We start from the raw sequence: 72,089 nt of genomic DNA, 5'->3' as shown, positions 1-72,089 counted from the left end.
GTGTAGCGAGGCTTCTGCTGAGTGCCGGAGTTGAACTTTCCAACCCCATACTTTCGCTTGCGGTTCTCCATCTGCTGATGTTTCCCCTCCAAGATGAGGGCCTTATCAACCAGCTCCTGGTAGTTGTTGAAGGTGGCTACCATCAACTGAATGCTCAGCTCATCATTCAGTCCTTCCAAGAACTTTTCCTGCTTGGCCGCATCATCGGCCACATCTCCAGGTGCATAACGGGCGAGCATGCTGAAATCATCAACGTACTGGGCCACAGTGCGACTCCCCTGGCGTAAGTTGCGAAACTCACGCTTCTTCAGACTCATTGCACCAGCTGAGACATGCGCGGTGCGGAAAGCTTGCTTGAATTGCTCCCAAGTGACTCCTGCAATGGGATAAGTGGTGGTGTAGTTCTCCCACCAAGCAGCTGCAGGGCCTTCGAGTTGATGCGTGGCAAACGCACCTTCTCAGCTTCAGAACAACCAGCGGTGATAAGCTCACGCTCCATCTTGCGAAGCCAATCATCTGCCACAATGGGCTCAATGCTGCTGGAGAAAGTTGGAGGGTTCAACCTCAGAAAACGGGTAAGGTTGTCGGCCTGGGGTGGGGGACGGTTGTTGTTGTTCTGGTTCTGGATGATCAGCTGCATCAGGGTGTTTTGTTGCTGGATCAACTGGGTGAGTTCCGGCGGAAAGTTGGACTCAGGGGCGCGTCTCGGAGGCATCCGATGTTTGTAGAGGGGTGAGATTAGCATAGAATAATGGTCTAGAGGAATTACACTACCCATATGAATGCAACACACAAGTATCACACCACACATTCCATTCAATCATCACAAAGTTTCACACGGGGATACAAAATCAATAATCCTAAACATCGGCCTAACACGTAAAACGATAAAGTAAATTTGGTGGTCTAGTCTAAGTGTCCTCCTCAGAATAGCATGGTGTCGGGTCCTTCGGTGGAGCTTTCTTCATAGTCCTCATCGTTGCTGATCACGGGGGCTACGTCTCCTTCGGGATGAAGGTTCTCGCCCATGTCCAGTTCCTCCTCGAGGTATGCAACTCGAGTCTTCAGCTTCTCGATCCGCTCCAGAAAGTCCTTCACTTCCAGCTCATGCTCATAGTGGGCTTCCCGGGCTGCATCTTCAAGCTCAGGCTCGCGGAGTGACAGTTGCTTGATCTTCCTGGCGTCCTTGATCGCGTGATACTCCAGAGTTCCGCTGTGCTTCTCCAAGGTCTGGGCATAAGACAAGAGAGCGTCATTGGTCTTGTTTGAGATGATGTCTCCGTCTTCATTTCTCCGGGATACAGCGAACAGGTCTGGAGAAATAGGGCAGCCTTTGTATTCATCCTTGATACGTCCGAGTGCACAATGAATCGCCATGTCCCTTCCGAGAATCCAGTTGGGTGCGATGAACTTGAAATCCATCGGCTCAGTGCGCGGCTCGAATGTCCTTCCGGGAATATGCACCTCGATCCTGTAGCGTGAATCCTCCGGGTAAGACGAAGTTGGCTTCCCTGTGATAGACGGCAGATCAATCCTCAAATCCTTGGTGATCTGCACCAGCTCTTTTCCGAACGGCATAGTGGTGTCGGGTTGACAAAACTCCGTGAACTTAACAGGGACGAAGGTGGCCATCTAAACATTGGAAAATCGGAGAGAAGTCAGAAATGATCAGAAGAGGAAATAGAAGATCTAAGAGAAAATAGTTTTCTTCCTAAGGCTTTTCCATTCCTAGAGGTTACGTCCTAAGGTCAGCGTGTGCTCTGAATACCATTTCTGTAGCGACCCGACTCAACGAGTCAATCCTCTGGTGTTTCTGTACCATCCCAAGATCATGCTGGTACACACACAGTACATAATGTATATATTCAAGAGTGCAATCACACAGCTTTATTAATCGAAATCTCATAAAGAGTACTTTATTACAATAAAGGAGTACAATAAAGTGGCTGAAGGCCAAACTCATGAGATTATCTAACGAAGACTAAGCGGAAGCATCAGGTAGACGAGTCCATCCGACTCCAAGGGCATGTCGCTGAGCGTAGAACCGTAGCCTCACTCCTGGTCGGAAAAGTACTCTGCAACATGATACGTTGCAGCCGTGTAGGTCAGCATATTGAATATGCTGGCAAATCATCAAGAGAGGGAGGGGTAAAATAAAAATCAACTATCTCTACATGCATATTTGGCCGGTGGAGCTAAGTTTTTGCATAAAGCTAGTTTTATCCTACAACAAAAGGGTTTGAAAGCAAAATATTACTACATAGTTTGTTGTTAACGAGATGGTTCCGCCAACCAGTTCTCGTACCCGAATAGTTGTTAACACCCACATCATTATTAAGTTGTGTCGAGAGTTCAGGGGAAATTCAATGCCTTCGGCTCAAGTTGTCCATGACCGTGGACACGGCTAATCGATTAGGTTGAGTACTCTGCAGAGTTTTGCACACGTTCCCCACAAGATTTGATCGCCTCCGGGTTTGTCCTCGCACTTCAGGGTGTTTGAAGACCGGATGATCAAAACATGGTCTTTCAACGGGTCCCTCTGAATCCCTGTCGGTGCCCATCCATTCCTACCGTTCGTCTACATCTGCTAGCACCGCCTGTCCAGAGTCGCCGCGTTGTCCAACCAAGCCAGAGCCCATAATGACTTGTGGCTGTGCAGGTAAGCCTTGAGTCTTGAAGTCTCCGTCCGTCCCTTTGAGCCTGGGTGAAGCTTTCCGCAGGATGACATGGCCTCTCCAGCATCCCGGGCATCCACTGGGTTTTCCAGGGAGCCGATCAACCGTCCTTCACCCAGTGTTGCATTGCGTCCGAGGTCTTGAAAATCTTGTCTTAGTCCGGTCTTGGTTATTATATCAATCTCGCATCTCTCGTGGCATACACTCAACCGATAACCCGTCTACTTAAGCATAGCATATATATAACTTTGTCGTCCCGGGGCCAAGTATCGGGGTGTTGGTGTTCCTACCACATGATACTACACCTATGACTAAAGTTTCCAAGTACCTAGGCAGCATGCAAATAGGGCAAAGAAGGTGATCTACTATGCATTGAAAACATAGGTAAAAATAACATGATCAAAGATGACTTGCCTTGATGATAGTTGTCCTGCTCGAGCGTCTCTAAGTAACACGCATCGCACTCCGGATGATCTACCGATACAAACACAAAGCACACCATAAGCAATACAATCATGCCACGAGTAAAAATAACATCACATGCAATGATTTGCAAACGACTACGCAAAAGAATTTATCGCGCGTCGGTAGTTAGAAACTTGTTTCTGTTGAAAACACCAGTAAAAATACTTTAAAAATTCTGAAAATTCTACCACAGTACGATTTTATCACTAGGAAACAGTAGCAAAAAGAATCAACTCAATATCCTTTTTCAAACTCCTGGAATAGGCAAAACAGTGTTTAAACTAAATCTGCTCTAACTTATATTTAACAATTTCAAACACATACAAATTATATATTTTTAAAAACTACAGGAAATTTGTGAGCTACTGGAAAAATAATCAATGACATTGGACGTAGGTATAAAACGTTGTGATCAAAACAAGATTGAAAGTTTCTGTTTTCGAAATCTGGACAGAAAATTACAAAACTGCTAGTGCTAAAGAGAGGCACACGTGGCAAGCTTCTAATGGCTGAGATGGAGTGCATGAAATAGAGAGAGAGAGGTTGCTACCTGCTGCTGGAGGTGTTGCACCGGCAAGAAAGGAGATGGCCGGCGAGGAAGGAGGGAGTAGCTCCGGGCGGTGGGGCGTCGGGCGGCGGCGGTGAGGTTCCTCCTCCGCGGGGAAGAGGCGGCGGTGGAGAGAGAGTTCGGGGAGGGCTCCTCCTCCGTGGCGAGGCCGAGGTGCAGCAGCTTTCGGTCTGCTGCCGCGGCTCGCGGCGGCGGCTAGGGCGGCGGTGGGGTGAGGCGCCGGCGGTGGCTTGTGGAGGCGGCGGTGGAGAGACGACGGCTAGGGTTGGGGAGAGGTGACGGTGGGGGGGGGGTTTATATAGGCTTAGGGGAGGGGAGTAGAAGGAAGGAGAGGGAGAACTTTGGGAAGGAGATCATGGGAGAGAAAATAGGAAAGAGAGGGAGAGGTGAACGTGGGGAGTAAAAGGAAAAGGAGGGAGAGAAAGAAGGAAGGAGAGAAATAAGGAAAGGGGAGGGAGTACTCACGTGGGGAGGGAGTGCATGCATGGAAATTGCATGCGTGCATGCATGGGGGCTGGGCTGAGCCCTTGTGGCTCGGCCTGGCAGTTCTATATTTTTTTTTGAAAAAAAAAACAAACAGCAGCAACAAAAAGAAAAAAAAAATAAAACAGAAAAATTATATATTTTCCTAGCTAACAAAAATACTAGAAACAGAGTAGGTACTAATATACGTATATGCACTAGAATACTAGGAGAAAACAAAATAACATATACAACTAATATATATATAATATATATAGGAACCCTAGTTCCACCTGATGCAACTTTAAAAAAAAGTTTTATGCACTAGGATCACACAACGCGATCGAAAAACTCAACAAAAAAAATACTTCGGAGTTTAGAAAAATTTGCAAAAACCAAAAATGATGACTTTAACTCACAGGGGAGAAGTCATATTATCTCCGCTCCGATAAATTGCCTGCAGTCACATGACGATAAAATTTTCACAAGAACACAATGATGCATAAAATATGAGATGCATATGAATGATCTATTAACATCCGAATTTACGAAAATTGGGATGTTACAACTAAGATATCTATGGACATCAACAACTACGAGAAGGGGAGTTCATCTACATACCATTCTAGATCGCTAAGCGGAAGCATGGAGAAACATAGTTGATGTAGTCGAACATCTTCGTGCTATAATCACGATCCGTCCCGCAATCCAATCACGAACATCTTGATCAAGTGTCGACTGGACGACACCTCCGCGTTCAGCACAAGTACTGCTCGATGATGACTTCACCTCCTCGATTCAGCGATCGGTGGTGAAGTAGAGGTTGAGTTCTCCGGTAGCACGATATCGTGGTGGCGGTGGTGGTGGTGCGATCTCAGTAGGGATTCTCCCTCTCCCACTCTATTTATAGGAGGAAGGGGTAGGTAGGGCGAAGCCTTGGCCCCTCCTCCAAGATAGGGATGGCCGACCAAGAGGGGAGGAGTCCACCTCCCACAAGGGAGGTGGGCGCCCAAAGGGAGGACTCCTCCCTCCCCAAGGCACCTCCACCACCTACTCTTGGGTGCATGGGCCCTTTAGGGGTTGGCTTCCCAGCCCACCAGGGGCTGGTGCACCACCTCTTAGGACCATGTGCCTTCCGGGGTCGATGGTTCCTGCACGGTGGACCCCCGGAACCCTTTCGGCACTCCCGACACAATACGGGAAAACCCCGAAACTTTTTCGGAACCCGAATACCACTTTCCTATATATAAATCTTGACCTCTGGACCATTTTGAAGCTCCTCGTGACGTCTGGGATCTCATCCGGTACTCCGAACAACCTTCAGTCATCAACACAATAACTCAACTATATCTATGTCGTCACTGAACATTAGGTTTGCACACCCTGCGGGTTCCATAACTATGCAGACATGACCGAGACACCTCTATGGACAATAACCAATAGCGGGACCTGGATGCCCTTATTGGTTCCCACACATTCTATGAAGATCTTTATCGGTTGAACCAGTGATGTCAAGGATTCAGCTAATCCCGTACGTTGTTCCCTTTGTCCATCAGTATGTTACTTGCCCGAGATTTGATTGTCGGTATTTCCATACCTAGTTTAATCTTGTTATCGACAAGTCTCTTTACTCATTCCGTAATACAAGGTCCCGTAACTAACTCCTTAGTCACGTTGCTTGCAAGCTTGTTGTGATGTTGTATTACCGAGTGGGCCCCGAGATACCTCTCCGTCACACGGAGTGACAAATCCCAGTATTGATCCATGCCAACTCCACACACACCCTCGGAGATACCTGTAGAGAATCTTTATAGTCATCCAGTTACGTTGTGATGCTTGATACACACAAGGAATTCCTCCGGTGTCACTAAGTTTCATGATCTCATGGTCATAGGAACAGATACATTGACATGAGGAAAGCAGTAGTAGTAAACTGGATACGATCAAACGCTATGCTTAAGGTTTGGGTCTTGTCCATCACATCATTATCCTAATGATGTGATCCCATTATCAGAAGACAACTCATGTCTATGGCTAGGAAACCTTAGCCATATTTGATCAACGAGCCAGTCTAGTAGAGGCTCACTAGGGACATGGTGTTGTCTATGTATCCACACATGTGTTTGAGTTTTCAATCAATATAATTATAGAATGGATAATAAACGATTATCATGAGCAAGGAAATATGATAATAACTAATTTATTATTACCTCTAGGCCATATTTCCAACAATATCCCACTTGCACTAGAATCAGTAATCTAGTTCACATCACCATGCGATTAACACCCAATAAGTTCTGGGGTTTGATCATGTTTTGCTTGTGAGAGAGGTTTTAGTCAACGGGCCTGCAATATTCAGATCCGTGTATACTTTACGAATCTCTATGTCATACTGTAGACGCCGCTACCATGCTCCACTTGGAACAATTCCAAATGACTGCTCCACTATACGAATCCGGTTTGCTACTCAGATTCATCTCGATTGGTGTCAAAGCTTGCATCAACATAACCCTTTAAGACGATCTCTTTTATCACGTCCATAATCGAGAAATATTTCCTTAGTCCTCTAGTTACTAAGGATAACTTTGACCGCTGTCCAGTGATCCACTCTTGGATCACTCTTGTACCCCTTGTCAGACTCATGCCAAGGCACACACCAGGTGCGATACACAACATGACATACTATAGAGCCTATGGCTAAAACATAGGGGACGACATTCATCCTTTCTCTTTCTTCTGCTATGGTTAGACTTTGAGTCTTACTCGAATTCACATCTTACAATAGAGGCAAGAACTCCTTCTTTGACTGATCCATTTTGACTCCTTCAAAATCATATCAAGGTATGTATTCATTGAAAGTTTTATCAAGCATCTTGATCTATTTCTATAGATCTTGATGCCCAATGTTCAAGTAGCTTAATCCAAGTTTTCCTTTGGAAAACTCCTTTCAAACAACCCATATGTTTTCCAGAAATTCTACATCATTTCCGATCAACAATATGTCAAGCACATATACTTATCAAAAATTCTATAGTGCTCTCACTTACTTTCTTGTAAATACAAGTTTCTTCATAAACTTTGTATAAACCAAAAGCTTTGTTCACTCATCAAAGCATTTATTCCAACTCCAAGATGCTTGCACGAGTCCATAAATGGATTCCTGGAGCTTGCATGCCTTTTAGCATCCTTAGGATTGACAAAACCTTCTGGTAGTATCACATACAACCTTTCCTCAAGGAAACCATTAAGGAAACAATGTTTTGACGTCCATGTGCCACATTTCATAATAGAAAAATGCAGCAACCACTAACATAATTCCAATTGACTTTAGCATCACTACGGTTGAGAAAGTCTCATCGTAGTGAACTCCTTGAACTTCCAGAAAGCTCTTTGTGAAAAGTCAAGCTTTCTAAATGGTGACATTTACCATCATCGCTTGTCTTCCTTTTAAAGATCCATTTGTACTTAATAACCTTACGACCATCAAGTAGTTTTTTCCAAAGTCCACACTTTGTTTTCATACATGGATCCTATCTCAGATTTCATGGCCTCTAGCCATTTGTCGGAATCCGGGCCCACCATCGCTTCTCCATAGCCCGTAGGTTCATTGTTGTCCAACAACATGACCTCCAAGATAGGATTACTGTACCACTCTGGAGAAGTACGTGTCCTTGTCGACCTACGAGGTTTGGTAGTAAATTGATATGAAGCTTCATGATCACCATCATCAGCTTCCTCTTCAACTGGTGTAGACGCCACATGAACATCTTTGTGCGCCATGCTACTCTCTGGTTGAAGTGACGGTTCAATAACCTCATCAAGTTCCACCATCCTCCCACTCAATTCTTTAGAGAGAAACTTTTTCTTGAGAAATGACCCGTTCTTAGCAGCAAACACTTTGCCTTTGGATCTGAGATATGAGGTATACGCAACCGTTTCCTTTGGGTATCCTATGAAGATGCATTTATCCGCTTTGGGTTCAAGCTTATTAGCCTGAAGCCTTTTGACATAAGCATCACAGCCCCAAACTTTAAGAAACGACAGCTTATGTTTCTTGCCAAACCATAGTTCATACAGTGTCATCTCAATGGAATTATATGGTGCCCTATTTAAAGTGAATGTGGTTGTCTCTAATGCATAACCCCAAACCGGTAGTGGAAAATCAGTAAGAGACATCATAGTATGCACCATATCCAATAGGGCACGACTATGATGTACGGAGACACCATCACATTATGGTGTTCTAGGTGGCATGAGTTGTGAAATAATTTCCACATTGTCTAAAATGTATACCAAACTCGTAACTCAAATATTCACCTTTATCATCTCATCGTAGACATTTCATCCTCTCGCCACGACGGTCTTCAACTTCAATCTGAAATTGCTTGAACTTTTCAACATTTTAGACTTGTGATTCATCAAGTAAATATACCCATATCTACTCAAATAATGTGTGAAGTAAGAACATAATGATATCCACTGCGTGCTTCAGCACCCATTCAAAATTTATTATTTCTAATAAGTCACTTGCTCGTTCCATCTCACCGGAAAACGAGGCCTTCAGTCATCTTGCCCATGTGGCATGGTTTGCATGTCTCAAGCAATTCGAAATCAAGTGAATCCAAAAGGTCCATCAGCATGGAGTTCTTCATGCGTTCTACACCAATAGGCATGGTTTGCATGTCTCAAACAATTTAAAATCGAGCGAGTCCAAAGATCCATCAGCATAGAGTTTCTTCATGCGTTTTGTACCAATATGACCTAAGCGGCAGTGCCACAAGTAAGTGGTACTATCATTACTAACTTTGTGTCTTTTGGCATAAATACTATGAACGTGTGTATCATTACGATCGAGATTCAATAAACCATTCACATTGGGTGCATGATCATGAAATATATTATTCACGTAAACAGAATAACCCATTATTCTCGAACTTAAGTGAATAATTGTCTCACAATAAACAAAATCAATATAATGTTCATTCTCAACGCAGACACCAAATAACATTTATTTAGGTTTACCACTAATCCCGAAGGTACATGGAGCGTGTGATGGTGATCACATCAACCTTGGAAACACTTTCAACACACATTGACACCTCTCCCTTAGCTAGTCTTCATTTATTCCGCAACTCATGTTTCAAGTTACTAATATTAGCAATTGAACCGGTATCAAATACCTAGGGGCTACAATGAGCACTAGTAAGGCACACATCAATAACATGTATATCAAATATACCTTTTTGACATTGCCAACCTTCTCATCTGCCAAGTATATGGGACAGTTCCGCTTCCAGTGACCACTCCCCTCATAACAGAAGCATTCAGTCTTGGGTTTGGGTTCAACCTTGGGTTTCTTCACTGAAGCGACAACTGGCTTGTCATCATCGAAGTTTCCCTTCTTGCCCTTACCCTTATTGAAACTAGTGGTTTTACAAACCATCAACACTTGATGCTCCTTCTTGATTTCTACCTGGTGTCAAACATCGCGAATAGCTCAGGGATCATCTGCTCCATCCATGATATGTTATAGTTCATCACGAAGCTCCAGTAGCTTGGTGACAGTGACTTTGTAGAACTATGTCAATCACTATCTTATCTATAAGATGAACTCCCAATATATTCAAGCGATTGTAGTACCCAAACAATCTGAGCACATGCTCACCAATTGAGCCATTCTCATTCATCTTGGATGCAAAGAACTTGTCGGAGGTCTCATACCTCTCAACGCGGGCACGAGACTGAAATCCCAATTTTATCTCTTAGGAACATCTTATATGCTCTATTATATTCAAAACGTCTTTGGATCCTCAATTCTAAGACGTAAAGCATGACACACTAAACTATCATGGTGACATCAAAACGTGCATGTCAGATGTTTGCAACATCCATAGAAGATGGTTGGGGGTAGCACACGGAGCGGTGCATTAAGGACATAAGCCTTCCATATAGCAATGAGGACAATCCTGAGTTTACGGACCCAACCCGCATAATTTCTACTATCATCTTTCAACTTAGTTTTCTCTAGGAACGCATCAAAAATACACGGGAGCTACAGCGCGAGCTATTGTTCTACAACATACTTTGTAAATACAACTTAGACTATGTTCATGATAATGAGTTCAATTAATCATATTACTTAAGAACTCCCACTCAACTCGACATCCCTCTGATTATTCGAGTGTGACATGATCCGAATCCACCAACCCAAGTCTGATCATCACGTGAGATGAGGTGGTTTCAATGGTGAGCATCTCCATGTTGATCATATCTACTATATGACTGATGATCGACCTTTCAGTCTCCTGTGTTGCGAGGCCATGTTTGTACATGCTAGGCTCATAAAGTTCAACCCAAGTGTTGTGCATGTGCAAAACTGGCTTCCACCGTGAACGTAGAGTCTATCGCACCCGATCATCACGTAGTGCTTCGAAACGATGATCCATCGCAACAGTGCACACTTGGGGAGAACACAATTTTATCTTGAAATTTTAGCGAGGTATCACCTTATAATGCTACCGTCGTCCTAAGCATAATAATATGCATAAAAGTATTAATATCACATGCAAATCATATAAGTGAGAAGATATGGCCATCATCATCTTGTGCTTTTGACCTGCATCTTCAAAGCACCGGCATGATCTCCATTATCACGGGCATGATACTAATGTCCATCATCTTGATCTCCATCAACGTGTCGCCTTGTGTTTGTTGCACCAACTATTTCTTCTACAACTATTGCTAACTCATAGCGATAATGTAAAGAAAATGGTATAGATTAATTAAATACAACCCTATGGGTCCTGCTGGTTTCCATACTCATCGACATGCAAGTCGTGATAATCTATAAAAAACACGATCATCTCATACATCACATGTAAGATTACATCTTGGCCATATCATATCACAACATGCCCTACAAAAACAAGTTAGACATTGTGATAGCCTGGCATATTAGGGATGATAGACTACTCATATAAATAAGGAATTCCTTCTTTTCCTAGAGCCCATTCGAACAGAACTCCAGGTTAAGCGTGCTTGGCTTGGATTTGTTCTAGGATGGGTGACCAACCGAGAAGTTGTTCCCGGGTGCGCATGAGTGAGGACAAAGTGCGCAGAAAAGACTAGTATTGATATGTGGGACGAGTCTAGATCCCGCCAGGAGTAACGACCGCCGGTGGGTGTGTCCGGGGCGTCACAAGTTGGTATCAGAGCCGACCCTCGTGGTTACACAGATGTTTGCGGACAGGTGTGCGGTCATGTTGTTCATGAAGTTTGTGACCCGTCGTGGCACACGACATGGCACATGTACTAGAATGGATGCATAAACATTTGTGCCAAGAGGGAACGCTCCTGTGGCCTGACGAGGACGTCGGTTCCTCTGAGTGGTGGTGTATGTGATAGCCTAGCATATTAGGGATGATAGACTACTCATATAAATAAGGAATTCCTTCTTTTCCGGGAGCCCATTCGAATAGAACTCCCAGGTTAAGCGTGCTCGGTTGGAGTAGTTCTAGGATGGGTGATCGATCGGGAAGTTGATCCCGAGTGCGCATGAGTGAGGACAAAGTGCGCAGAAAAGACTACTATTGATATGTGGGGCCAGTCTAGATCCCGCCAGGAGTAACGACCGCCGACGGGTGTGTTCGGGGTGTTACAGACGTCCTCTACTTTGTTGTTGCAAATTGTACGTGGCTGCTATGGGCAACTAGCAAGAACCATTCTTACCTACGCATAGCCACAATGGTGATATTCAAGTTGCTATTTAACCTTCTACAAGGGCCACCTTTGTTGAATCCGATTCACCTAAAGTGGGAGAGACAGACACCCGCCAGCCATCTTTATGCAACAAGTTGCATGTTAGTCGATGGAACCGATCTCTCGTACGTGGACGAGTAAGGTTGTTCCGGGCCGCTTCATTCACAATACCGCCGAATCAAGATAATACTATGGAAGTAAGAAATCTAGACATCAACACCCACAAACTCTTTTGTGTTCTACTTGTGCATGTTATCCACACATAGACCTAGCTCATGATGTCAATGTTGGGGAACGTCGCATGGGAAATAATTTTTTTTTCTTACGATCACCAAGATCTATCTATGGAGATCAGCAACTATGAGAAGGGGAGTGCATATACATACCCTTTTATATTGCTAAGCAGAAGCGTTGAGAAACGTGGTATATGTAGATGAATGTCTTCGCGATCCAATCACGACCCGTCCCGCGATCCAGTCACGAATGCCCCGATCAAGTGTCGAACGGATGTCACCTCCGTGTTCAGCACACGTACAACTCGATGAAATATTAACCTCCTTGATCTAGTGAGCGGTGGTGAAGTAGAGGTTGAGTTCTCCGGTAGCATGACAACACGATGGTGGCGGTGGTGGTGTGATCACAGCAGGGCTTCACAGAGCGCCGCCGTCACGCGATGGTAGCATGACAACACGATGGTGGCGGTGGTGGTGCGATTACAACAGGGCTTCCCAGAGCACTGACTTCACGCGATGGAGGAGAAAACAATCTAGCGAGAGAGAGAGGGTGCCGCCAAGTCTTGGTGTGTTGGTTGCCGCCCTCTCCCTCTCGGTTTATAGGAGGAAGGGTAGGTAGGGAGCAACCTTGGACCCTCCTCCAAGGGAGGGATGGCCGGCCAAGAGGGGAGGAGTCCACCTCCCACAAGGGAGGTGGGTACCTAAAGGCAGCACTCCTCCATCCCCAAGGCACCTCCTTCACCTACCCTTGGGCGCATGGGACCTTTAGGGGTTGGCTGCCCAGCCCCCCAGGGGCTGGTGCGCCACCTCTTAGGCCCATGTGCCCCCCGGGGTGGGTGGGCCCCCGGAACCCTTTCGGCACTCCCGGTACAATAAGGGAAAACCCCAAAACTTTTTTGAAACCCGAATACCACTTTCCTATATATAAATATTTACCTCCGGAACATTCTAGAGCTCATTGTGACGTCCGAGATCTCATTCAGGACTCCGAACAACCTTCGTTCACCAACACAATAACTCAACTATATCTATATCGTCACCGAACATTAAGTGTGCACACCTTGCCGGTTCGAGAACTATGCACACATGACCGAGACACCTCTACGGTCAATAACCAATAGTGGGACGAGGATTCCCATATTGGTTCCCACACATTCTACGAAGATATTTATCAGTTGAACCAACGATGTCAAGGATTCACGTAATCCTGTACGTTGTTCCCTTTGTCCATCGATATGTTATTTTCCCGAGATTCGATCGTCGGTATGTCCATACCTAATTCAATCTCGTTACTGGCAACTCTCTTTACTCGTTCTGTAATACAACATGCCATGACTAACTACTTCGTCACATTGCTTCCAAGCTTGTTGTGATGTTGTATTACCGAGTGGGCCCCGAGATACCTCTCCGTCACACGGAGTGACAAATACTAGTCTTGATCCATGACAACTCCACAGACATCCTCGGAGATACCTGTAGAGCATCTTTATAGTCACCCAGTTATGTTGTGACTTTTGATACACACAAGACATTCCTCTGGTGTGAGTGAGTTGCATGATCTCATGGTCATAGGAACAGATATATTGACATGCACAAAGCAATAGTATTAAACTGGATACAATCAAACGCTATGCTTAAGGTTTGGGTCTTATCCATCACATCATTCTCCTAATGATGTGATCTCATTATCAATTGACAATCATGTGTATGTCTAGGAAACCTTAGCCATCTTTGATGAACGAGCCAGTCTAGTAGAGGCTCACTAGGGGCATGGTATTGTCTATGTGTCCATACATCCATTTGAGTTTCCAACCAATACAATTATAGCATGGATAATAAACGATTATCATGAACAAGGAGATATGATAATAACCAATTTATTATTGCCTCTAGGGAATATTTCCAATAGTTTCTCCCTCTCTATCTTGTTGTGATGAATTGAGTTTTTCCTTTGGGATTTTGTTTTACCGGAATGAGTACTTTTATGGATTTGAGAGCACTTGAATTATGTATTGCTATGAATACCTGTGGTGACAATGGGGTATCATATTTATTCACGTGATATATGTTTTGGCACTCAACTCACGGATTCCCAATGTAACATTGGGGTAACCTATGCATAAGGTTTGATGCACGTTCTCGTCTTTCTTGCTCTGGTAGAAATCTTGGGGAACTCCTTGAGTTTCTTTGTGTTGGGTTGAGTATTATGAATCTGAATTTAGTATGGTGTTATTTTAGTATGAACTCTTGGATAGATTGATTGTAAAGAATAACTTTGAGGTGGTTTCGTACCCTACAAAAAATTTCTTCTTATGTTCTCCGCTAGATAGGAACTTTGGAGTGATTATTTATCGAACGTTGATGGATTGTTATGTGATCCAATTATACTAACGTTGTTGAGAGATTGCACTAGCGAAAATACAGACCCTAGGCCTCATTTTCAAGCATTGCAATACCGTTTGTGCTCAATTTTGTTACTTGCTACCTTGTTGTTTTTTATTGTTCCTATTCAAAAATCAATATCTACTATCATGACAACACTTTTATAACCATCTCTTCACCAAACTAGTGCACCTATACAATTTACCATTGTATTTGGTGTGTTGGGGACACAAGAGACTTTTTATTATTTGGTTGCAAGGTTGTTTGACAGAGACCACCTTCATCCTAGGCCTCTCACGGATTGATAAACCTTAGGTCATCCACTTGAGGGAAAATTCCTACTATCCTACAAAACTCTATGGTTGGAGCCCAACACAAGTCTACAAGAATAAACTTGCATAGTAGACATCACTTATCTCAAGGTTTCTCATGATCAACTCCAAGAAAAACTCACTAAGGAAATTGCCACTTGCCCTCCTTTTTTAATTGATGGTGATTGTACCTCTAACCCTTGTTGTGAGCATGCGCACCTTGCGGAGGAAAATACCAAGTTGAATGAGAAACTTGTGGAGGCCCTTGTGACTTGTATACAAGGCGAGAAGAACCTCAGCGATCTTTTGAGCAATCAAAAGGAAGTTGTATCTAAGGAGGGACTTGGCTTTGTACCCAAGTCAAAGAAGACGAACTCCAAAAAGAAAGACAAGACCAAGAAATCTCTCCCTCTTAAAGAAACATTTGTCAAATAGGGAGAGGATTCTCCTATGGAGAAGAAGAACAAGATGATGGTTGGTAAGGCCAAAAGGGGCAATGTTACTCATCCCAACAAAGTCGGCGATTTTAACCTTTCCTCTGTTTTATGTCATGCAAGTGATGGGCATGTTTATGCAAAATTTGTTGGTCCTCCTTATGAGTACATTGAATGGTATATTTGGGTTCCTAATACCCTTGTTACTAACACCAAAGGACCATTCAATAATGGTTACCTAAAACCAAGCATTTATCTTATCTAGGTCTTTACTTCCGGAGGGCGGGGGTTCATTGTTGCTTGATAGTGGAGCAACAAATCATACTACCGGAAGCAAGGATTTGGTGGTGGACGTTCAAACTAACTCATCTTTGACCACTCAAGTTCAATTTGGTGATGCTAATTTTTATAGGTATTGGGTCTTGGCAAGGTGGTGATGTCTCCGGATTTAACCATTGAGAAAGTCATGCTTGTTGATACCCTTGCATACAATTTACTTTCCGTTCGTCAACTTGCACCCATGGGCTTTTCTACTTTATTTGATATTGATATCGTGGCCCTCTTGTGGACCAAGACTCTTAAAGTAGCCTATGTTGGATATGTTGAGAATTGTCTCTATGTGGTCAACTTCTGGGAGAAGCCCAGTAAGACTGCAACATGTCTAATAGCTAAAGTTGGTGTGGGATGGCTTTAGCATCACCGTTTATCCCATGTCAATATGAGATATTTGCAAAGTCTCCTTGATGGTTATCATGTGCGTGAAAAAACAAATGTTAGTTATGCCAAAGATCGTGCTTGCATCTAAGGAAAGCTTCATGAGTTGCCTCATCATTCCACGAGTACTATTTACTCGAAGATGACCCTTAGAGCTCCTCCACATGGATCTATTCGGTCCTCCATCCTTTGATAGTCTTGGAGGAAGAAAATATTGCTTGATGATTGTGGATGATTATTCAAGATATACATGGATATATTTCTTTAAGGGGAAGAGCGATACCCATCAAACCGTCATCATCTTTGCAACTCAAGCTCAACACCAAAATGAAGAAAATATTCTCATGATTAGAAATGATAGTGCCTCTGAGTTCAAGAACTACACCTTTGATGAGTTTTTGAGTGATGAGGGGATCAAGCACCAAAACTCTGCACCTTATTGATACCTCCATTTTGCATCATGTTTTGCTACTATTATTTATAGGGTTTTCATGCATTATACCACATTATGGAGTAATTCTAATTCTTTTTTGTTGACAAAATGCAAGTTTACTCCAAGAGGGAGAATGCTGGCAGATTGAATTCAGGACCTGAAAAAGCTACTTCAAAGATACCTATTCTATACATCTCCAAATGGGTTGAAACTTCATGAGGAATTTTTAAATAAGAAATATTGGAGGAAAGAAGTACCAAAGGGTGGCTACGAGGTGGCCACTAGGCACCACGACACGCAAGCCCCCTAGCGCGGCCTGGTGGGTAGTGGGCCACCCAGCCCACTTTTGGCGACCATTTTCTGGTATATATTCACTTTTGACCTGGAAAAAAAATAAGTAGAGAACTTTCGGGGTGGAGCTCTGTTGTTTCGAGGCGGAACTTGGGTAGGACCACTTTTGCCCTCCGGAGAAGCGATTCCACCAGGGGAACTTCCCACCCGAGGGGGAAATCGAGGCCACCGTCATCACCAACAACCCTCTCATCTTGGGGAGGCCAATCTTCATCAACATCTTCAACATCACCATCTCCTCTCAAAACCCGAGTTCATCTCTTGTGCTCAATCTTGTACCGGAACCTCATATTGGTACGTGGGGGTGACTACTAGTGTTGCTTACACCTTGTAGTTGGTTCTTTGTGGTTTATTTGGTGGAAGAACATATGTTAAGATCCAATATGCTATTTAATACCTCTCTTATCATGAGCATGTTTATCACTTGCTCGTAGTTACTTTTGTTCTTGAGGCCACGCGAGAAGTCATGTTGCAAGTAGTCATGTGAAGTTGGTATTCGTTCGATATTTTGATGATATGAATGTTGTGATTCCCTTGGTGGTGTTATCTAAACGTAGACTACATAATACTTCACCATCTTTGGGCCTAAGGGAATTCATTGTGGAGTATTTATTAGATTAGGGGTTGTGAGAGTGAAAAAAACATAAACCCCAGTTTATGCGCTATTCCGTAAGGGGCTGATTTGGATCCATATGTTTAATGGTATGGTTAGAATTTATTATTAATACTTTTCTCATAGTTGCTGATGCTTGTAGGAGGGTAAATCATAAGTGGGAGGCTTGTTCAAATAACAACAACACCCAAGCACTGGTTCACCCACGTATCAAATTATCAAAGTACCAAACGCAAATTAATCCGACATGATGAAAGTGACTAGATGAAATTCCCGACCGCCCTCAAGAATGCTTTGCCAATTATAAGAAACCTTTCCGGCCTTTCCTTTGCCACAAAAGGATTGGCATACCTTGCTGCACTTATTGTTACTGTTGCTACTCATTACTTGTTACAGTTATCTTGCTATCAAACAACTTGTTACCGCTTTTTCAGTGCTTGCAGAAATTAGCTTGCTGAAAACCGCTTGTCATTTGCTTCTGCTCCTCGTTGGGTTCGACACTCTTACTTATAGAAAGGACTACGAATGACCCCCTATAATTGTGGGTCATTAAGACTCTTTTCTGGCCCCGTTGCCGTGGAGTGAAGCGCCTTTGGTAAGCGGAATTTGGTACGGAAAAATTCATATTACGTGCTGAAATTTACTGTCAGTTGTCACTATGGAAAGTAATCCTTTAGGCCTTGTTTCGTACTAGTGTATTTTAGGGAATTTATAGGGATTATTCCGGTCAAACCCCTCAATCCCCACATATCCCATAACACCATTTGGTTCTAGTGTATTTGACATGTTTCATCCCCACATTTTCCCTCAAATCCCCAAATTATAGTGCATTTTTCTCAATTCCCAATACACTACCCCTACCTAGTGTATTGGGGATAAATGGGGATTTGAAGGGATTGGGTGAAAGTTGGGGTTTCACCCAATCCCTTGGGGGATTATCCCCACCAATCTCCTCAAAACACTAGTACCAAACAAGGCCTTAAGGGGTTTGTTCGGGGTATCTTCACCTAGACCGGAAACACCAGGAGTTGTCCCTCAACCTACTGAACCTACTAAATTTTTTTAGCATGAAATTCCTTCGGGTATGATAGAGAAAATGCTAGCTAATCCTTATGCAGGAGAAGGAACAAAACATCCCGATATGCACCTAATCTATGTGGATGAAGGTTGTGGATTATTTAAGCTTGCAGGTTTATCCGGAGATGATGTTAATAAGAAGGTTTTCTGTTTATCTTTGGGGGGTGGGAAATCATTGACATGGTACATGCTATGTGATGACATGATCTTGGAATCGGAATCGATTGCAATTGGAGTTTCACCAAATATTTTATACTATGCATCTTGTTCATCGTGATCGGAATTTTATCTATAATTTTTGGCCTCATGAAGGAGAAAGTACCGCTCTAGCTTGGGGGAGGCTTAAGTTAATGTTATATTCATGCCCCAATCATGAGCTACCGAGAGAAATTATTATTCAGAATTTTTATGCTCGGCTTTCTCGTAACGATCAAACCATGCTCGATACTTCTTGTTTTGGTTATTTTATGAAGAAGATTATTCAATTTAGGTTGCATATTTTGGAAAGAATTAGACGCAACTCTGAAGATTGGGAACTCGATGAAGGTAAAGAGTCCGATATAAAACTTGAGTTTGATTGTGTCAAATCTTTTATGAATACCGATGCTTTCAATGATTTTAGCACTAAATATGGACTTGACTCTAAGATAGTAGCCTCATTTTGTGAAACCTTTGGTAGTCATGTTGATCTCCCTAAAGAGAGATGGTGTAAATATCATCCACCTACTAAAGAAAAAGTTTAAGAACCAATTCAAGTTGAGGATGAAACTATCGTTTACAATGTTGACCCCATTATGCCTACTGCTTATATTGAGAAACCAGATTTCTCTGTTAGGATAAAAGAACATGCTAAAGCTTCAACCATGGTTAATAAAAGTTATGTTAGAACAACTAAACCCTTTGAGCAAATCAAGGTAGAACCTAGTATTGGTATGGTTAAAGATCTCTTGGTCGATAATATTGATTGGCATGTTATTTATTTCTATGATGGAGCTGGTAGAATTGCCAAACCTAAGACTAAAGATGAAAATAGACCCGTTGTTGGCATGCTTGTCGTCTCAGTCAAAATAGGACATCATTGTTATCATGGTTTATGTGATATGCGCGCTAGTGTCAGTGTTATTCCTTTTACCTTATATCAAGAAATTATGCATGAGATAGCACCCGCTGAAATAGAAGACATAGACGTTACTATTGAACTTGCTAATAGAGATACCATCACACTACTTGGGATTGTTAGAGATGTGGAAGTCTTGTGTGGAAAAGTAAAATACCCTACTGATTTTCTAGTACTTGGCTCTCCACAAGATTATTTTCCCATAATATTTGGTAGACCCTTCTTGAACACTATCAATGCTCAAATATATTGCAAAAAGGAAACTGTGAGTGTTAATTTGGGTGGTGTGTCTCATGTGTTCAATTTCTCCAAGTTCAGTAAGCAACCCCATGATAAAGAATTTCCTAGTAAATATGAAGTAATTGGTCTTGCTTCTATTGTCATTCCTCCTACTGATCCATTAGAACAATATTTGCTAGACCATGAAAATTATATGCATATGCGTGAAAGAAATTAAATAAATAAAATGTTCTTTGAACAACAACCTATCCTTAAACACAACTTTCCTGTTGAAACTCTCGGAGGTCCTCCTCCACCCAAGGGTGATCTTGTGTTTGAAATTAAGCAATTACCTGACACTTTGAAATATGCTTATCTTGATCAGAAGAAAATATATCCTATTATTATCAGTGCTAACCTTATAGAGCATGAAGAAGAAAGATTGTTAAAAACTTTAAGGAAGCACCGAGCTACAATTGGGTATACTGTTGACGATATTAAGGGCATTAGTCCTACTCTTTGTCACCACAAGATTAATATGGAACCAGATGCTAAACCCGTTGTTGATCTCCAACGAAGACTAAATCCGAAAATCAAAGAAGTGGTAAGAAATGAAATATTGAAGCTTCTGGAAGCAGGTATAATTTATCCAATAACTGACAGTAGATGGGTAAGTCCCATTCATTGTGTTCCTAAGAAAGGAGGTATTATTGTTGTTCCCAATGATAAGAATGAACTCATTCCACAAATAATTGTGACTCACTATAGAATGGTATTTGATTTTAGAAAATTTAAAAAGCTACTAGAAAAGATCATTATCCTTTACCTTTCATAGACCAAATTCTATAAAGATTATCAAAGCACACACATTTTTTGCTTTCTAGATGGTTATTCTGGGTTTTCCAAATACCTGTGTCACAACATGATCAAGAGAAAACCACCTTTACTTGTACTTTTGGAACCTATGCTTATAGATGTATGCTTTTTGGATTATGCAATGCACCTCCAACCTTCCAAAATGTATGAGTGCTATATTCTATGATTTTTGTGAAAAGATTATTGAGGTTTTCATGGATGATTTTTCCATTTATGGAACTTCTTTTGATGACTACTTAAGCAACCTTGATCGAGTTTTGCAGAGATGTGAGCAAACTAACCTTGTATTGCATTGGGAGAAGTGCCACTTTATGGTAAATGAAGGTATTGTCTGAGGTCATAAAATTTCCGAATGAGGTATTGAGGTGGATAAGGCTAAAGTTGATGCAATTGAGAATATGCCATGTCCTAAAGGTATTAAAGGTATCTGTAGTTTTCTTGGTCATGCTGGTTTCTATAGGAGGTTTATTAAAGACTTCTCTAAAATTTCTAGACCACTTACCAATTTATTATAGAAGGATTTTCCCTTTGTTTTTGATGATGATTGTGTAGAAGCCTTTGAAACACTTAAGAAAGCTTTAATTTCTGCACCTATTGTTCAATTACCTGATTGGAACTTGCCTTTTGAAATTATGTGTGATGCTAGTGATTATGCTGTTGTTGCTATTCTAGGTTAAAGAGTTGATAAGAAATTAAATGTTATCCCTTATGCTCGTAAAACTCTATACAATGCCGAGAGAAATTATGCTACCACTGAAAAAGAATTCTTAGTAGTTCTATTTGCTTGTGATAAATTCAGATCTTACACTGTTGATTCTAAAGTAATTATTCACACCGATCATGCTGTTATTAAATATCTTATCAAAAAGAAAGATGCTAAACCTAGACTTATTAGGTGGATTCTTTTGTTACAAGAATTTTAGTTGCATATCATTGATAGGAAAGGAGCTGAGAACCCCGTAGCTGTTAACTTGTCTAGGTTAGAAAATGTTCTTGAGACCCACTACCTATTGATGATAGCTTCCGTGATGAACAACTAGTTGTGGTCAATGTTTCTCATAACACATCGTGGTTTGCTGATTATGCTAATTACATTGTTGTTAAATACCTACTACCAATTTTCACTTATCAGCAGAAGAAAAAAACCTTTTTTGATTTAAGACATTACTTTTGGGATGACTCACATCTTTATAAAGGAGTAGATGGTATTATTAGATGTTGTATACCTGAGCATGAATAGGAACAAATCCTTCGAAAGTGTCACTATGAGGCTTATGGAGGACACCATGCGGGAGATAGAACTGCACACAAGGTATTACAGTCTGGATTTTATTGGCCTACTCTTTTCAAAGATGCTCGTAAGTTTGTCCTGTCTTGTGATGAATGTCAAAGAATTGTTAATATTAGTAAACGTCAAGAAATGCCTATGAATTATTCACTTGTTATTTAACCATTTGATGTTTGGGGATTTGATTATATGGGAGCTTTTCCTTCCTCTAAAGGGTATACACATATTTTGGTTCTTGTTGATTATGTCACTAAGTGGGTAGAAGTTATTCCAACCGGTAGTACTGATCATAACACCTCAATTAAAATGCCAAAGGAAGTTATTTTCCCATGATTTGGAGTCCCTAGATACTTAATAACTGATGGTGGGTCACATTTTATTCATGGTGCTTTTCGTAAGTTGCTTGCTAGATATGATGTTAACCATATAATTGCATCTCCCTGTCATCCTCAATCTAGTGGTCAAATAGAATTAACCAGTAGAGAAATAAATTAATATTGCAAAAGACTATCAATAGGTCCCAAAAGAATTGTTCTAAGAAATTAGATGATGCATTGTGGGCCTACAGAACAACTTATAAAAATCCTATGGGTATGTCTCCTTATAAAATGGTTTATGGAAAAGCATGTCATTTACCTGTGATTTCAAACTTGCTTGTGAAAATAGGTTATTTGATATTAGCTCACTAGATGAATGGAGAACCCAAGCTTATGAAAATTCCAAACTATTCAAAGAAAAATTTAAAATATGTCATGACAAAAGAATCTAAAAGCGAGAATTCAAAGTTGGTGAATATGTTCTATTGTTCAATTCTCGTCTTAGAGTTTTTGCTGGAAAACTTCTCTCCAAGTGGGAAGGACCATATATCATCGAAGATGTTTATCGGTCTGGAGGTATTAAGATTAATAATCCCGAAGGCAGTAATCCGAAGGTGTTCAATGGACAAGGAATACAACACTATATTTCAGGTACACCAACTAATGTTGAAACAAATATTATCCCAACCATGACACCGGAGGAATACATAAAGGAGACCTTCTAGAACACTCCAAAACCCTTAGAAGGAAGAGGTATGTGATACGGTAAGTAAACGGACTCCGAAAAATCTACAAAAATATTTTCTGTTAGTTTTGGAATATTACAAAAATTAGGAAATTGATATACACACGGGAAGGCAACCCAGGTGACCACTAGGCATGAGGGCGCGCCAGCCCCCCTAGCATGGTCTGGTGGGTAGTGGGCCCCTCGGGCACCTTTCTGGCTCTGTTTTTTTGTAGGACAAGTATTTTCTTGTATAAAAATTCTTTATATATATCTCCCGATGATTTGACCCCAGTAACACAGAGAAATCCTCTGTTCTTGTTTCGTGTAGTTTTTTTGACACATGTAGATCACCATGCCCTCATCAAGCTCCTCCAAGGACAAGTTTGTCGAGAGGGTCGTCAACCCCTACTTGTTGGAGGTGATGAAGCACCCTCAAACCATTGAGATGCGTGAGGGGGTGCTCCACATCCGGGATGTCCAAGGGCCCAAGAAGACAAGGACCATGGAGGACATGCTCGAGGAGGTGGAGAAGGAGATCTTCATGTGCCAAGGCATGGTGGAGTGTGGACTCAGTGCAAATCACATCATGATCACGGAGTTCACCCATGACCAAAAGGTGGATGGCAGCTCCTTGAAGGATACCGTCTTCACCGTCAACGAGCAAATCAATTTTCCGCAAGGCCAAATCTTCGATATTCAAAACCAAATCTTTGAGTATGAAGCAAGGTATAAATGTAGGAGCTTAGATGTCAGTTGCAGGACCATGGAGACTCGTGCCTCCTCTTATGATGGTGAGCCACTATTATGGAAACCGGAGGACAAGTTTGCTTCTACTTCATCATCTACACCACCACCACATTTATCTTCATCACCAAAGAAGGAGACCTGAGTACACTAGTATGGGCACTCCCCTTGGCTTGTTCCAAGCTTGGGGGAGGTGCCCCGATATCGTATCACCATCACCCTTATTATCTTTATCCATCTTAGTTCTATCTTAAGTTATTTCGTGATTTAGTCAAATGAAAGTTTAGTTCGATCCATCTTTTTGAGTGCTAGTTTCATGATCTACCTATGTAAGAGAGTGAGAATTATATAATAAAGTTTAATTTGAGTTTTTTCCTTCTTTACTTTCTTGTTGCAAGCGGAATAAAGGAAATAATGGAAAATATCACATGCTAATCTTGTAGTAAGTAGTGGCATCACATAAGGAGAAGTATAAGTGTGTAACGACCCGACTCAACGAGTCAAGCCTCTGGTGTTTCTGTACCATCCCAAGATCATGCTGGTACACACACAGTACATAATGTATATATTCAAGAGTGCAATCACACAGCTTTATTAATCGAAATCTCATAAAGAGTACTTTATTACAATAAAGGAGTACAATAAAGTGGCTGAAGGCCAACTCATGAGATTATCTAACGAAGACTAAGCGGAAGCATCAGGTAGACGAGTCCATCCGACTCCAAGGGCATGTCGCTGAGCGTAGAATCGTAGCCTCACTCCTGGTCAGAAAAGTACTCTGCAACATGATACGTTGCAGCCGTGTAGGTCAGCATATTGAATATGCTGGCAAATCATCAAGAGAGGGAGTAAAATAATAATCACTATCTCTACATGCATATTTGGCCGGTGGAGATAAGTTTTGCATAAAGCTAGTTTTATCCTACAACAGAAGGGGTTGAAAGCAAAATATTACTACATAGTTTGTTGGTAACGAGATGGTTCCGCCAACCAATTCTCGTACCCGAATAGTTGTTAACACCCACATCATTATTAAATTGTGTCGAGAGTTCAGGGGAAATTCAATGCCTTCGGCTCAAGTTGTCCATGACCGTGGACACGGCTAATCGATTAGGTTGGGTACTCTGCAGAGTTTTGCACACGTTCCCCACAAGATTTGATCGCCTCCGGGTTTGTCCTCGCACTTCAGGGTGTTTGAAGACCGGATGATCAAAACATGGTCTTTCAACGGGTCCCTCTGAATCCCTGTCGGTGCCCATCCATTCCTACCGTTCGTCTACATCTGCTAGCACCGCCTGTCCAGAGTCGCCGCGTTGTCCAACCAAGCCAGAGCCCATAATGACTTGTGGCTGTGCAGGTAAGCCTTGAGTCTTGAAGTCTCCGTCCGTCCCTTTGAGCCTGGGTGAAGCTTTCCGCAGGATGACATGGCCTCTCCAGCATCCCGGGCATCCACTGGGTTTTCCAGGGAGCCGATCAACCGTCCTTCACCCAGTGTTGCATTGCGTCCGAGGTCTTGAAAATCTTGTCTTAGTCCGGTCTTGGTTATTATATCAATCTCGCATCTCTCGTGGCATACACTCAACCGATAACCCGTCTACTTAAGCATAGCATATATATAACTTTGTCGTCCCGGGGCCAAGTATCGGGGTGTTGGTGTTCCTACCACATGATACTACACCTATGACTAAAGTTTCCAAGTACCTAGGCAGCATGCAAATAGGGCAAAGAAGGTGATCTACTATGCATTGAAAACATAGGTAAAATAACATGATCAAAGATGACTTGCCTTGATGATAGTTGTCCTGCTCGAGCGTCTCTAAGTAACACGCTTGGCACTCCGGATGATCTACCGATACAAACACAAAGCACACCATAAGAAATTCAATCATGCCACGAGTAAAAATAACATCACATGCAATGATTGGCAAACGACTACGCAAAAGAATTTTATCGCGCGTCGGTAGGACAGAAACTTGTTTCTGTTGAAAAAACTAGTAAAAATACTTGGAAAATTCTGAAAATTCTACCACAGTAAGATTTTATCACTAGAAAACAGTAGCAAAAAGAATCAACTCAATATCATTTTTCAAACTCCTGGAATAGGCAAAACAGTGTTTAAACTAAATCTGCTCTAACTTGTATTTAAAAATTCCAAACACAGAAAAATTATATATTTTTAAAACCTACAGGCAATTTGTGAGCTACTGGAAAAAGAATCAATGTCATTTGACGTAGGGATAAAATGTTGTGATCAAAACAAGATTGAACGTTTCTGTTTTCGAAATCTGGACAGAAATTACGAAACTGCTAGTGCTAATGAGAGGCACACGTGGCAAGCTTCTAATGGCTGAGATGGAGTGCATGAAATAGAGAGAGTGAGGTTGCTACCTGCTGCTGGAGGTGTTGCACCGGCAAGAAAGGAGATGGCCGGCGAGGAAGGAGGGAGTAGCTCCGGGCGGTGGGGCGTCGGGGGGCGGCGGTGAGGTTCCTCCTCCGCGGGGAAGAGGCGGCGGTGGAGAGAGAGTTCGGGGAGGGCTCCTCCTCCGCGGCGAGGCCGAGGTGCGGCAGCTTTCAGGCTGCTGCCGCTGCTCGCGGCGGCGGCTAGGGCGGCGGTGGGGTGAGGCGCCGGCGGCGGCTTGTGGAGGCGGCGGTGGAGAGACGACGGCTAGGGTTGGGGAGAGGTGGAGGTGGGGGGGGGGTTTATATAGGCTTAGGGGAGGAGAGTAGAAGGAAGGAGAGGGAGAACTTTGGGAAGGAGATCATGGGAGAGAAAATAGGAAAGAGAGGGAGAGGTGAACGTGGGGAGTAAAAGGAAAAGGAGGGAGAGAAAGAAGGAAGGAGAGAAATAAGGAAAGGGGAGGGGAGAACGTGGGGAGGGAGTGCATGCATGGAAATTGCATGCGTGCATGCATGGGGGCTGGGCTGAGCCCTTGTGGCTCGGCCTGGCAGTTCTATATTTTTTTTTTGAAAGACAAACAAACAGCAGCAACAAAAAGAAAGAAAAAAAAAGAGAAAAAATATATATTTTCCTAGCTAACAGAAATACTAGAAACAGAGTAGGTACTAATATACGTATATGCACTAGAATACTAGGAGAAAACAAAATAACATATACAACTAATATATATATAATATATATATAGGAATCCTAGTTCCACCTAATGCAACTTTTAAAAAAAAAGTTTTATGCAATGGGTCACACAACTCAATCGAAAAACTCAACAAAAAAAAAATACTTCGGAGTTTAGAAAATTTGCAAAACCAAAATGGTGACTTTAACTCACAGGGGAGAAGTCATATTATCTCCGCTCCGATAAATTGCCTGCAGTCACATGACGATAAAATTTTCACAAGAACACAATGATGCATAAAATATGGAATGCAAATGAATGATCTATTAACATCCGAATTTACGAAAATTGGGATGTTACAAAGTGGTAATTTTTTTTGAAGGTTGACAAACATAGCATTGGTCGGTGATGCAACGCATGAAAGAATTAATAAAGGAAGAGAAGATTTACATGTGAATACACTATCCTTGATATATTTTGTGATTGAGATCCCATTAATTATAGTTTGCCACAACTGTTTTCCTTGGACAAGGAAGACAATATAATGATCTATGTTTGTTCACATTCACATACAAGTTATACTGTTATAGATCCTCTAACATGTGGTGCTTACCCAATATCTTTGCTAGCCAAAACTCCACACTAAGTAGGGATACTACTTGTGCATCCAAAACCTTGAACCCAATCCATGTTTTAAGAGTCCACCATACCTACCTATGGATTGAGTAAGATCCTTCAAGTAAGTTTTCAACGATGCACAAGGCAATAAAAATTGCTTCTAAACGTGTTCGATCATTTAGTGTAAGGGAAATTAAGCATTGTATGAACTTGTGATGGCAGTAATAAAAGCGAAGAAAATGCATAATAAAGGCTGTCGTCATAAGGGGCAATATAACGTAACGTTCCTTTGCACTAAGGGATTTGACATACAACCAAAAAAGCACATGACAACGTCTGCTTCCCTCTGCGAAGGGCCTAACTTTTACTTTTATGTATTAACTTTTATGCAAGAGTCAAAGTATTCTTCTCTATTACTTTTTATTTTCTCTTTTGCAAGCATCATGTGGTGGGTAAAGATCTAGGCATATATATCCACTTGAATTTGGGTGGTCATGACTTATTATTGTTGACATGACTCTTGAGGTGAATACGTTGGGAGGCGACACTTTAAGCCCCTATCTTTCTATGTGTCCGGTTGAAACCTTTTGCTCATATGTATGCGGTGATTGTTAGCAATCGTAGAAGACTAAATGATGGTTGAGTATGTAGACTTTCATAAAAGCTGTGATATGTGACCCTTCCTCAAAATGTGATGAATCTTGTTGCAAAGTTGACTAAAAACATAGTTTGTTAGTTTTCACGAGAGTTTAAGCTTCATACTTTGATGTTGTGATGAATTGCTACTTATTTATGAGAAGTTTTTATGATGAAAATGTTGTGATGAAGTATTTTAGAAAGTTTTATTTGTTGTTATAATAATGAGCATGATGCTACTATGTCCGTATTTTGTTTTTATCGACACCTCTCTCTTAACGCACGTGGTTATGTTTTTGTTATCAAGCTTTCGCTTGAGGACAATCGAGGTCTAAGCTTTGGGGAGTTTATACGTACATTTTGCATCATGTTTTTCTACTGTTATTTATAGTGTTTTCATGCATTATACCACCTTATGGAGTAATTCTAATGCCTTTTCTTTCATAAAATGTAAGGTTTACACCAAGAGGGAGAATGCTAATACATGGAATTTTGGACCTGAAAAAGCTACATCAGAGATACCTATTCTGCACATCTCTAAATAGAATGAAACTTCATGAGGATTTTTTATGAAATAAATAAGAAATATTTTAGGAAAGAAGTACGAGAGGGGGGTTGCCGGGTGGCCACTAGGCACCAGGGCGCACCAACCCCCCCTAGCGCGGCCTAGTGGTTAGTAGGACACCAGCCCACTTCTGGCGACCATATTTTGGTATATATTCACTTTTGACCTAGAAAAAAATAAGGAGAGGGCTTTCGGTACGGAGCGCCGCCATCTCGAGGCAAAACTTGGGCAAGATCACTTTCGCCGTCTGGTGGAGCGATTCCGCCGGGGGAACTTCCCTCCTAGAGGGGGAAATCGAGGCCATCGTCATCAGCAACAACCCTCTCATCTTGGGGAGGCCAATCTTCATCAGCATCTTCAATAACACCATATCCTCTCAAAACCCTAGTTCATCTCTTGTGCTCAATCTTGTACCGGAACCTTAGGTTGGCACCTCAGGGGTGACTAGTAGTGTTGATGACATATTGTAGTTGATGCTTTGTAGTTTATTTGGTGGAAGATCATATGTTCAGATCCAACATGTTATTTAATACCTCTCTGATCATGAGCATGTTTATCACTTGTGAGTAGTTACTTTTGTTCTTGAGGCCACGTCAGAAGTCATGTTGCAAGTAGTCATGTGAAGTTGATATTCGTTCGATATTTTGATGATATGAATGTTGTGATTCCCTTAGTGGTGTTAAGTGAACATTGACTACATAACACACCACCATCTTTGGGCCTAATGGACTGCATTGTGGAGTAGTTATTAGATGATGGGTAGCGAGAGTGACATAAACTTAAACCCCAGTTTATGCGCTATTCTGTAAGGGGCTGATTTGGATCCCTATTCTTAATGTTATGGTTAGAATTTATTATTAATACTTTTCTCGTAGTTGCAGATTGTTGCGGTTGGGTTCATCAGAAGGTGGAGGCTTGTTCAAGTAAGAACAGCTCCCAAGCATCAGTCAACGTACATATCAAATTATCAAAGTACCGAACACAAATTAACCCGACATGACGAAAGTGACTAGATGAAATTCCCGTGTGCTCTCAAGAATGCTTTGCCTATTATAATAAACCGATTCGGCCCGTCCTTTGTCACAAAAGATTGGGCTACCTTGCTGCACTTATTGTTACTATTGCTACTCGTTACTTGTTACTATTATCTTGCTACCAAACAACTTGTTACCGTTATTTGAGTGCTTGCAGAAATTACCTTGCTGAAAACCGCTTATCATTTCCTTGTGCTCCTCGTTGGGTTCGACACACTTACTTATTCAAAGGATTACGATTGATTCCCTATACTTGTGGGTCATCACTTATACCCCTCAACAAACCGGTGTAATGGAGAGGAAGAACCGGACGTTAATGGACGCAGGAAGAACCATGATGGCAGAATTCTTGTCTCTTTACAACTTTTGGGCCAAAGCCATCAACACCGCATGCCATGCTTCCAATTAGCTCTACCTCTGAAAAGGCTTGAACAAGACTCCATATGAAATACTCGTCGACAACAAACCCAACCTCTAGTACTTTCGGGTGTTTGGGTGGAAGTGTTTCATTCTCAAAAAGGGAGCTCGTTTAGCTAAGTTTGATTCTAGAGCTCATAAGGACATATTTGTTTGTTATGCTACAAACTCTCTTTCTTATCATGCCTTTAAAAAGTCTAGCAAACTCATTAAGGAGATGTGTAACATGGAGTTTGATGAAAATAATATCTCCCAAGTGGAGCAAAGTGGTCTTTGTGATATAGGTGATGAAATTCCTCCCCAAGACATAAGAAAAATGGACGTGAGGCACTTCCTACCCGTTGAGGAACCCCTAGTAGCTGAAGGAGAAGGACAATGTTCTAAGCAAGTGGAACCCTCACCAACACTTGACCCACAGACTTCCAAAGAACAAGATGAAGGCCCTCAATCAAATGAACAAGATCAAGGGCAAGATGAACCTCATGATGATGTTGATTCGCGGAAGTAATGCCCAAGATCAAGTTCCTGACTCTGAGCAAGCTCAAGATCAAGATCAAGTCCAATATCAAGAGCAAGAGAAAGATCATGACGACGCTCAAGATGTTGTAAATGGTGCCCCCCAACCTTCCTTGGAGGATATTTTGGAGCATCGTGCTGCCAAAGTAGCCTCCAAACTACAACATCGTCAACACGTGTTGGAGAATGTTTACGAGATCTAGAGTAAAGAGGTAACCAGTCATAAACAATTAACACACTTTTTTGAGCATCACACGTTTGTTCTCTTGTATTGAACCCATTAAGGTACAATAGGTGCTCGAGGATACCGATTGGCTGAATGCCATGCATGATGAACTCAATAACTTCGAGCACAACGAGGCATGACAATTAGTTACAAGACTGGCAGACGACCATAATGTCATTGGAACCAAATAGATCTTCAAGAACAAGCAAGATGCAAATGGTGTTTTCATTTTAAATAAGGCAAGATTGGTGGCTCAAGGCTACTCCCAAGTCGAGGGTATCCACTACGGTGAAACCTCTTCCTCCATTGCTCTCCTTGAATCTATTCGCATGTTGCTTGCATATGCTTCTCATCATGATTTCAAATTTAAACAAATGGATGTGAAGAGTACGTTTCTAAATGGTCCTCTTAGTGATTTGGTATATCTCCAACAACCCCCGAGGTTCGAGGATCCCAAGTTCCCCAACCATGTCTAGAATCTCGATAAGGCACTCTATGGACTTAAACAAGCCCCACGTGCATGGTATCAACACCTTACCAAGCTGTTAGAAGATCATTCGTTTGTAATTGGGATAATAAACCCCACTCTTTTACTAACAAATCTTTCAAAAACTAAGGGTATTTGTTCACATGCCAACTATACGTTGATGATATTTTCTTTGGTTCTCCTAACAAATCGTTCAAAGATGTGTTTGCCGCGCTCATGACCAAAGAATTTGTGGCGTGTATGATGGGAGAGTTCAAGTTCTTCCTTAGATTCAAAGTAATGCAACGAAGACAAGTAACCTTCATCAACCAAGCTAAATACACTTAAGACATGCTCAAGAGGTTCAAGTTGGATGATGTCAAACCGGAAAAACACGGATGCAGCTCAAGTGCCAACTTGCATTGATCCGATTGGTAAAGCCGTGGATCAGAAGGTATATCGCTCCATGACTGGATCCTTGCTTTACCTTTGTGCATCTAGACCGTATATTATGTTGAGTGTGGTAGTATGTGTACGATTACAAGCCGCATCTAAGGAAAGTCACTTTCTATCCGTCAAGTGAATTTTTTGATATTTGGCTCACACGCTAAACTTTGGCTTATGGTATCCCAAAGGTGCATCATCTGATCTCATGGGATACTCAGACTCAGATTGGGCGGGAGACTGTGAGGATAGGAAGTCAAATTCTGGAGGGTGCCAATTCCTTGGTCGCTGCTACCTCTTGAGCTTGCGTTGGTTTTTCCCTTGAAGAGGAAAGGGTGATGCAACACAGTAGCAGTAAGTATTTCCCTCAGTTCGAGAACCAAGGTATCAATCGAGTAGGAGTATCAAGCCAAGTATCCAAAGTACCGGCGCAAAAACAACAAATTTGCACCCAACGCTACAAAGGTGTTGTCAATTCCTTCACGATTTATTGCAAGGTGGGACCTGAAGCCGGAAAGTGCAACAAAGTAAAATTATAGGGCTGAAAATATGATGTGAAGTAGATCCGGGGGCCATAATATTCACTAGAGGCTTCTCTCATGATAGCAAATATTACGGTGGGTGAACGAATTACTGTCGAGCAATTGATAGAACCGCGCAAAGTCATGATGATATCTAAGGCAATGATCATACATATAGGCACCACGTCCGAGACAAGTAGACCGATACTTTCTGCATCTACTACTATTACTTCACACATCGACCGCTATCCAGCATGCATCTAGTGTATTGAGTTCATGACAAATAGAGTAACGCATTAAGCAAGATGACAAGATGGCAACAACATGATGCGTGCTTCGCTACCCCTTATGCCACTAGGTGAGGTCACCGCACGGTATGAACCCAAAACCAAGCACTTCTCCCATTGCAAGAATCATAGATCAAGTTGGCCAAACAAAACCCACAACTCGAAGAGAATTACAAGGATATGAAATCATGCATATAAGAGATCAGAAGAAACTCAAATAAGATTAATAGATAATATGATCATAAATCCACAATTCATCGGATCTCGACAAACACACCGCAAAAGAAGATTACATCGGATAGATCTCCATGAAGATCATGGAGAACTTTGTATTGAAGATCCAAGAGAGAGAAGAAGCCATCTAGCTACTAGCTATTGACCCGAAGGTCTATGGTGAACTACTCATGCATCATCGGAGATGCAATGGTGTTGATGAAGAAGCCCTCCGTGTCCGAATCCCCCCTCCGGCAGGGCACTAGAACGGTCCTAGATGGGATCTTGCGGAGGTAGAAGCTTGCGGCGGCGGAAAAGTATTTTCATGGCTCTCTCCCGTGGTTTTGGATTTTTCGGGGATTTATAGGCGGAAGAAGTAGGGCAAAGGAGCCACACGGGGCCCACAAGCCTGCTAGGCGTGGCCCCCAGGCTGCGGCTAGGGGGATTGTGGCCTCCCCTTGTGCCCTATGCCTTGGTTCTCAAGCTCCCTGCGTATCTTCTTCTCCGGAAAAAAATATTTTCGGAGGTTTTATTCCGTTTGGACTCCGTTTAGTATTCTCCTCTGAAAAAGGTAAAAAACACGGAAAAAACAAGAACTGACACTTGGCACTGAGTTCATAAGTTAGTCCCAAAAAAGATATAAAATGCATACAGAACATCCAAAGTTTGACAAGATAATAACATGGAACCATAAAAAAATATAGATACGTTGGAGACGTATCAAGCGTCCCCAAGCTTAGCTCCTGCTCGTCCTCGAGTAGGGAAGTGATAAGGACTGAATTTTTGATGTGGAATGCTACCTAGCATATTTGTCCTTTGTAACTTCTTCCATGTGACATTAATGTTCAGATCCGTAAGATTCAAAACAATAGTTTGCTATTGAGATGAAAACAATAATACTTCAAGCAAACTAGCAAGGTAATCACGAACTTTCGAAATAACAAGGCCAAAGAAAGTTTTCCCTACAAAATCATATAGTCTGGCTATGCTCCATCATCCCCACACAACAAATTTAAATCATGCACAACCCCGGTATTGGCCAAGTAATTATTTTCGCACTCTTACTTTCTCAAACCATTTTCAACTCTCATTCAATACATGAGCGTGAGCCATGGATATAACACTATAGGTGGACTAGAGTGTGGTGGAGGTTGTGAGGCAAAAAGGAGGAGATGGTCACATCGACTCGGCGTATCAAAGGGCTATGGAGATACCCATCAATAGATATCAATGTGAAAGAGTAGGGATTACCATGCAATGGATGCACTTAGAGCTATAAGTATGTGAAAGCTCAAAAGGAGAAATAGTGGGTGTGCATCTAACTTGCTTGCTCACGAAGACCTAGGGCAATTTTGAGGAAGCCCATCATTGGAATATACAAGCCAAGTTACATAATGAAGATTCCAACTAGTATATGGTGGTGAAAAGACAAGAGACTCTCAATTGTGAAGAACATGGTGCTATCATGAAGCACAAGTGTGGAAAAAGACAGTAGCATTGTCCCTTCTCTCTTTTTCTTTTTTTTTGTTTGGGTTCTTTGGCCTCTTTCCATATCTCTCTCTTTCTTTGTGTGTGGGCAACTTTCACCTCTTTTTTTATTTCCTCACACGGGACAATACTCTAATAATGATGATCATCACACTTTCATTTACTCACAGCTCAATGCTTAGAACGATGATGACTCTATAAGAAATGCCTCTGGCAGTGTACCGGGATGTGCAACGATCTAGCTTGGCATATGACGTTGAAACATCTCGCTAGCTATCTTACGATCATACAATGGAAATATATAAGTGACGGCACAAGTCATGAGACGGAATGGTGGGAGTTGCACGACAATATATCTAGGAATGGCTATGAAAAGGCCATGATAGGTAGGTATGGTGACTGTTTTGGGGAAGGTCTATGGTGGTTTTGTGTACCATAGGAAGTTGCGCGGCACTAGAGAGGCTAGCAATGGTGCAAGGTGAAAGTGCATCTATACCATGGACTCACATTAGTCATGAAGAACTCACGTACTTATTGCGAAAGTTTTTATTAGTAATCGAAACAAAGTGCTAAACGCATACTCCTAGGGGAAGGGTTGGTAGGTGTTAACCATCACGCGATCCCGACCGCAACACAAAGGATGACAATCAATAAATCAATTATGCTGCGACTTCCTAACATAGCGGTTCACCATACGTGCATGTTACGGGAATCACTAACTTCAACACAAGTATTTTTGGATTCACAACACCCTACTAACATGACTCTTAATATGACCAAATCCATGTCTCAAAACTAATTGAGAGGAATCAAACTTCTCTTTCTAATCAATGCACAAGAATATGGAAGTTTTATTGTATCCTCTTTGGATGCCTATCATCTTTAGGACTACTTTCATAGCACAAGCCAACTACCAAGTTACTCAGAGAGAACACTCTCAAAAAGATTTTTAAGTGAAGATCGAGAGTTCTTATTTCTCCAAAATATGACACCACCGTGCTCTAAAAGATCTAAGTGAAGCACTTAGAGCAAAGTTATCTAGCTCAAAAGATATAAGTGAAGCACGTGTCAGCTAAATTGCCTAACTCAAAAGATATAAGCGAAGCTCAGTGAGTATTCTAGCAAATTAACGATGAGTGCATGTCTCTTTCAAAAGGTGTGCGGCAAGGATGATTGTGACACAACAAAAAGGAAAGACTCCTAAATACACGATGCTCCAAGAAAAACACATATCATGTGGTGAATAAAAATATAGCTCCAAGTAATGTTACCGATGGATTGAAGACGAAAGAGGGGATGCCTTCCCGGGGCATACCCAAGCTTAGGATTTTTTGTGTCCTTGAATTTGGCTTGGGATGCCTTGGACATCCCCAAGCTTGAGCTCTTTCCACTCTTTATCCCATTGCCCGTGAGTACATCACCCAAAACTTGAAAACTTCACAACACAAAACTTAAACAGAAACCCGTGACATCATTAGCACAAGAAAACAAACTACCACCTTTTTAGGTACTGTAGCAAACTTGATTGCTATTTATATTGGTGTTAGATTACTGTATTCTCACTTTTCCATGGCTAGTACTATGGGGACCCCGACTTACTAGTCGAGAATCGCCGTGCTCAGTGATCCCAGAGATCAATGCTCACCGAATACAGATACCGAATAAAAGAGTCTTACATCCATACATACCGTTTGATACAACAAATGACCACTTCGGTCGAGTCTTACATAAATAGGGCCTTAAAGTCCTACACTTGAAACCGAACCAATAGCGGAATTATTGTTTGAAAGTGTGAACCCATGCCATCAGCCTTAACCTACATGCATTCTGACTGGGAAACATCCTAGCTCGCATGAACGTCACCGAGTTAATCTTCACCATATCCTGTCTCTCACACCAGGTCAATGAAATAACCAGTGGCAAGCCAATGAGTACTTTGAATGTACTCGTAAACAGCCCATGATATGACTAATGAAAGTGAAGGATGACAATATCATGCATCTCTAGTATAACTCATCTGGGTGGAATGATCATGATATGCATAAAGATAAAGAATTCCTCTTGAAGAACAGGTTACAGATACCAATATATATCTGCTAAGGGCTGAACCGTTCGGGTTCACCCTATATGCCAAGTCACCAAACTTGGTCATATCATTGCTATCATAGCAATGCCTTTATCCAACACCACACACACGCACACACACGCACACTTGGTTTATGCGGAAATATCAGGACGTACTTTAAGCAGGATTACCCAACTGTCCTTGACCATGGACACGGCTATTCGAATAGTTTACACTCTGCAGAGGTAGTATGCTGGACCCACGAGATCCGGGAAACTTCCGTGTCATCCACGACTCGCGGTATATCACATACCCGAGGTAAGTACCCGATCAATGTCTTTCCCCTGATGATACTAGACAAAGAGGTCCACTCAATTGGTACCCAGCCCACATGTCGTACATCTTACGAGCACCAACTCTGGACCGTACCGACCATGCAGGGACCAACGGTGTGACTGGAACTCATAAAAATGGCATAGTCGTCCTACCCGGCACGACCCCGTCACGAGAGTGACTACAATCACTCCCGCCACTAGTAATGTGGCTCTTTGCTAGCACCGACCAGAGTAATTAACATAGCCCCGTCCCATAAGGGGTAACGTGGTCGTACTGGTAAGGTTGGGATGGTCGACACATCATAAATCTAATGCCATTTCCGAAACCTTACTCACACAAATACCGGGTGCATCAGTTCACCAAAAGTGACCACCAGCTCATCATCACACTCGGGCATTAGTGGCACCCGACGGGGTTTTCATAAACTCTTGTTTTATGACAACATCATGCTCATGATGATACTACTACTATCTTTACTTGTCAACATGGTATTAGCATGACCCTAAGGGGTAGAGTCAAGCTCAATGCATGTGCTCCGGAGGAGCCTGCGGTAACATCCCATCAAAGGAGTACCGACACTTATGCTCATATGCAACGGAAATACTTGATATATAACATGCAAAGTAATCATATGCTCAGTCATGGTCAAAGGGCTGCTTGCCTTGCTCACGTAAGTCCTCGGGGTCTTCGAGGTCTTCCGCTCCGACTCCGAATACTCCGACTATCGTCAACTATCGTTGGAAACAACCATAGTAAGCCACATAGCAAGCAGAATAAAAGTGTTCTATAAATAGAAGTTATATTTTTCTTGGACCTCTCTGGTCAGAAGAAAAATACCCGAATCATTGCCAAGGGGTTTTGGATCATCAGGGGTGTCTGAATGGAGGAAGGGAGGAATAGGTGATCATTGAAGAAGCCAACAGAATTGATTCTGTTAAAATGAGTGAAGGCACCCATTTAATAGAGAATGATTTTAGAAATATTTAGAAAGTGGTTTCACTGGATTTGGAGTTGAAATGTATACTCTAGGGATTTTCTACTATGGAGTAAATATCAATAGGGAGCTATTTATTTGAAGTAACATAATGAAGTTTGATAAAAATGTTGACCTAGGCTCTAAAAATAGGGGATGATTTTAGAAGAGCCTAGGAATTTGAATCACTCCATTTGGAGTTGATTTGCATCCTATGGGAATTTCCAAAGTGGGGTCAAACATGGATAAATTTGGATTTAAATGAAAGTTCCATAGAAAGTGGGTAGGAAAAATTGTGCAAAGCACTTATTTGGATAGGCCCCATTTTTAGGATCTTGTAGAAATTTGAATCAATGAAACTGGAGTTAGAATGATTTTATAATGGAATTTCCAAGTTTCTAAAAAATGAAAAAATACAGAAAGGAGTTCCACCTAGGAGTTATGCTGCGCTCAGGGCGTTAGCAGGCAGGTGGGCCGGCCTAATAGCTCGTCCCAGGGGCAACTGGCCACGCGGGTGGCACATTCTATGGAATACGCCTTCCACTAAGGAAAGGCGCAAGGCGCCCGTGCAGCTTCTCTTACCTGCTGGCCCGGCCCATGGGCCGCCGACACCTCGGGTCCACCCGCTTCCTTCTCTCTCCCTGGTCTTCTTCAACCTTGAGCTGAGGGAGATGGGGGTGCCGGGCGCCGGTGCACTAGCCGCCTGCTGGCCCAGCCGTCGAGCCGAGGGTGGGGGCGGGTGCCCCACTCCTTACCGAGCCTGGGAGGTGGCCTTGGCAGCCGCGGGGATGCCTGGGGCGAGGGGATCGCCGAGTGGAGCGGCTGCTAGCTCCGGCCACCGTGGAGGGTCATGGTGCCGACCACGGGAAGGGGCCCTGGTGTGCCGAGGAGGATGGGGAAGCCGCGGGGACTCGCTGGAGAGAAGAGCTAGGGCAGGAGGGGAGCCGGCTGGCTCAGACACAAGGAAGGCCGAGGTGGCGGCATGGCCGTGGAGGGAGATAGAGGAGGGCCTGCTAGCTCCACCTGCGGGGTCACGAGGACTTGAGGGAACTAGGAGGGTGTAGGGAAAGAGGAAAGAGGCGCAGGGCTCGGGGAGGCGCTAAATGGCGGGGCGGCCGAGAGGAAGCTTTGGAGCTCCCGAAGCTCCGAGGGCGCGGGAAAGACACGCATCCCTGGGGCGCCTTGGAGGCTAGCTAGTGTTGGGAGGAGGTTGGACCAGTCAATAGGAATACCCCGGTGCTCAGAGACGTGCTGCAACGGTCGAAAGAGGTCTGGAAGGAGGAGGCAAGACGCAGAGCGCCCATACTACAGGCCAGAGTGGTGGTCACAATGGCCACCTGTGCCTACAGGGCCCAAACGACCAGTCAGTCATGTCTCGGAGGTGGGACATGCTACCTGGAAGGTGAGTGAGGAGTTTGGTCCCTAGTGGGGCTGACTTGAATAGGTTTTAACTTGGGTTAAGCTTGCAGCAGAAATCTTAGGGCTACTAATGAGGGCACTAACAGAAGATATAATGTGGAACAAGCATGTTTAGCAGTGCTAACTACACAAGAACTACATCTCTGCCAAGTTTGAGATCAAGAGGAGGAGGGTAGATAGTACTTGCTGTGCAATCCTATATTTTGGCCAGAAATCAACTTAAGGAGGTGCTTCTCATTTTCTCCACATGAGCAGGCCATCTATTGGTTTGAAATGATGAGTTTACACACTAGAGAGGCTCTGGAAAGAATTGGGGGTGATAGCTTAAGCATAAGAATGGAAAGAGAGGTAAAACAGTGCTGCCAAGGGTGAAAATGAGAGAAAGTTACAAAGGGACCTTCTCCAATAATTGACCAGTGGCCAAGGAAAAGTTACTGGAAGTAAAATGTAACTAGTTATAGGTGTGGTAGAAATTTGAGCTCAAGGGTAAAAGTGGAAGGGGCAAAAGAAGCCAAATCAGTGAGTGCACACAAGGTGTTTGATCTATTGCTAGGCTACCAGATGGATTCCAATGGCTATGAAACTTAACAGGGTCAAATAATAGATGAAAATAGTCTTGCATACCAAATTTGGGATTTTTTGGAGAAGTTTTCCAATGTAGACTTCGAAAAACCCATGAAATGGGCAGAAATTACTTTCTGCCTACAACCCTATTCAAATCAACTCCCACAAATCCAATATTTGGTGTAGGGGAATTATTTGAGCATTAAAGCATGCACAAAAAGTTTGAGGACAATTGGAGAAACTTTTTAATGTAAAGTTTACCAAAGTCAGAAATCAACAGAGAGGGTTTTGAGGTTCTTAGGGCAAGTTCTTCTATTCTCCTTGGTGTACCACTTGGTGTGGATCCCTTATTGGAGTAGTAGAACATGTCCACCAAATTTGAGCACAATTGGAGATACTTCACAATGTAGAGTTGCTCAAATTTGATTCTAGACAGATAGGGTTTTAGAGTGGTTAGGGGAGCCAAATCAACTTGGATTGAAATGAAACTTGGCAAGATCATCAATTATATCATAGATCACAAGCTAGAATTTTACTGGAATTTATTGAGAATATTTCTAATAGAAATATTTCAAAAGCTTGAAATAGGCAGGAATGGTTTTGGAGGGGTTTGCCCAATATTTGGATAATGACCATGTGTTGAAACTCATAAATATGGAATAAATATATCCACTCGGTTTCGCTAAATTTTCTTAAATATTTTGAAAGCAATAAAAATAACTTTCCTCCATAAGAGACCATTTCTGGCCTCACAGAAAGGCTTTTAAATAAAATAATAAAATAACTTTTAAAACAATAATATGGTGGTTTTTGGAAGACCTTTTGATAATAGGTTTTAAATAAAAATTGGTGCAAAAGAAATTCCCTAATTTGAGGACTTGTAGTACATACCTCATCTCAAGGGTTTGAAAGTTTAATTCAAAGAAATGCTTTTTGGGTAAAAACAAATATTGGTGAAAATAGATATTTATCCTAAACACATGGCATGATCATTAGGTAGGAGATCATGGGTTGAGGAGGTGATTAGGGGAGTGACATGATTTATGGGGAGCAATCACATGCATTCAAGCAAACAAGCAAACAATGGTCACTCCAAGCATCACAAGCATTCACAATTTTTTTAATTGGTCCTAACTTTTGGAATAAGTTAATTAGTCTGGAAGCCAAAAACTGGGTGTTACATACCTTACCCCCTTAAGAAAATCTCGTCCCCGAGATTTGTTAAGGCAGAATCAAGGGTCTGCTCCTGTTATGCTGCAGGACTTACTAGCAGCAACAGTCCAAATACGCGGTCTGATGGGGTCACCTCAAGAGTACCACTTATTGGTGCATCTGCGTTCTACGAGGATGTTGGAGAAAGGGAAAGTTGTCATACCTGGTTGCTAGTCGTACCTATTGCTCGATACTTACTCCGGCTGACAAGTGGGCCCAGGGTCCGCCGTCAGCCTCTTCTTCTACCTCTGATTCTTCTTTCTTGGGTGAGTCCTGTGTGCTGCCTCCACTTGTGGTGCGTAGGGCGTACGGTGTCCGGGGCCGCCCTACGATGGTGTGCGGTGAGCCATCTGCCGGCGCAGCGAGCACTCACCTCGCGGGCCTGGTATGTCGGCACTGCTCTAGGATTCCCAGCAAGCATCGACGGCCGAGCGGCAAACGGGGTTGGTGGCCTGGCTAGTGGCTCTCCGAGCCTGGCTATAAATTTGGCCAGGGAGTCCCTCTCATTCTCCACCCAGCCTCGCTACTTGCTGCTGCTCCGGTCCTCTTCTTCTTCTTCTTGCAGGTGCTTGAGGAGGGATGCCAATGGCGGACGAGACCCGAGGATGGCTCATCATCTTCCTGTCCGGGATGGTGGTGTTGCTGGTCGGGGTCTCGGCGCTGTACTGCGCGATTGTCCACGATGATCGCCATGCTGTTGCCGCCCGCATGGCGGTTCTCCGCGGCGGCAGAGTTCATGACGATTAGGCACCTGCTCGGCGCACGCGTGGTGTTAGTGTGCCAGTGGTGTCCTTGCGGTCTCTTCTTATGAAGGAACCGAGGTGTGCCATAGTGGTAAGTGGTTAGGCGTTGGTGTGCTGTGTGGTCGTGGATGCAGTTGGTCCGTGTGGAGGTTGCTCCTGGTGGGTTTGTCATTGCTGGCCTTACTGTCTTGTGTTTGGCGTAGTTGATGCTGGAGTTGCAATAAAATGTGTCGTTCTTCTGTGTCGTCGAGGCTCCTTGATCATGTGGATGCTTCACCACGCTCATGAAGACTATCTTTGGTTGCCAGGGCTGCAGTCTGCGGTGTCTGTGGTCCAGCTAAACAGCACTGAGGTACTTGTCCTCTTAATGGGTGAATAAGTATGTCATCAGTGAGGAAGACAACATACCTTCCCCAAACATGACATAAGCTCAATGCTCGAGAGTCAGGTGAGGAAAACGGGGACTTTCTATGGGCGGTACTGGCCATATTTTAACGACTTAGAGTCGTCTTCTATGGTCGCAGTCCGTCCATCTTGTGGCTCAGCGAAGCTTTAGGGTCTTAAGGAACTTAGGATGTGGGCGAGCAGTTATCATCTTATCTCTACGCACATTCCTTAGATGCCAATAGTTCGACCTCTAATCTCGGGACGATTTCACCTCATCTCATCAAAGATACCATCCCATGGGGTCAACTCCACACCGCTCATGCTAGTCAACTCCGGGTTGAGGGAAGAACTAAACCAAAACACTATATGTATGGTATAGTTACGATGCACATGCATTCCTATGCAATAACCTCGGGAGGCATACGAGCTCCTATGGTTAAGTTAAGACTCCGCAAATCGAAATGTCCATCTAAGTCATCCAATGGATAGGGCACTACATTACTATATTAAGGAAACACATTGTATACCAATCCAATATCTTGTTTCCTTTCTATGAATCCGACCAGGTGATCCATCAATCCAATCAATCAATACTGGACCTATCACCCCTACAAATCCAACATAGATGGGGTTCTACATAATTTCTTAGAGTCCTCATAATTCACATATTACTGCAAGAATTACGTCATAGTATATCCACCAACTTCAATAATCATGGCCATCTAATCTCGAAGGCCAAACCACATAGGTTGTAAATCTAGTTGACAACTCCAAGTATACGCACTCTATATCCACCGAGAAACATGGTATCCTGATAGAGATTATCAGGCTAAATCCGATTTACTCCGAACCATGTGACCTTTGTGTCATCCTCAATACTCTATTAAGATTACCTATTTAAATCCAAGACTCAAATCCAATATGAAGTCTACTTGATGCTCTGAGTTATCATGGTAAAGGCATCAAGCCAACTACTTGCTAAAGTCATGTATACCACCGAGAATGTTGTTGTTCGCGATAATGATCGTCCTACTAAATCCAATCTTACTCCAGGTTATGTAGGCTATGCTACTATATCAACTTGTTCCACCAAGTTCGCCTGCCTTATAAGTGTCTCATGATCCACCAAAATAGTCTGGCTATATCCTCAAGACAACTATTATCATCACAACAATCTTAGTCTAATGCTCTCATATCTGAGATTGGTCCTCTTATGGCATCAAGGTTACAGTGCTAGCTTGAGATGGAAGGATACTTGTTCACGGTGATCACTCGTTCCACAAGGAACCCGGTGCTTAGCGGGGTTTATCGGGGACCTACACAAGTTCTGGCAAGTCAGTGCACTAGACACGTGACCAGAAATTTTGAGCCGGAAAGGCTTGTGGAGGTTAGTCTGGTCTAGTGTGGTTTTCCAATCTTGAGGGAAAAGCACACTCCTACGGGTTGCGTGTGGTTAAGCATAGCACAGTCAGTGTCTTCAGCGTCAGTCTTCTTTCGAAGTGGATCCTTGGCGCATCTTGCCTTGCTGTCTTCAGTTGTCGAGAGGGGTGAGAGAGATAGAGAGAGAGAGAGCATGGAGGGGAGTGTCTAAGGGTCTCAGTGCAATCAAACAAGCGTTTGAAAGTCAACTCAGACAAGTGGAAAAATTTATTTTGATCATAAAAAATAAGACGAGTGATATAACAGCATGCTTGTTGCCTAAGCAAAAGTGCGACTTATCTCAAAGCACAAACAAAAAAAATAAGCAACACACAACATGGTCCATCCGGACCATTTCTCGGACTCGACATCGCATAGGGAATTCACGACTCATACTATCCTAGGTTTTCGGACTCGACGGTCGTGCTTGCTTCTTGCTCTGGAGGGGAGCCCGCTAATTCTTATGGGCCTTCTCATGGTGTTGTCACGCCTCTTGTTGTCACTTGCCGAAGCAATTCACTTGAATTGTAAAGATCTCTTGTTGTCTTCTTGTCTAAGGAGTTGCTGATGAGGGTAATTCTTCATTGCTACCGTTGACAGGGTCTTCTGTTGTCTTCATTATCTCGTCAGTGTCTCCTTGTCTATGAGAGTCTCAAGTGGTCACCTTCATGCACCGATATTTGCAAGACATGATAGAGTTTGACCTATGAATCATACTAATTGCGATATCGACACCTAGAGCGGCGGATGAAGAGGACTGTTTTCCTGCTCACTAAGGTGAGGTGGACCAAATGGTGAGGTTCTCATCCACCGGTGGCGGCCGACACAATTCCTTATAACTGACAGGGTCGCTCTATTAGTGATGTAGATCAAGGTTTGCATATAGTATGTCCATATTATCATAGGCGAATGTGGCATCACTCTGGGACAGTGCCCAGGGTTTCACCATCTTCTAAGCCTCGATATCCTTGTCCCTCATGGAGGTACTTCTGTTGGTGTCGTATGGTCGTAGAGTTGTCTTCCCTATCTTTCAGCACAGGTGTTATCGTGGAAAGGTTACTTCCTTCTGGGCTGCCCACGAGGATTTCAATTTATCCCGTGGTCAAAGGGCATAAGGTTCTAGCGACCGCTTGCAAATTTTGAAAAAGTAGACGAGGAGTGTCAAGAAAATAAGAGTGGAAGGCTAGAGCATAACCTTCAATTTCTTTGAAGATTTAGGAGAGTCGAGAAAATATATAGGTTTGTAAGTATTTTTGAAGAATCTGGGAAGCAATTTATCCTAAACTAACGTTCGTGCTAACTAAGGGCTTCCTACAGTCAGGATGGCTCGGATACCAGCTCTGTGGGGACCCCGACTTACTAGTCGACAATCGCCGTGCTCAGTGATCCCAGAGATCAATGCTCACCGAACACAAATACCGAATAAAAGAGTCTTACATCCATACATACCGTTTGATACAACAAATGACCACTTCGGTTGAGTCTTACATAAATAGGGCCTTAAAGGCCTACACTTGGAACCGAACCAATAGAAGAATTATTGTTTGAAAGCGTGAACCCATGCCATCAGCCTTAACCTATAGGCATTCTGTCTGGGAAACATCCTAGCTCGCATGAACGTAACCGAGTTAATCTTCACCATATCCTGTCTTCCACACCTGGTCAATGAAATAACCAGTGGCAAGCCAATGCGTACTTTGAATGTACTCGCAAACAGCCCATGATATGAACAATGAAAGTGAAGGATGACAATATCAAGCATCTATAGTATAACTCATCTGGGTGGAATGATCATGATATGCATCAAGATAAAGAATTACTCTTGAAGAACAGGTTACAGATACCAATATATATCTGCTAAGGGCTGAACTTGGTCATATCATTGCTATCATAGCAATGCCTTTATCCAACACCACACACACACTCACTCATGCACACTTGGTTTATGCGGAAATATCAGGACGTAGTTTAAGCAGGATTACCCAACCGTCCTTGACCGTGGACACGACTATTCGAATAGTTTACACTCTGCACACATAGTACGCTGGACCCACGAGATCCGGGAAACTTCCGTGTCATCCACCACTCGCGGTATATCACATACCCGAGGTAACTACCCGACCAATGCCTTTCCCCTGATGATACTAGACAAAGAGGTCCACTCGATTGGTACCCAACCCACATATCGTACGTCTTACGAGCACCAACTCTGGACCGTACCGACCATGCAGGGACCAACGGTGTGACTGGAAATCATAAAAATGGCATAGTCGTCCTACCCGGCACGACCCCATCACGAGAGTGACTACAATCACTCCCGCCACTAGTAATGTGGCTCTTTGCTAGCACCGGCGAGAGTAATTAACATAGCCCCGTCCCATAAGGGGTAACATGGTTGTACTGGTAAGGTTGGCATGGTCGACACATCATAAATCTAATCCCATTTCCGAAACCTTACTCACACAAATACCGGGTGCATCACTTCACCAAAAGTGACCACCCGCTCATCATCACCCTCGGGCATTAGTGGCACCAGACGGGGTTTTCATAAACTCTTGTTTTATGACAACATCATGCTCATGATGATACTACTACTATCTTTACTTGTCAACATGGTATTAGCATGACCCAAAGGGCTAGAGTCAATCTCAATGCATGTGCTCCGGGGGAGCCTGCGGTAACATCCCATCAAAGGAGTACCGGCACTTATGATCATATGCAACGGAAATACTTGCTATATAACATGCAAAGTGATCATATGCTTAGTCATGGTCAAAGGGCTGCTTGCCTTGCTCACGTAAGTCCTCGGGGTCTTTGAGGTCTTTCGCCCCGACTCCGAATACTCCGTCTATCCTCAACTATCGTCAGAAATAAGCATAGTAAGCCACATAGCAAGCAGAATAAAAGTGTTCTATAAATAGAAGTTATATTTTTCTTGGACCTCTCTGGTCATAAGAAAAATACCGGAATCATTGCCCAGGAGTTTTGGATCATCAGGGGTGTCTGAATGGAGGAAAGGAGGAATAGGTGATCATTGAAGAAGCCAACAGAATTCATTCTGGTAAAATGAGTGAAGGCACCCATTTAATAGAGAATGATTTTAGAAATATTTAGAAAGTGGTTTCACTGTATTTGGAGTTGAAATGAATACTCTAGGGATTTTCTACTATGGAGTAAATAGCAATAGGGAGCTATTTATTTTAAGTAACAGAATGAAGTTTGATAAAAATGTTGACCAAGGCTCTAAAAATAGGGGATGATTTTAGAAGACCCTAGGAATTTGAATCACTCCATTTGGAGTTGATTTGCATCCTATGGGAATTTTGAAAGTGGGGTCAAACATGGACAAATTTGGATTTAAATGAAAGTGCCACATAAAGTGGGTAGGAAAAATTGTGCAAAGTACTTATTGGGATAGGAATTTGAATCAACGAAATTGGAGTTAGAATGATTTTATAATGGAATTTACAAGTTTCTACAAAAGGAAAAAAAATAGAGAAAGGAGTTCCACCTAGGAGTTATGCTGCGCTTAGGGCGTTAGCAGGCAGGTGGGCCGGCCTGATAGCTCGGCCCAGGGGCAACTGGCCACGCAGGTGGCGCATTCTACGGAATACGCCTTCCACTAAGGAAAGGCGCAAGGCGCCGGGGCACCTTCTTTTACCTGCTGGCCCGGCCCATCGGTCGCCGACACCTAGGGCCCACCCGCCTCCTTCTCTCTCCCTGGTCTTCTTCAACCTTTAGCCGAGGGAGATGGGGGTGCCGGCCGCCGGTGCACTAGCCGCCTGCTGGCCCAGCCGTCGAGCCGAGGGTGGGGGCGGGTGCCCCACTCCTTACCGAGCCTGGGAGGTGGCCTTGGCAGCCGAGGGGATGCCTGGGGCGAGGGGCTCGCCGAGTGGAGCGGCTGCTAGCTCCGGCCACCATGGAGGGGCATGGTGCCGACCACGGGAAGGGGCCCTGGTGTGCCCAGGAGGATGGGGAAGCCGTGGGGACTCGCTGGAGGGAAGAGCTAGGGCCGGAGGGGAGCCGGCTGTTGGAATTATGCCCTAGAGGCAATAATAAATGTAGTTATTATTATAATTCCTGTATCAATATAATCGTTTATTATCCATGCTATAATTGTATTGAATGAAGACTCATTTACATGTGTGGATACATAGACAAAACACTGTCCCTAGCAAGCCTCTAGTTGGCTAGCCAGTTGATCAAAGGTAGTCAGTGTCTTCTGATTATGAACAAGGTGTTGTTGCTTGATAACTGGATCACTTCATTAGAAGAATCACGTGATGGACTAGACCCAAACTAATAGACGTAGCATGTTGATCGTGTCATTTTGTTGCTACTGTTTTCTGCGTGTCAAGTATTTGTTCCTATGACCATGAGATCATATAACTCACTAACACCAGAGGAATACTTTGTGTGTATCAAACGTCGCAACGTAACTAGGTGACTATAAAGATGCTCTACAGGTATCTCCGAAGGTGTTCGTTGAGTTAGTATGGATCGAGACTGGGATTTGTCACTCCGTGTAACGGAGAGGTATCTCAGGGCCCACTCGGTAATACAACATCACACACAAGCCTTGCAAGCAATGTGACTTAGTGTAAGTTGCGGGATCTTGTATTACGGAACGAGTAAAGAGACTTGCCGGTAAACGAGATGGAAATAGGTATGCGGATACTGACGATCGAATCTCGGGCAAGTAACATACCGAAGGACAAAGGGAATGACATACGGGATTATATGAATCCTTGGCACTGAGGTTCAAACGATAAGATCTTCGTAGAATATGTAGGATCCAATATGGGCATCCAGGTCCCGCTATTGGATATTGACCGAGGAGTCTCTCGGGTCATGTCTACATAGTTCTCGAACCCGCAGGGTCTGCACACTTAAGGTTCGAGGTTGTTTTATTCTTATTTGAGTTATATGGTTGCTTACCGAATGTTGTTCGGAGTCCCGGATGAGATCACGGACGTCACGAGGGTTTCCGGAATGGTCCGGAAATGAAGATTGCTATATAGGATGACCTCATTTGATTACTCAAGGTTTTCGGAGTTACCGGGAATGTGCCGGGAATGACGAATGGGTTCCGGGAGTTCACCAGGGCGGGGGGGGGGGGGGGGGGGGGGGGGGGCAACCCACTCCGGGGAAGACCATAGGCCTTGGGGGTGGCACACTAGCCCTTAGTGGGCTGGTGGGACAGCCCAAGAAGGCCCTATGCGCCATAGGAAGAATATCAAAGAGAAAAGAAAAAAAAGGAGGAGGTGGGAAAGGGAAGAAGGACTCCACCTTCCAAACCAAGTTGGATTCGGTTTGGAAGGGGAGACCTTCCCCCTTGACTCGGCCGAAACCCTTAGGGGTCCTTGGACCCCAAGGCAAGGCTCCCCCTCTTCCCCCTATATATACGGAGGTTTTAGGGCTGATTTGAGACGACTTTTCCACGGCAGCCCGACCACATACCTCCACGGTTTTTCCTCTAGATCGCGTTTCTGCGGAGCTCGGGCGGAGCCCTGCTGAGACAAGATCATGACCAACCTCCGGAGCGCCATCACGCTGCCGTAGAACTCTTCTACCTCTCCGTCTCTCTTGCTGGATCAAGAAGGCCGAGATCATCGTCGAGCTGTACGTGTGCTGAACGCGGAGGTGCCGTCCGTTCGGCACTAGATCGTGGGACTGATCGCGGGACGGTTCGCGGGGCGGATCGAGGGACGTGAGGACGTTCCACTACATCAACCGCGTTCACTAACGCTTCTTCTGTACGGTCTACAAGGTTACGTAGATCACACATCCCCTCTCGTAGATGGACATCACCATGATAGGTCTTCGTGCGCGTAGGAAATTTTTTGTTTCCCATGCGACGTTTCCCAACAGTGGCATCATGAGCTAGTTTCATGGGTAGATGTCTTCTCGAGTAGAACACAAAAGTTTTTGTGGGCGGTGATGTGCATTTTTCTGCCCTCCTTAGTCTTTTCTTGATTCCGCAGTATTGTTGGATCGAAGCGGCTCGGACCGACATTACTCGTACGCTTACGAGAGACTGGTTTCATCGCTGCGAGTAACTCCGTTGCTCAAAGATGAATCGCGGGTGTTAGTTTCTCCAACTTTAGTTGAATCAGATTTGACCGAGGAGGTCCTTGGATGAGGTTAAATAGCAACTCATATATCTCCGTTGTGGTGTTTGTGTAAGTAAGATGCGATCCTACTAGATACCCATAGTCACCACGGAAAAACATGCAACAACAAAATTAGAGGACGTCTAACTTGTTTTTGCAGGGTATGCTTGTGATGTGATATGGCCAATGATGTGATTTGATATATTGGATGTATGAGATGATCATGTTGTAATAGATAATATCGACTTGCACGTCGATGGTACGGCAACCGGCAGGAGCCATAGGGTTGTCTTTATACTAATGTTTGTGCTTGCAGATGCGTTTACTATTTTGCTAGGATGTAGCTTTAGTAGTAATAGCACGAGTAGCACGACAACCCCGATGGCGACACGTTGATGGAGATCATGGTGTGCCGCCGGTGACAAGAAGATCGTGCCGGTGCTTTGGTGATGGAGATCAAGGAGCATGTGATGATGGCCATATCATGTCACTTATGAATTGCATGTGATGTTAATCCTTTTATGCACCTTATTTTGCTTAGAACGACGGTAGCATTATGAGGTGATCTCTCACTAAAATTTCAAGACGAAATTGTGTTCTCCCCGACTGTGCACCGTTGCTACAGTTCGTCGTTTCGAGACACCACGTGATGATCGGGTGTGATAAACTCAACGTTCACATACAACGGGTGCAAAACAGTTGTGCACGCGGAACACTCGGGTTAAGCTTGACGAGCCTAGCATGTGCAGACATGGCCTCGGAACACATGAGACTGAAAGGTCGATCATGAATCATATAGATGATATGATTAGCATAGGCATGCTTACCACTGAAACTATACTCAACTCACGTGATGATCGGACTTGAGCTAGTGTAAGTGGATCATGAACCACTCAAATGACTAGAGAGATGTACTTTTTGAGTGGGAGTTTAGAAAATAATATGATTAAGTTAAACTCTAATTATCTTGAACATAGTCTAAGTCCACTTTGAATATATTTGTGTTGTAGATCATGGCTCACGCGACAGTCACCCTGAATTTTAATATGTTCCTAGAGAAAGCTAAGTTAAAATATGATGGAAGCAACTTTGTAGACTGGGCTCGTAATCTTAAGCTAATCTTACAAGCTGGGAAGAAGGATTATGTCCTTAATGCTGCGCTAGGAGATGAACCACCCGCTACGGCTGATCAAGATGTTAAGAACGCTTGGTTAGCACGTAAGGAGGACTACTCAGTAGTTCAATGTGCAGTCTTGTATGGCTTAGAACCGGGACTTCAACGTCGCTTTTAGCATCATGGAGCATTTGAGATGTTCCAGGAGTTGAAGTTTATCTTTCAGAAGAACGCCCGGATCGAGAGGTATGAGACCTCCGAGAAATTCTATGCTTGCAAGATGGAGGAGAACTCGTCTGTTAGTGAACATGTGCTCAAAATGTCTGGGTACTCAAACCGTCTAGCTGAGCTGGGGATTGAACTCCCGCAAGAGGCTATCACTGACAGAATCCTTCAATCACTGCCACCAAGCTATAAAGGCTTTGTGTTGAACTACAACATGCAAGGGATGAACAAGTCACCCGGCGAGTTGTTTGCGATGCTGAAAGTCGCAGAGTCTGAACTCCGTAAAGAACATCAAGTGTTGATGGTGAATAAGACCACTAGTTTCAAGAGAAACGACAAAGGCAAGAAGGGTAAATCAAAGAAGAGCGGCAAGCCTGTTGCTAATCCAATGAAGAAACCCAAAGCTGGACCTAAGCCTGAAACAGAGTGTTACTATTGCAAGGGTATGGGTCACTGGAAGCGCAATTGCCCCAAGTATCTGGCTGATAAGAAGGCGGCCAAAGAAAAATCAGGAACTGCGGAATAGACGAAGGCTGGCGAAAGATGAAGTGACGATGCGCGTAGGAAATGGTTCCAAGGTTGATGCAATCGCCGTCGGCACAGTTTCACTTCAGTTACCATCAAGGTTAGTTATGAACTTGAATCATTGTTATTTAGTGCCTGAGTTGAGCATGAACATTTTATCTGGATCTTGTTTATTGCGAGACGGTTACTCTTTTAAGTCAGAGAACAATGGTTGTTCTATTTCTATGAGTAACATCTTTTATGGTCATGCACCCAATGTGAGAGGATTGTTCATATTGAATCTTGATAGCGATACACACATACATAACATTGAGACCAAAAGAGTTAGAGTTAACAATGATAGCGCCATATTTTGTGGCACTGCCGCTTAGGTCATATTGGTGTAAAGCGCATGAAGAAACTCCATACCGATGGACTTTTGGAGTCACTTGACTTTGATTCACTTGACACGTGCGAACCATGCCTCATGGGCAAGATGACTAAAACTCCTTTCTCCAGAACAATGGAGCGTGCAAGTGACTTGTTGGAAATCATACATACCGATGTGTGTGGTCCGATGAGCGTAGAGGCACGCGGCGGATATCGTTATTTTCTCACCTTCACTGACGATTTGAGTAGATATGGTTATGTCTACTTAATGAAGCACAAGTCTGAAACATTTGAAAAGTTCAAGCAATTTCAGAGTGAAGTTGAAAATCATCGTAACAAGAAGATCAAGTTCCTACGGTCAGATCGTGGGGGTGAATATATGAGTTTCGAGTTTGGTGCTCACTTAAGACAATGTGGAATTGTTTCAGAGTTGACACCGCCTGGAACACCACAGCGTAATGGTGTGTCCGAACGTCGTAATCGTACTTTATTAGAGATGGTGCGATCTATGATATCTCTTACCGATTTGCCGTTATCGTTTTGGGGTTATGCATTAGAAACAGCTGCATTCACTTTAAATAGGGCACCATCAAAATCGATTGAGACGACACCATACGAACTGTGGTATGGCAAAAGGCCAAAGTTGTCGTTTCTTAAAGTTTGGGGATGTGATGCTTATGTCAAAAATCTTCAGCCTGAAAAGCTGGAACCCAGAGCGGAAAAGTGCATCTTCATAGGTTACCCAAAAGAGACAGTTGGGTACACCTTCTATCTCAAATCCGAGGGCAAAGTGTTTGTTGCTAAAAACGGAGCTTTTCTCGAGAAGGAGTTTCTCTCGAGAGAATTGAGTGGGAGGAAGATAGAACTTGACGAGGTTGTCGAACCTCTCATCCCTCTGGATGGTGGCGCAGGGAAAGGGGAAACCTCTGTCGTTGCGACGTCGGTTGACGAGGAAGTTAATGATGATGATCATGAAACTCCGGTTCAAGTTTCTGTCGAACCACGCAGGTCGACGAGACCACGTGCTGCTCCAGAGTGGTACGGTAATCCCGTCTTGTCAATCATGTTGTTAGACAACAATGAACCTGCAAATTATGAAGAAGCGATGGTGGGCCCAGATTCCAACAAATGGCTAGATGCCATGAAGTCCGAGATAGGATCCATGTATGAGAACAAAGTGTGGACTTTGGAAGTACTACCTGAGGGCCGCAAGGCTATTCAGAACAAATGGATTTTTAAGAGGAAGACGGACGCTGACGGCAATGTGACCGTTTATAAAGCTCGACTTGTGGCAAAGGGTTTTTCACAAGTTCAAGGAGTTGACTACGATGATACATTCTCACCCGTAGCGATGCTTAAGTCCGTCAGAATCATGTTAGCAATAGCTGCATTTTTCGATTATGAAATCTGGTAGATGGATGTCAAAACGGCGTTCCTTAACGGTTTCCTTAAGGAAGAGTTGTATATGATGCAACCCGAAGGTTTTGTCAATCCTAAGAATGCTAACAAGGTGTGCAAGCTCCAGCGATCCATTTATGGACTGGTGCAAGCATCTCGGAGTTGGAACAAACGCTTTGATGAGGTGATCAAAGCATTTGGGTTTATACAAGTGGTTGGAGAATCTTGTATTTACAAGAAAGTGAGTGGGAGCTCTGTGGCGTTTCTAATATTATATGTGGATGACATATTGCTGATTGGAAACAACGTAGAGTTTTTGGAGAGCATAAAGGATTACTTGAATAAAAGTTTCTCTATGAAGGACCTAGGAGAAGCTGCTTACATTCTAGGCATTAAGATCTACAGGGATAGATCAAAACGCCTGATAGGACTTTCACAAAGCACATACCTTGATAAAGTTTTGAAGAGGTTCAAAATGGAACAGTCCAAGAAAGGGTTCTTGCTAGTTTTACAAGGTACGAGATTGAGTAAGACTCAGTGCCCAGCAACTGATGAGGATAGAGAGCATATGCGCACAGTCCCCTATGCTTCAACCATAGGTTCTATCATGTATGCAATGCTGTGCACTAGACTGGACGTTAGCCTGGCCATAAGTATGGCAGGTAGGTTCCAAAGTAATGCAGGAGTGGATCACTGGACGGCGGTCAAGAATATCCTGAAGTACCTGAAAACGACTAAGGAGATGTTTCTCGTGTATGGAGGTGACGAAGAGCTCGCCGTAAAAGGTTACGTCGATGCAAGCTTTGACACAGATCCAGACGACTCTAAGTCGCAAACCGGATACGTATTTATTCTTAATGGGGGTGCGGTAAGCTGGTGCAGTTCCAAGCAAAGCGTCGTAGCAGATTGTACATGTGAAGCGGAGTACATGGCTGCCTCGGAGGCAGCTAAGGAGGGTGCCTGGATGAAGCAATTCATGACGGATGTTGGAGTGGTGCCAAACGCACTGAATCCAATAACCTTGTTCTGTGACAACACGAGTGCCATTGCCTTAGCAAAGGAACCACGGTTTCACAAGAAGTCCAGACATATCAAACAACGCTTCAACCTCATCCGCGACTACGTCGAAGGAGAGGACGTAAGTATATGCAATGTGCACACGGATCTGAATGTAGCAGACCCACTGACTAAACCTCGTCCACGGGCAAAGCATGATCAACACCAGAACTGTATGGGTGTTAGATTTATTACAATGTAATTCGCATGATGATGTGAGGGCTAGATTATTGACTCTAGTGCAAGTGGGAGACTGTTGGAATTATGCCCTAGAGGCAATAATAAATATAGTTATTATTATAATTCCTGTATCAATATAATCGTTTATTATCCATGCTATAATTGTATTGAATGAAGACTCATTTACATGTGTGGATACATAGACAAAACACTGTCCCTAGCAAGCCTCTAGTTGGCTAGCCAGTTGATCAAAGATAGTCAGTGTCTTCTGATTATGAACAAGGTGTTGTTGCTTGATAACTGGATCACGTCATTAGGAGAATCACATGATGGACTAGACCCAAACTAATAGACGTAGCATGTTGATCGTGTCATATTGTTGCTACTATTTTCTGCGTGTCAAGTATTTGTTCCTATGACCACGAGATCATATAACTCACTAACATCGGAGGAATACTTTGTGTGTATCAAACGTCGCAACGTAACTGGGTGACTATAAAGATGCTCTACAGGTATCTCCGAAGGTGTTCGTTGAGTTAGTATGGATCGAGACTGGGATTTGTCACTCCGTGTGACGGAGAGGTATCTCAGGGCACACTCGGTAATACAACATCACACACAAGCCTTGCAAGCAATGTGACTTAGTGTAAGTTGCGGGATCTTGTATTACGGAACGAGTAAAGAGACTTGCCGGTAAACGAGATTGAAATAGGTATGCGGATACTGACGATCGAATCTCGGGCAAGTAACATACCGAAGGACAAAGGGAATGACATACGGGATTATATGAATCCTTGGCACTCAGGTTCAAACGATAAAATCTTCGTAGAATATGTAGGATCCAATATGGGCATCCAGGTCTCGCTATTGGATATTGATCGAGGAGTCTCTCGGGTCATGTCTACATAGTTCTCGAACCCGCAGGGTGTGCACACTTAAGGTTCGACATTGTTTTATGCGTATTTGAGTTATATGGTTGGTTACCGAATGTTGTTCGGAGTCCCGGATGAGATCACGGACGTCACGAGGGTTTCCGAAATGGTCCGGAAATGAAGATTGCTATATAGGATGACCTCATTTGATTACTCAAGGTTTTCGAAGTTACCGGGAATGTGCCGGGAATGACGAATGGGTTCCGGGAGTTCACCGGGGCAGGGGGGGGGGGGCAACCCACTCCGGGGAAGCCCATAGGCCTTGGGGGTGGCACACCAGCCCTTAGTGGGCTGGTGGGACAGCCCAAGAAGGCCCTATGCGCCATAGGAAGAAAATCAAAGAGAAAAGAAAAAAAAGGAGGAGCTGGGAAAGGGAAGAAGGACTCCACCTTCCAAACCAAGTTGGATTCGGTTTGGAAGGGGAGACCTTCCCCCCTTGGCTCGGCCGAAACCCTTAGGGGTCCTTGGACCCCAAGGCAAGGCTCCCCCTCTTCCCCCTATATATACGGAGGTTTTAGGGCTGATTTGAGACGACTTTTCCACGGCAGCCCGACCACATACCTCCACGGTTTTTCCTCTAGATCGCGTTTCTGCGGAGCTCGGGCGGAGCCCTGCTGAGACAAGATCATCACCAACATCCGGAGCGCCGTCACGCTGCCGGAGAACTTTTATACCTCTCCGTCTCTCTTGCTGGATCAAGAAGGCCGAGATCATCGTCGAGCTGTACGTGTGCTGAACGCGGAGGTGCCGTCCGTTCGGCACTAGATCGTGGGACTGATCACGGGACAGTTCGCGGGGCGGATCAAGGGACGTGAGGACGTTCCACTACATTAACCGCGTTCACTAAGGCTTCTACTGTACGGTCTACAAGGGTACGTAGATCACACATCTCCTCTCGTAGATGGACATCACCATGATAGGTCTTCGTGCGCGTAGGAAAATTTTTGTTTCCCATGCGACGTTTCCCAACACCGGTTGGCTCGGACACAAGGAAGGCCGAGGCGGCGCCATGGCCGTGGAGGGAGATAGAGGAGGGCCTGCTAGCTCCACCTGCGGGGTCACGGGGACTTGAGGGAACTAGGAGGGTCCAGGGAAGGAGGAAGGAGGCGCATGGCTCGGGGAGGCGCTAAATGGAGGGGCGGCCGAGAGGAAGGTTTGGAGCTCCCGGAGCTCCGAGGGCGTCGGAAAGACACACGTCCCTATGGCGCCTTGGAGGCTAGCTAGTGTCAGGAGGAGGTTGGACCAGTCAATAGGAATACCCCGGTGCTCAGAGACGTGCTGCAACGGTCGAAAGAGGTCTGGAAGGAGGAGGCAAGACGCAGAGCGCCCATAGTGCAGGCCAGAGTGGTGGTCACCACGGCCACCTATGCCTACAGGGCCCAAACGACTAGTAAATCATGTCTGGGAGATGGGACATGCTACCTGGAAGGTGAGTGAGGAGTTTGGTCCCTAGTGGGGCTGATTTGAATAGGTTTTGACTGGGGTTAAGCTTGAAGCAGAAATCTTAGGGCTACTAATGAGGGCACTAACAGAAGAGATAATGTGGAACAAGCATGTCTAGCAGTGCTAACTACGCAAGAACTACATCTGTGCCAAGTTTGAGATCAAGAGGAGGAGGGTAGCTAGTACTTGCTGTGCAATCCTATTGAAAGGACATGGATGTCGCCTAGAGGGGGGGGGGGGGTGAATAGGCGCTTTAAAATAATTACGGTTTAGGCTTGAACAAATGCGGAATAAAACTAATGTTTAATTTGTCAAGCATAAAACCTACAACAACTAGGCTCACCTATGTGCACGAACAACTTATGCTAAGCAAGATAAACAACAAAGTGATAGCAAGATGTATGACAATAAACAATATGGCTATCACAAAGTAAAGTGCATAAGTAAAGGGTTCGAGTAAGAGATAACCGAGGCACGCGAAGACGATGATGTATCCCGAAGTTCACACCCTTGCGGATGCTAATCTCCGTTGGAGCGGTGTGGAGGCACAATGATCCCCAAGATGCCACTAAGACCAATGTAATCTCCTCACGCTCTCGCACAATGCAAGATGCCGTGATTCCACTAAGGGACCCCTGAGGGCGGTCACCGAACCCGTACAAATGGCAAACCTTGGGGTCGGTCACCGATACCCAAACAAATTGCTCGGGGCAATCTCCACAACCTAATTGGAGACCCCGACGCTTGCCCGGAGCTTTACACCACAATGATTGAGCTCCGAGACACCACCAAGCTTCTAGGACGCCAAAGCATCCATGAAGAACAATATATATGGTACTAAGTACCAAAGGTAATAAGCTTCTCAACCTTCACTTCCACGTATCAGCGTGGAGAACTCAAACGATGCAACTAATGCAATGGCAAGGGCACACGGAGTGCCCAAGTCCTTCCCTCCCAAATCCCACCAAAGCAACTAATGCTAGGGAGGAAAATGTGAGGAAGAACGAAGAAGAACATGAAGAACTCAAAGATTTCGACCCAAGGGGTTCCCCTCACTTAGAGGAGAAAGTGATTGGTGGAAATGTGGATCTAGATCTCCTCTCTCTTTTCCCTCAAGAACTAGCAAGAATCATTGGAGGGATTAAGAGTTAGCAAGCTCGAAGAAGGTCAACAATGGGGGAAGAACACGAGCTAAAAGAGATAAGGTTCAATGGGGAAGAAGACCCCCTTTTATAGGTGGGGAAAAATCCAACCGTTAAGCCTCACAGCACGGGCTGAGCGGTACTACCGCTCGGTAGGTTCACCAATCATGCTGAGGCCATAAAGTATGCAAAAAACAGTCCGACGGAGTGGTACTACCGCTCCTGGAGCGGTACTACCGCTAAGGAGCGGTAGTAAAAAATGACTACCGCTCCGGGGGCGGTACTACCTCTCCGGGGGTGGTACTACCGCTACACGAGCGGTACTACCGCTGGCACCAGGAGCGGTACTACCGCTGGATACCGAAAGAACTGTAACTTTCGCATAGGGACTCCGAATTCAACGAAACCAAGTTTGTTGGAAAGCTAACGACATGGTCTAACACAATCTTGATAGAAATATCAATAATAAGCAAGTGAGAAAAGTCCCATAAGAAAATGGTGAGAACCCTTCTTCGAATAAGACCGGTAAAAACTCCCAACATCGAAAACATCATAGAAGATGCATATGGACTCCGTTTTCGATGAACTCGAGCTTGTCATGAAGATGAACATAAGATCTAAAACTCACAAAGAGAAAAACCAAACAAGAACCAAGAAGTATAATGCAAGGATGCAAATGGTTTGAGCTCTCAACGAACGATACGATCAAGCTACTCACTTGAGAGTCCCCCTTGACAGTACGACAATCTATCCTAAAACAGAAAATCTATCAAGGGCAAACCTATACCTTGCACCTCGTCCTATTGAGCTAGATGACGATGATCTTGGCTTCCTCAAGATGGACCACCTTTCTTGATTGCGTTGGCTTGATGAAGACTAGTTGATTTCTCCCCCATACACTATGGGTGAGCCGCTCTTCAGCATATCTTCACAAGTCCATTGCCACCACAATGGACGGCAAGCATCAAGCATGATATATTCGTGCTGATCCACTTGAACTTGCACACCGCAATCTTGATGACAATCACCACTTGACGTCATCCTTCATGGGTTGTATGAGATCTTCCTTTTCACGCAAGCCCATTGAAGCACACCTAACTCCCACATAGAACTCTCACAAATACCATGGGTTAGTACAGAAACACGTAATGGACGATGCTTACCATACCATGGGATCACTTGATCCCTCTCGGTACATCTTGTACGCTTTGTGTGTTGGTCATCTTGATTTACTCTTTGTCTGAGATCTTGATCAACCTTGTGTCTCTATGACCATTCTTTGGATAATACCTTGAATACCATCTTGGTCATCATATAAACTCCTTGAACCCAACAGATGGACTTCCAGAAGTGCCTATGGACAAATCCTATAAATATAACTTAAGGCAACCATTAGTCCATAGGAATTGTCATCAATTACCAAAACCACATATGGAGATATATGCTCTAACAATCTCCCCCATTTTGGTAATTGATGACAACCACTTCAAGAGAGTTTATATAAGGAAATAAGCATAACCAATCGCACACATCCAAAGCAATAATGCATGTGTGCAAGATGTAAATGCTTACGCAATAAAAGTAGAACCCTCTAAACATATCCAAAGTAAACTCTCTAAACTTCTCCCCCATTGGAATCGATTGCCAAAATGGACGAAAAGTTTAGAAAGCCAATATAGTAGGTGGTCCTCCAAAAAGTGTGTACTTCTCAACAAATGAGTGCAAAGAAATACACAAATACAATGATAAGTAGTTGGAGGAAAACAAACTATATTGAGGACCCAAAGATTGCAAATAAAAGGATTGTATGCCACAAAGACATACAAAAAAATAGAGGCAAGCAATCAAAAGATACCATATGGAACAAACAATCATATGGTCCTTCGAACCACATGAATAAAATATATTATGTTAAAGGCAACAGAGTGTTTTATCAAAACTAAAGAAGCTCCCCATGATTTGTGCACTAATACGTGATTTTTGTATTTGATACAAGTGCACATAATAGGATCGTTGCTCCCCCAAAATTAATAAAAACACACAGCGAGTGCAAGAAGATAGATGAGACAATAAGCATATCAATTGCACAAAACAAATGGTTGAGCAACATGTAAAAGAAGCAACTTAAGAATAGGCTCAGCCAAAATAATGTGTGTGAATCATGGCAAAGCACTTGAGAAGACTAAGATAAGGATGAGCATTACTCATCAACATAGTCTTGATGAAGTGACACACAAAGTGCAAGACATATCATTCCCACACACACATACTAGAAAATGGGTTCACAAGTTACTAATAAACAAAATAAGAACCAACACTTGTGACAACCCATGGTGAAGATAGGAAGTAAGAACCTTGTCAAGAGGAGGGATACCAATCAAAATTGAAAAACCCTCATCAAGACAAGCATGAGGAAAAATAATATTCACGGCCAAAGAGTGCATCAAGATGTAGGAAAATAAGATACGCACTCAAGACAAATCCTTTCATGAAGCCACCAAAAACTGAAAAAGGAAATGCAACGGTGGACGTGAAAGAAAAGAGGATATCAATAAGAGATGTAACTTCTCTCATGTGTAAAAGACTCTAAGTAGAAGACAATCATGATGATATATATCCACAAAGAAGGATGTACACACGAAATGGTTACAAGAAGGAACAGACTAGATATCCAAAAGGAAGTCATAAATATACCAATAAGATCTTTTGCTTGGAAGCATATCACATGGCCTAATATTTTCTTATTGTACAATATGAACTTCCAACATATGAACATCAAAGACATCCCAACTAGTAGTAAGACATCATCGTTCAGATGCTTTGAGAAAGGAAACAAGTACTACAAGAATGAATCAAGATATTCATGCCATGATGCAACCTGGAAAAGAAAAGACAGGTTGGGGCCTTTGCAAGAAAAGAATGCATGAAATGGATACTTGTTACCGAGACAACATTGGATTGATGTAGTAGATAGTTGTTCTTTGATCATCCTAACTTGACTCCAATAATAACATGGTCTCAACACCTTCCTTATAGGTGAGCCGAGCATCCAATGCATCTCTAGTTGTTCCTGGAACAGCAAAACAAACAAAATGGTGCCCAAACTCATTGGTACCAAAGAGTTAGAAAACCAACAATACATAGGACAAACTCCACATACATATGTGCATATAGATATGAATTTTAATTTCATGCACACTTTAGCCAATTTATGACAAGGTGGAGTTTCCCCTATATATTGGGTCAAAGAAAGAAAGAAAGCAAAAGAAGTTGTATGTAGTAGATATGCATGCTCAAGACTCTCAAGAATCAACTCAACACAAAGTTGATAAGTCACCAAAAGACAAGGTATCAAGTGATAATAAGATCCCAAAAAAAACTATCACTTGAAGGATATCAATTGAAAGATACCTCAAGGAATGAGATATCCATTGACACATGCCGAATAAAAGGAAACAAGATACCAATTGAAGGAAAACAGACACGAGGTATCTAATTTCCAAAAGAGAGTTAGGTTCCAACAAACCAAACCCTCGACAAATTTTCATGATGGAACAAAGCATCATAAAGAGAAAGACTTGCCTCCCATCAACACACACTTGATGGGGATCAAAAGATTTTATGATGGGTGAATAAAGAGAGTGTTCTAAAGAAAATAGGATAGCTCCCCCAAGGGACGTGCATTATATAGAATTTGCATTTAAATACGAAATGCACAAGATGGGATCATCACTTCCTCTGTATCTATAAAAACACTAGACATGTTAAAATAGATCCACAAGAGGCAAGGAAGACAAACGAAACACAAAATCCAATGTAAAGACGATTAGCAATTCCTACCACATGATGGGAATACCAATTGTCAAGGACAATAAGTATTTTGGAAATGATACTCATTGGTAGATCGCAAATATATTCAAGATCATCTTTACCCATAAAACGCAAGCAAATGACACTTGTAGAGCTAACAAGCCACCTAGGAACAAGATAATTTACAATATCAACACTAAGTGGCAACACCTCAAATGTACACATTTTCTAGGTTTGTAATATGCACATAGCATATTACTCCCCCATAATGTGATAAACCAACAATATTAACAAGTGGAAAATTAAAACCAACAAGAGATAATTAATGGACCATATATAATTTGAATTTCTCGTGAGTAAGACATACCACATAGAAACTAGATAATCTTGAAATATCAATACTAAGTGGTATTCCCCATGTATACACATTTATAGGATTGTGAGGTGTGCAAAGAACATCACTCCCCCACAATGGGATAATCCATTAATCTCTCACAAGAGCCAACAAAGATACAAACAAGATGCAAAAAGGCTCAATACAAGACTCACATGTCCATGGTATGCAAACCAACATACACATACTCGATTACTCAGGATATGCAAGTTGGAAGCACAACATATACAAACACATGCAAGGTACAAAACCACAACATGCAAAGGGGCAAGCAACTAACAATGTAAACAGTTTAAGTACAAGTTACCGTAAGGAGGCACATTGGATATAAGATAGAAACTCGATAATCCAAATGACTTGGCTTGAGATAATATGAATGATGAAGACCCCTTAATTCTTCATTATGTATCCAAGTCTCTAATGTCCTCCACATTCACCTATTGATCAAGTTTGAGCTTGTTGGTCCCCAACCACGTTGGGTCCTGAGATGTTAGTCACAATAGGCTTGGCAACCCAAATGGTACTTTTCTTGACACCACTTTGAGTACCAACAAACTTGACAAACACATTTCCAACCTTATCCTTCCCAAGAGAATAGATATCATCAATAATGTTTGGGTTGGATAAATTACCTCTCGTGCAAGAAGAAGCGAAGTGACCCTTCTCATGACATAAGTAGCAACATATACCCTTTAATTTCTTCCCTGTTGATTTCTCAACATGAGGAGTGTTGGCTTGGGTCTTCTTGTGAAGGGGCCTTTCTTCAACTTGTAGTTGAGTATGTGATTGAACTTGTGGCCGCTTCCCTTGTTGCTTGTGACTTTGGCGCTTCTTCTTTAGTGGGCAAGATCTAACATGGTGCCCTTCAATTTTGCACTTGAAGCAAATAATCTTGGCCGTATTCTTGACTTGTTCTTGGCCCTTCTTCTTTAAGTTTTTGGACCTCTTCTTCTTGTTGGAGTTGAATCCAAGCCCATCTTTATCATTCAGGGATTTTTTCCCACACAAGACATTGTTGAGTGTGGACATCCCTTCATGACTCTTTTCCAAGTCTTTCTTCAAAGAAGTGACTTGGGCCTTGAGCTCTTCGATTTCCTCTACATGGTTAGTATCAACACAAGTACTAGAGGAAGTATAAGCTTCATAGTTAGAGAAACAAGACAAGGAAAGTAATTCATCACAAGAGGTAGCAACATTATGAGTAGAAGAATTACGAGGACTAGCACATGGCAATATAGCATTTTGACTAGAAGTAGTGCCATTGTCCACATGAGGCTCACTTGATGTTACCTTGGTAGTAATAGCCTCATGAGCTAATTTTAGCGCATTATGGGATGCTAGAAGATCATCATGAGAGCTTGTGAGCATTACATGACTTTCTTCCAATTTCCCATAATTTCTAGATAGCAACTCAAGTTGAGCCCTTAGCTCAACATTCTCCTTTAAAATGGATGGTTCACAAGAAGTAGAGTTAGTAGCACAAGCATCATCATTAGCAATAAGAGGAGAAGGCACCTTCGCACGCTCTTTAGCATATGAAGCTTCAAGTTGAGCATGAGACTCGGTGAGTTCGATGAGTGAACTCTTAATAGCCCTTGAGCCATTTTCGAGGTGCTCACAGTCCTCAAGGAGTTTAGCATGTGCAACTCCAAGCTTATCATTTTTAGTTCTAAAATCATTAGCCACCTCGAGAGCTCTATCATGGGATCCCTTTAATCTAGATAACTAGAGCAAAGGTTTCCTTAAGAGATTCCTTGGTGGTTTGTTCATTTTCAAGAGCTTGAGATAACTGTGCGATCTCATTAGCGTAATCACGCTCATGACCTTCCATTGTCTCAATGGTGGCCTCATGCTCCTCAAGATGAGCTTCCAACTCCTCAATGTGTTTCTTGCCCTCAGTGGCAATAGACATGATTTCCAAGAAGTTGGAACAAGCAAGTTTATTCTTATAAAGAGATTTAAAAATAATTTCACCCTTAATTTTTAAGGATGCAATATTATCACTCTCTTCATCATTATCCTCATCCCCATTATCATCAACATCATCATCATGAGATATATTGGGATTCAAAGTAGGAGATACCTTTGAAGCCTTAGCCATAAGGAAAAAGTGAGTCACAATAGATGATGATGTAGGATCCCTTGAAGCATCATTCAAGGCCACATCTTGTTCCATGGAGTGATGAATTTCCTCTACATTGTTAGCACAACAACTCAAGGAAATATATACATTTTTATCATGGCAACAAGATATAGGAAGCATATCATCATGAGATTTAGTCAAGCAGTTTTTACATGATATGCAAGGACTATCAACACAAGCATGTAAAACATTTAGAGTGCTCGAAGTGTTAATGCCCAAAGATGAAGCATTGCAATAATATAGTGATGAATGATCATCAACAATAAGCCCACTATCATCATTGCAATGATCTCCACTACTCACCATATCATTACCTTGTGGTAATCCATATGTAGGTGAAGTAGATGAAGTTGAGAAGACCACACGACCGGAGGTGGAGGGAGAACAATTATTCCCACAAATCTTGGACATACCATATTTATCTTGAAGCTTTGTCCACAACTCATGAGCATCCCGGAATGGCATGAGTTGAAATATAACTACATTGCTCAAAGCTTCAAAAAGCACATTAGAAGCTTGAGCATTGAGATAAGAGTTTTTCTCATCCTCAAAAGATATATTTTGAGAATCCTTTGGAGGAGAAAAACCCATATCGACAATTCGCTCTAAATTTGGGTCCATGACCCTAAAGTGATTAAGCATGCGAATTACCCAAACATCAAAATTTGTGCCATCGAAACTAAGAGTGTGAGTGAATCCTAAACCCCTAGTCGACATCCTTACTCTCTAGGTGATTAAACCTAATAAAGAGAGACCTAGCTCTGATACCAATTGAAAGGACATGGATGTCGCCAAGAGGGGGGGGGGGTGAATAGGCGCTTTAAAATAATTACGATTTAGGCTTGAACAAATGCGGAATAAAACTAATGTTTAATTTGTCAAGCATAAAACCTACAACAACTAGGCTCACCTATGTGCACCAACAACTTATGGTAAGCAAGATAAACAACTAAGTGATAGCAAGATATATGACAATAAACAATATGGCTATCACAAAGTAAAGTGCATAAGTAAAGGGTTCGAGTAAGAGATAACAGAGGCACGCGGAGACGATGATGTATCCCAAAGTTCACACCCTTGTGGATGCTAATCTCCGTTGGAGCGGTGTGGAGGCACAATGCTCCCCAAGATGCCACTAAGACCACCATAATCTCCTCACGCTCTCGCACAATGCAAGATGCCGTGATTCCACTAAGGGAACCTTGAGGGCGGTCACCGAACCCGTACAAATGGCAAACCTTGCGGGCGGTCACCGATACCCGTAAAAATTGCTCTGGGCAATCTCCACTACCTAATTGGAGACCCTGACGCTTGCCCGGAGCTTTACACCACAATGATTGAGCTCTGAGACACCACCAAGATTCTAGGACGCCAAAGCATCCACGAAGAACAATATACAGGGTACTAAGTACCAAAGGTAATAAGCTTCTCAAACTTCACTTCCACGTATCACCATGGAGAACTCAAACGATGCAACTAATGCAATGGCAAGGGCACACGGAGTGCCCAAGTCCTTCCTTCCCAAATCCCACCAATGCAACTAATGCTAGGGAGGAAAATGTGAGAAAGAACAAAGAAGAACACGAAGAACTCAAAGATCTAGACCCAAGGGGTTCCCCTCACTTAGAGGAGAAAGTGATTGGTGGAAATGTGGATCTAGATCTCCTCTCTCTTTTCCCTCAAGAACTAGCAAGAATCATTGGAGGGATTGAGAGTTAGCAAGCTCGAAGAAGTTCAACAATGGGGGAAGAACATGAGCTAAAAGAGATAAAGTTCAATGGGGAAGACGACCCCCTTTTATAGGTGGGGAAAAATCCAACCGTTAGGCCTCACAGCCCGCACAGAGCGGTACTACCGCTCATGGAGCGGTACTATCGCTCGGTAGGTTCACCAACCATGCTAAGGCCAAAAAGTATGCAAAAAACAGTCCGACGGAGCGGTACTACCGCAAGGGAGCGGTAGTAAAAAATTACTACCGCTCCGGGGGGTACTATTGCTACATGAGCGGTACTACCGGTGGCACCAGGAGCGGTACTACCGTTGGATACTGAAACAACTGTAAATTTCGCATACGGACTCCGAATTCAACGAAACCAAGTTTGTTGGAAAGCTAACGACATGGTCTAACAAAATATTGATAGAAATATCAATAAGAAGCAAGTGATAAAAGTCCCATAAGAAAATGGTGAGAACCCTTCTTCGAATAAGACCGGTAAAAACTCCCAACATCGAAAACATCATAGAAGATGCATATGGACTCCGTTTTCGATGAACTCGAGCTTGTCATGAAGATGAACATAAGCTGTAAAACTCACAAAGAGAAACACCAAAAAAGAACCAATAAGTATGATGCAAGGATGCAAATGGTTTGAGCTCTCAACGAATGATACGATCAAGCTACTCACTTGAGAGCCCCCCTTGACAGTACGACAATCTATCCTAAAACAGAAAATCTATCAAGGACAAACCTATACCTTGCACCTCGTCCTATTGAGCTAGATGACGATGATCTTGGCTTCCTCAAGATGGACCACCTTTCTTGATTGCGTTGGCTTGATGAAGACTAGTTGATTGCTCCCCCATACACACTATGGGTGAGCCGCTCTTCAACATATCTTCACAAGTCCATTGCCACCACAATGGACGGGAAGCATCAAGCATGATATATTCGTGCTGATCCACTTGAACTTGCACACCGCAATCTTGATGACAATCACCACTTGACGTCATCCTTCATGGGTTGTATGAGATCTTCCTTTTGACGCAAGCCCATGGAAGCACACCTAACCCCCACATAGAACTCTCACAAAGACCATGGGTTAGTACACAAACACGTAATGGACGATGCTTACCATACCATGGGATCACTTGATCCCTCTCGGTACATCTTGTACGCTTTGTGTGTTGGTCATCTTGATTTACTCTTTGTCTGAGATCTTGATCAACCTTGTGTCTCTATGACCATTCTTTGGATAATACCTTGAATACCATCTTGGTCATCATATAAACTCCTTGAACCCTACAGATGGACTTCCAGAAGTGCCTATGGACAAATCCTATAAATATAACTTAAGGCAACCATTAGTCCATAGGAATTGTCATCAATTACCAAAACCACATATGGATATATGTGCTCTAACACCTATATTTTGGCCAGAAATCAACTTAAGGAGGTGCTGCTCATTTTCTCCACATGAGCAGGCCATCTATTGGTTTGAAATGATGCATTGACACACTAGATAGGCTCTGGAAAGAATTGGGGGTGATAGCTTAAGAATAAGAATGGAAAGAGAGGTAAAATAGTGCTGCCAAGGGTGAAAATGAGAGAAAGTTACAAAGGGACCTTCTCCAATAATTGACGAGTGGCCAAGGAAAAGTTACTGGAAGTAAAATGTAACTAGTTATAGCTATGGTAGAAATTTGAGCTCAAGGGTAAAAGTGGAAGGGGCAAAAGAAGCCAAATCAGTGAGTGCACACAAGGTGTTTGATCTATTGCTAGGCTACCAGATGGATTCCAATGGCTATGAAACTTAACAGGGTCAAATAATAGATGAAAATGGGCTTGCATACAAAATTTGGGATTTGCTGGAGAAGTTTTCCAATGTAGACTTGGAAAACCCCATGAAATGGGCAGAAATGACTTTCTGCCTACAACCTTATTCAAATCAATTCCCACAAATCCAATATTTGGTGTAGGGGCTTTATTTGAGCATTAAAGCATGCACAAAAAGTTTGAGGTCAATTGGAGAAACTTTTTAATGTAAAGTTTACCGAAGTCAGAAATCAAGAGAGAGGGTTTTGAGGTTCTTAGGGCAAGTTCTTCTATTCTCCTTGGTGTACCACTTGGTGTGGATCCATTATTGGAGTAGTAGAACATGTCCACCAAATTTGAGCACAACTAGAGATACTTTACAATGTAGAGTTGCTCAAATTTGATTCTGGACATATAGGGTTTTAGAGTGGTTTGGGGAGCCAACTCAACTTGGATTGAAATGAAATTTGGCAAGATCATCAATTATATCATAGATGACAAGCTAGAATTTCACTGGAATTTATTGAGAATATTTCTAATAGGAATATTTCAAAATCTTGAAATAGGCAGGAATGGTTTTGGAGGGGTTTGCCCAATATTTTGAACATGTCCATGTGTTGAAACTTATAAATATGGAATAACTATATCCACTGAGTTTCCCTAAATTTTCTTAAATATTTTCAAAGCAATAAAAATAACTTTCCTTCATAAGAGACCATTTCTGGCCTCACAGAAAGGCTTTTAAATAAAATAATAAAATAACTTCTAAAACAATAATATGGTGGTTTTTGGAAGACCTTATGATAATAGGTTTTAAATAAAATAATTGGTGCAAAAGAAATTCCCTAATTTGAGGACTTGTAGTACAAACCTCATCTCACGGGTTTGAAATTTTAATTCAAAGAAATGCTTTTTGGGTAAAAACAAATATTGGTGAAAATAGATATTTATCCTAAACACATGGCATGATCATTAGGCAGGAGATCATGGGTTGAGGAGGTGATTAGGGGAGTGACATGATTTATGGGGAGCAATCACATGCATTCAAGCAAACAAGCAAACAATGGTCACTCCAAGCATCACAAGCATTCACAATTTTTTTTAATTGGTACTAACTTTTGGAATAAGTTAATTAGTCAGGAAGGCCAAAAAATGGGTGTTACAAGTACCCCCCGATACTATCCATAGTTTCATCAAAATAAGCAATCAACACAACAAAAACAGAATCTGTCAAAAATAGAACAGTTTGTAGCAATTTGTATACTTTGTATACTTCTGGTATCTCAAAAATTCTGAAAAATTACAAAAATTGGGGATTGGCATATCAACCAGCAACAAAAAGAATCAACTCAAAATCTCTTTCTGGATAAAAATGAAAAATAATTTCGTGAGCGAAGCGTTTCTGTCTTTTTCCAACAAGATCAAACAACCATCACCAAAACTAGTCATAAAGGTTTTACTTGGCTCAAACACAAAAAGAAACACAAAAACACAATCATAACAGAATTATGATGGTGTGGACGCAACAAAACAGAAAGAAAAAAAGAAAAGATAAATTCATCGGGTCGCCTCCCAACAAGCGCTATTGTTTAACGCCCTTAGCTAGGCATAAGGCGAAAGAATCACGTATCGTCGTCTTTGGTACTCAAACCATAAGTAGCCCTCATCATGGGTTCATAAGGCAATCTTATTTTCTTTCTAGGAAAATGTTCCATGCCTTTGTTTAATGGAAATTGAAATCTAATATTCCCTTCCTTCATATCGATGACAGCACCAATAGTCCTTAGGAAAGGTCTACCAAGAATGATAGGACATGTAGGATTGCAATCAATATCAAGCACAATGAAATCTACGGGTACATAGTTCCTATTTGCAATAATAAGAACATCATTGATCCTTCCCATAGGTTTCTTAATAGTAGAATCCGCAAGATGCAAATTAAGGGAGCACTCATCAATCTCATTGAAGCCTAGAACATCACATAAAGACTTTGGAATCGCGGTAACAGTAGCACCCAAATCACATAAAGCATTGCATTCATAGTTTTTGATCTTGATTTTGATAGTAGGTTCTCACTCATCATGAAGTTTTCTAGGAATAGAAACTTCCAATTCAAGTTTCTCTTTAAGAGATTTCATCATAGCATCGACGATATGATCGGTAAAGGCCTTGTTTTGGCTATAAGCGTGTTGAAAGTTTAGCATGGATTGCATCAAGGAAATACGTTCAATCAAAGAGCAACTATCATAATTGAATTCCTTGAAATACAAAGTAGTAGTTTCATTACTACTCAAAGTTTTGATATCCTCTACTCCACTTTCAATGCTTTTAGCATCAAGATAGATGGACTCCGAATCATTGGGGAGTTTCTCAAACAAATTCGATTCATATCCAGCCCCGTCATCATTAGGTTTGACATTTGAAAACAAGGATTCAATAGGAGTCACACCAAGCACTTTAAGATATTTGTGATTCTCATCACGAGAACACGCCTTTTTAAGCCATTCATGTCTAGCACGAATTTGGGCGGTTCTTTCTTTACTCTCATTCGTGGAAACACGCATAGCTTTCAAAGTTTCATCCATATTGATCTTGGGAGGAGCACATCTAACTTTCAAAGCATCAATATCAAGAGACATTCTATCAACGCTTCTAGCCAAATCATCAATTTTGAGTAGTTTTTCTTCTATGGACACACTGAAAATCTTTTGCGGGTTGATAAAATATTTAATATTACTCTCTAGATCAGAGGGTAATTTATTGTAATTTCCATGAGCATTGCTGTACGAATTGCCAAAGTTATTAGAGGGATTACTAGGAAAAGGCCTAGGAATATAGTTTCCTCTAAAAGCATTGTTGTTGCCAAAATTATTCCTACCAACAAAATTAACATCCAAGCTTTCATTGCTACTCTCAATCAAGGAACACAAGGGCATATCATTTGGATCTAAAGGAGCACCTTTACTAGCAAACAATTTCATTAACTTATCCATCTTAGCACTCAACGAGTTAATTTCTTCTATAGCGTGTACTTTTTTACTAGTAGGTGACCTTTTAGTGTGCCATTGACCATAGTTTGTCATGATATTGTCTAGGAGTTTTGTGGATTCTCCTAATGTGATTTCCATGAAATTTCCACCGGAGGCAGAGTCCAAGATAATTCTTGAAGCAAAATTCAAACCAGCATAGAAGATTTGTATAATCATCCAAAGACTCAAGCCATGAGCGGGACAATTTCTAATCATCAATTTCATTCTCTCCCAAGATTGTGCAACATGTTCATGATCTAGGTGCTTAAAATTCATGATATCATTACGGAGAGAGATAATCTTAGCCGATGGAAAATATTTGGATATATAAGCATCTTTGCAGTTGTTCCAAGAATGAATACTATTTTTGGGCAAAGATGAAAACCAGGTTTTTGCTCGATCTCGCAATGAGAACGGAAATAGCTTCAATTTAATCACATCATTATCGACATCTTTATTCTTTTCCATATCGCATAACTTAATGAAGGTATTAAGATGGGATGCGACATCTTCACTAGGAAGGCTGGAGAATTGCTCTTTCATAACAAGATTCAGCAAAGCAGCATTGATTTCATATGATTCCGCACTAGTAGCGGGAGCAATCGGAGTACTAATAAAATCCTTATTATTAGAATTCGAGAAGTCACAAAGTTTGGTGTTTTCAGTCATGGTGACTTCAGCAAGCAGACAAGCACACAAGCGAACAGAAAGCAAGCGAAAGAAAAGGGCAAACAAAAAAGGCAAATATTTTTGTCAATTTTTGTTTTTCAGAAATGGGGGAGAGGAAAACGAGAGGCAAAAAAAAGTAAATGCAAGAGATGAGTTTGCGACGGTTACTTGGATAAGCTTCACTTAGAATAATCCCCAGTGCGAGAGATTGACACGTTGGAGGAAGACTATTCTTGACTTGATGCTCCCGAGCAACGGCGCCAGAAATTCTTCTTGCTACCTCTTGAGCTTGCGTTGGTTTTTCCCTTGAAGAGGAAAGGGTGATCCAGCACAGTAGCAGTAAGTATTTCCCTCAGTTTGAGAACCAAGGTATCAATCCAGTAGGAGTATCAAGCCATGTCTCCTAAGTACCTGCGCAAAAACAGCAAACTTGCACCCCAACGCTACAAAGGGGTTGTCAATCCCTTCACGATTGATTGCAAGGTGAGATCTGAAGGTGGAAAGTGCAACAAAGTAAAAGTGTAGGGCTAAAAATATGATGTGAAGTAGACCCGGGGGCCATAACGCTACAAAGGCGTTGGTTTTTCACTAGAGGCTGCTCTCGTGATAGCAAATATTACGGTGGGTGAAC

This window comes from Hordeum vulgare, chromosome 3H (assembly GCF_904849725.1).
Source record: "Hordeum vulgare subsp. vulgare chromosome 3H, MorexV3_pseudomolecules_assembly, whole genome shotgun sequence".
In the NCBI taxonomy this organism is placed as follows: Eukaryota; Viridiplantae; Streptophyta; class Magnoliopsida; order Poales; family Poaceae; genus Hordeum; species Hordeum vulgare.
This window is presented reverse-complemented; position numbering follows the sequence as displayed.